This window comes from Dysidea avara, chromosome 6 (assembly GCF_963678975.1).
Source record: "Dysidea avara chromosome 6, odDysAvar1.4, whole genome shotgun sequence".
In the NCBI taxonomy this organism is placed as follows: domain Eukaryota; kingdom Metazoa; phylum Porifera; class Demospongiae; order Dictyoceratida; family Dysideidae; genus Dysidea; species Dysidea avara.
Window position 1 is genome coordinate 29,394,921 of NC_089277.1, and position 72,089 is coordinate 29,467,009.

Below are 72,089 nucleotides of genomic sequence, written 5' to 3' on the forward strand. Positions count from 1 at the left end.
CAAAGTGATCCAACCAGATTGACATCTGGAGTCCCATCCTTGTGCCTTTATTATTCCTATGTTTAATATATGTGACTGGGCCTGCAAAAATAGGGCATGTGGGCACATGATTTTTGCCTACTTTTTCAAACTTTCATCACCCGTAACATTTTGTATTATTATGCTATGGCAATGCAATTTTCAGCTCTTAGTAAGCATTTAATCGGCTTTATGATGCAAGTTACAGAATATAAATATTCTATTCCAGTACTGAGATATGACCTGTAGAGTCACAGAGTGTAGTTTGTGCCCACATGCCCTGTTTTCGCAGGCCCGGTCACATATAGACTATTTAGCTACCAAACAATTTAATCTCTACTGTCAGACTATATGTAGACAATGTCTTACTGTAGTGCAAGCGACAACTACATCTCCATCAAATCAGAAGAAGACTGCCTGAAACTCCAACAGGATCTATACACACTTGAAAATGGGCAGCCAGCTGGAAGATGACCTAATATCAATAAATGTGAGTTTTTAAGAGTCACTAATAAAACAAAATATCAAAATATTATTGTATGCAACCAAATACTTTCTACACAATCAAGTCATTCGTGAAGTAACCCACACTAAGTATCTTGGTGTGGTTATCAATGGCGGATCCAGGATGGGGCATTTGGGGCAAATGCCCCCCCCCCCCCCCCCCCTCACCTCACCTTGTGGAGTAGCCATAGCTAGGCTACTTCTTTTTGGTTAAAATAGCTACTAAACTTACATCAGGCCTTATAACTCATGAAAATATGCACATTTTAATAGCATTTATTATTACAAATTCACATAAAACCAAAGCAAATCAGTCTAACTATGAAATTGTCACCTAGTACATTCGTACGTACTAAGCGCCTCTAAAAATAATTATCGTGTTGCAAGACATTAATAGCCTTTAAAGACTTCACAACCATCTGCAAAGGCAAAATGGCTAAATCAGTAGTGAGACACTACAAAAAGGTGATCATTTGCTGTTTCAAAAATGCAGCAACTAATAAGAGAATCCAACCACTTACAACTTAGCCTGTTTGTGCCCCTCCCCTTGCCAGCTGCTGGATCCGCCCCTGGTTATCAACTCAATATTTTCCTGGTCACAACACATCAAAGAGATTACTAACAAAGCTAGCTAACAGAGTCAAAGGTTTTTTACAGCGAAATCTTCAAAACCGTCCCTCCATCGATTAATTTAGCAAAACTGTTATAATTAAACCATTAGTTAAACCTATTCAGTTAGAGTATGTATATATGCTTGCGTTGTTTGGGCACCACATACAAATAATCTCCTATCGAATCAGTTCAAATACGTACGCGTGCTGCAAGGTTTAGGCCCCGGCCGATTATGCCGGCATAATTTAAAGTATAATAGGTGACCAAAAGCATCAAGCATCAATGGCGGATCCAGGATGGGGCATTTGGGGCAAATGCCACCCCCTCCCCCTTCAAGAAATTGCATACAAGATCGAGATACTCTAATAGAGCAGTCAATTACTCTAATAAAGCAGTCACAATGTTCATGAGGCAGTGTAGCTTACCTATGAAGCTATAAATAGGATTTTATTTTACATAACAGACGTGATATAGTTGGTAAGGATAACTAGCTATTATTTTCATGACCTTTTTTTTTTTTTTTTTGGTCTTCAACTGGTTTTCAGCAAGTTTTTTTGGTCTTCAACTGTTTTTCAGAAAGGTGCCCCCCCCTCATTCCAATCTCTGGATCCGCCCCTGAGCATAATGCCAGCATAATAGGGACAGTATTTGAAATTTCATTAAAATACGGAATACGCGTGCCTGCCAATAGTATTAGCTATTAGTGCATTTCACATTTAAAAACACGTAATAGAACTTATTAAACCGCTTCTTTGTTGGTTATTCACACTTTGCAGAAATAAGATCGAAATACTCTAATAGAGCAGTCACTTACTCTAATACAGCAGTCAGAAAGCACTAATATACTCTAATAAAACAGTCAGTTCTAGAGCATAATCTTGATTTTGAAAGCATAATTTTGAGCATAATAGGCTTAATTCTTGAGCAATGCTCAAAAAAAATTTATGCATAATAGGTAAAAATTTGGGCATAATAGGCCGGGGCCTAGCAAGGTTTGTTTTTAACAACTAGCTATTCCACCTCTTCAAGTGTTATTGAAATGTTACAAAGACCAAACTGGAAGCTACTGATACATATTCAGAACCAACTAAAAGCCATCACCATGTTCAAGATTATTCACAATCTTATCGATATATCTGCCAATATCCAGCCATCTTTTGGTCACCAAATGAGGTTTCAGCAACCAATGAAGAGAATCAACTTCTACCTGTACTCAGTCTTCCCCTCCTCAATAAAAATTTAGAACTCATTAAGTGATGATATCATATCATGCACAACACTGGAACAGTTTAAACAGAAACTAGTGGGGATAGACTTGAGTGTATTGCAATTTACCAAATTATTTATCTGTGCCTTTATACTCTTATTAGAGGTTTTGCACAGCAGATTAAAATAATAATCAGGGGCAGATACAGGGGGGTCAAAGGGGGCCCCTCCAAAAGTTTTAGTATACCTGATATCAGCCAGAAGACCTGACTTGGTTTATGTTGACAAGCAAAGTAGAAAGACTTACCTGATTGACATTGCCTGTGTAATGGATCAAAATGTGATGACAAAGGAAAAGGAAAAAGTGGATAAGTATTTAAGCTTGATGATTGAACTACAAAGTTTATGGAACACCACAGTTGAGATAGTGCCTCTTATCTTTGGTGCACTTGGATCTCTATCAGACAGCATTTTTACTAAGTGAAGTGAGCTTACAGCGAGTAACTGATATCAATGTCCACCAGCTGCAAAAGACTGTGCTATTGAAGACTGCTACTACTCTGAGGAGACACCTAGCTCTCCCAAGTTCTAGCTGAACTCAAGAACTCTTTTATTGTGTTAATTATATTTACCCTTGTATGGTGCTAATCTCAAAAATAATAACAGCTTGACTTACACAGTGTAAATCAATATGTGTTGTAGAAAACAGCTATTCTTGGAACTGTTACAATTAATCTTTGAGGAGAGTTCTTCAGCTCTCAAGTACTGGTAGCAACTCGAGCTGATCATGCCTTAAATACTCCAGTTATATTTCATATTAATTTTGTTTTATAGTTGTATGTAATTGTGTTTTGATATAATAATAACACGATAATTATTTTAGAGGTGCTTGGTACGCATGAAGGTGCTGGGTAACAGTTTGACGGTTGCTTTGACTTTGGTTTCAGGTGAGTTTGCAATAATATGCATATTCTTTATGAGTATAGCTAAATTCATTTTTGGCCTTTATTTCAATCAAAAGAAGTAGCTAACTATGGCTCCTCCACAAAGGGAAGGGTGGGGAGGACTTTTGCCATCCTGGATCCGCAATTGAGTTGCTTGATAGGGCTATTTCAACTGCTATACTGAGAGGTACTTTTGTTTCTCCATCTATAACTTTGCTTCAAAATTCATTAATTTTGCAGTAGCAACCATTTCATAAGAGATTTCCCAGTTACCATCCTAATCATAACCTTGTTATTTTCATCTAACAAAGCAATCCTGCTTGATTGGTCACCTTCAACATATTCAACAAAAAGCTCATCAATTATTTGTTTTAACCTCAAGGTAGGGTGGAAAGGCAGAACTGGAGAGGGACATAGGTAGCTAGCCAGACATTTTGTGATGCTAAAGGCTATTATGAATTAAGGTGAGGCTGGCTGGGTGAAATAGCTAAACACACAATATTGTACCCTATAATTCATCATTAATAGATCAGCCTTATAGCCATCTTCTAATTCAAAACCTGTGAGAATGAAACAAGTAAGTAGCAGTATATGTTGAGCAAATGACATGCACTTTTAAAGATCTTGGTAAATTATGCTCCTGATTAACATGGTGATACTTTGTTAGTCTAAAGCACCAAAGTGTATAGTTACATGCATACATCCTGCCAGTACTATAGACACCTCTTCTACTTTAGTTTCATGTTTCATTGCATTCATCTGCTTCTTGTTTGATATGTGCTTTCTAACACTGTGACAGTCAGTCAGTTCTGATGATTAAGACTGATCTGCATCTGCAAAGCTACAATATGCATGCTGGTGCTGCCATTATACCAGAAAGTACATACTGTACCTGGTACAGCTGGATTTCAGCTGGATTGTAATTTAAGTAGCAAATTTTCTTAACACCAATATCTGTAGGCCTGAGCCTGTTGTGGCAGCATAATTTAAAGAATAATGGGTAGTTAGTTTTGCTAGAATAATTCTAGGAAGCTGTCGGACATATTACAAGAAGAATCGGCCAACTTGGTTGGAGATATTCTTGAGGGCTCTAGGGATACAAATTCTGATGAAAGTAATTATAAAGATTGTGATTTATATGAAGCTCATTTTTGTGTACAGCTACGTAGCTGTGTTTGATTGATGCATTTCTTTAGTGACAGTTGAAACATCCTAAAATTTTTATCTTCACTTGATATCACAATAGCACATGATACTGTATACACCAGGCTTGTTGTAATTGTAATCGTAATTGTAATTAATTACTAATCATTAGCAATTTTCAAGTAATTGTAATTATAATTGTAATTGCTCACTGAGCATAAAAGTAATGGTAATTGTAATTAGCTGTTCAGTCAATAATCATTATGTAATTAAATTAAAGTAATCAAAGTTATGCTATATAAAAGTACTACTCCATAACTTGACTATACTATGTACACAATCCCATGTGTATAACATGTGGCCCATGTAGCTACAATAAATTATTGATATTATATGTCGTGTATTTGTTGACCATATAGTTAAACATTTTATGTACAGTATGGGATACCCATGGGGTACATAATGTTCAATAGTAGAGAAACATTTAAATGTATCTGGATGACGCAGAGTTTACAAAGGATGAAAGCCCTTTAAAATTTTGGAAGATAAAAGCAAATAAATACCCCATTTTAAGTACAATAGCAAAGAATAGCAGCAACATTTGCACCATTTGAGTGTGTATTCAGCCATAGTGGCAATGTTCTCAGACCAAAATATATGTAGACTATTACCCAAAAAGTTTGAAGAGTTAATAGACGTACCTTAAGATTAATGCTGGAGAACTGTAAGTAAGTTATTGTTGTACCCCAATTAGTGCTGGGCAGTGTTGAAAAATAACAAACGGTATACCTCCCATAAAAAGTATCACAGTATTAATGTAAAAGCTATTGGTATTAAAGTAACTGCCATTTACCACAATAAAAGCACCAAATACCCATGGTAGCTCAGCAAGCGTCAGGTACAAACTACCACTAACAAACTTGTTTACGTATAGTTTGGTTAGCTGACTACATCAGCACCTGCCTACAAACATTAATTGTCACATGTCTGGTTACCTTCTAAATATGGGATGAAACAAGCCCACAGGGAGGCCATAGTGTCCAGATGGTATGGCTGTATTAAAAACTGCAGGCGGCATCAAAACCAGTATGACTTAAATATCACAGATTATTAACAATACCAGTATATCACCCAGCTCTAACCCCACATGTACAGCAGTAATTGAAAAGTAATTGTAATTATTAATCATTATTTTACATACTGAAGTAATTGTAATTGTAATCATTAGATTGGCTTCAAAAAGTAATTGTAATTGTACTGATTACTTTCATTGGGTAATTACAACAAGCCTGGTATACACCTAAATAAATAAATATAATTAGGTCTCATGTTGGATAATTATTTTAAGAAATTCTGGAAAGAATACAGTAATAGGAAAATCTGGAAGAATAATAGGCTCAAGGCCTACCAATATCATGCACATTAAAAACAGTGATATTTACTGTTATGGGTAAATTAGGAAGTCTAACACTACTGCACACATTACTGCTGATTCATAACAGTGAATCCAATACTGTATGGATATAGCAATACCCACAATCAAATTTCCCTTGCTGTCAGTGCTATTTAAGTAGAGTAAACATTTTGCCAATTGTGGCAAGCATGCCGCATTAATTTTGTGTTGTAAGTTTCCAAAACTGTCAAATATTTTCCAGAATTGGAAAGAGTTTTGGGCAAAATTGGTCAAATTAAAATATTTTCCGAAATTGGTAAGACTTTTTAGCTTAAAATATTTCACAATTAGCTAGTACTTGGCATAATTATACTGATTTCCAAAACTGATCAAAGAGATATAATGAAATTGGCCAAATGTGGCAACCTAATTAACATACCCGCATGGAATAAAGCACCATTATTGCCGTTTTTATCAAATCATGACAGCTGCAAACTTTGAAGGGAGATACTGTAAATACTCTAGCCAATCCAAGAAAAAAATGCCACTAGATATGTGGACAATTTAATGAGACAAGTTAACTACTAAAACCAATATTAAAACTTTTAGCAACATTATGTTCCTGTGTCTTTTGGAACTCAACTTACTCAACAAGAGAATGGAGTGTCCATTATTCTGACTACAGCATCTCACGATTAAAGGACTGATCATGATCCCTATTTTACTATCTCTTGTTCTGAATAATATTATAGAAGTCAGTATACAAATTTGTCTTGAACAATCGTCCACAGGAATATGAGGTATATAAATTATGTAGTTGAATATCACATATTTATGTACTACCTTGAGCATTAATTATTTTGTATAGCAGGGTTAGATCTAGGGTTTGGAAAGAGGGGTGCACCAGGAGGTCTGGGGCCACAGCCCTCTTGAAGCTATAGGCATTGTATACTAAATTTTTGTCTAGAGTAGTTATTGTACTGTAAGCTACACATGGAAATCACCACTGTAACTTATCCCAACACTGAACTCATGTAGACCACTCAAAAAGCTGGATAGCTATTTGTACACATGACCTTAAAGTGTTTTGTGTCGTATAGTCATGGGACATCCACAGCCAATGCTCTACACATACAATGATTTTACATTAAAGAGGTACAAAAGAGTATTAAAGGGGTAATTTGCTTTCTTAAATTATATTTATTAAGGCTTTACAGTACAAGTGCTGAAGGTCTGTAGGACACCTGGTCCTACAGCCTGTTTAAATATTGGTGCTAGAACATTTCTACTGTTCAATCTGTAAACTTAATCTCCGTTTTTGTTTTTTTGTTTTTGCTTTAATTTGTGTAAATTGTGTTCTCCTGCTTACTTTATTTTTCTTATAACTGTGTGTGTAATATGAAACGCTTGGAGGTAATGACTGTTCTATTAGAGTATTTGAATGTTCTATTGGAGATAACTTGATTTTGTATGAACTATTTCTTTGGTTTGAGGATGGAGATGGTCAGTGGGTAATGGGCACTTTTACCCTCTGCTTTTCTCCTCATCTTTGAGTCCACCACTGGCTGAACATTAATGTAGAATTACGTATTCACGTATTCATTACCATCTTTACAACACCGTAGACGAAGGGGTGATTTGATATATTTGTACCAAATTCTCAAAGGCAGTTATGATATAGAAAGTCATTTATTTACCCCATCCACTTCTACTGTAACAAGAGGTCACACAAGGAAATTATTCAAACATCACACTAATTCGTATACAAGATCTAATTTTTCAGTATAGTAACAGAGTAATCAATGACTGGAATTCATTACCCCAATCTATTGTTGATTCTCCCTCTGTCAATGATTTTAAAACACTGCTGGACAGACACTATAGTAATTGCTTATTTGATTTTGTATAGTAATTAGAATAGCTAAGTACATAATAATTATTAATTTTGTTTATGGATGTACAGGCATAAGCCTTTATCCTTAAAATACAAATACAAATACAAATGACTCTAATGTGCGTCAGTGTAGACGGAGGGGCGGCACTTGCAGCTCCCTGTCCCCTCCACCCCACCCCCTCCCCCCCTCCACTTGCACACAACACACACACATCTCTCACACACCCCTCCCCAAGGATCCATCCCTGAAATCGGCCTGAATAGCTCACTGACTTCACGTAAAAATAATCGAGGTACACCTGTACCGTGGTAGCTAAAAACCAAAAGGCGAGCGGTGAGCCGGAGACTACATGCATGCCTGTGGCCGTGTCAAGGGTTTTGAGGTTTGTGACTTCACATTCACGTGATTGTGGTTTAGGCTTGTGACTTTTTACAATACACATTGGAGACTGAGACAGATTGAACTGGTATCCTTATAGCTTTAGTCAAACATTCAAGGTTAGCTAATATCTATAATAGAAAGTATGCTATCTGTAGCTAATTGAGTGCCCTATCAACATGATTATTAATACGAGTGATTTGTGATTAGGGTGGGGAGTATTATATTATTTGGGTGGGGCATACTATATTATTTGGGTGGGGCATATTATATTATTTGGGTGGGGCATAACCATAGTATAATATTATAATACTGTAGCATGGAAAAGATTGTTGATATTTTATACTGTTAAATGAAATATTATATGGGTGGGGCTACTCATCTTAGTGACTGCCACATAACAACTATAACTATAATATGCAAAGTATTGCACGTTGAGTGTTTGATGGACTTTTTCTTTTAGAAAACCACTAAGCTATTGATCTACGCAAAACTGTTAACTTCTTCCAACTGCTATTGCCAATGTGATCATATATGGCTGCAAGACAAAACAGCTCAGAGGTGCTTTGTAAAAAGTTACTTGACATCTTGAAACAATCAGAAAATGAATCAGCAGTGAAATGCGATGACTGTCAAAATGCTGACGTTCCAGTAGTTGCAGTGTGTACTAGCTGTAAGCTCTATTTATGTCAAGTGTGCAAATCATATCACAGCAATAAATCACATGAAGTAGTTGAAATAGATGATGGTATGCACAGCTGTCTGGATCATCCCACCAGAAAGCAGGATTATTACTGTGAAACGTGTGAGAAATTCATATGCACCCATTGCATGTCAACAGACCACACTGGCCACAGATACCAGACTGTAAAAGAAATGGCTTCTAAACATAGGGAAATGTTAGCGTGTGCTGTTGCCCCACTTAGTGTAATAAGTGATGATTTGCATGAAGCTAAAGAAAAAATCAATAGTACCAAAGCAAAAATACAAGCACAAGGTAACAAAATTAATATGAGGATAGATAAGTGTTATGAGGAACAGCTTGCTAAATTAGACGAAAGTCGACAGGAACTAAAGAAGGAAGTACATGCTGCGGTGCTAAGGAAAGAGGAAGCATTGACAGTGCAACTGGAAAAAATAAAGGTGGCTCATGACAGTGTAACAGAAGTACAAAAAATCAATAAAATTTTCCAATCGACAAATACTGAAAAAGAAAAAACAGGAAACAGAGAATCAAGTTAAGGAAATTCGTAAAAGTTGTGCACAATTAAATCTTCAGCCTACTGAGTCAGACCCAATGGGCTTTGACCCTTCCAACACGCCTTTCACATCACTAGGAAAACTTTTCACGGACACAAATCCTTCTGAAATTAAACACCTTCCCAAAAGCATTTTCCAAAACAAGGCAGTAGAATTAAGAATTTTAGCAAAAAAGAATGATGGACAGCACTGCAAGGAAGGAGGTGATTTGGTACTTGTGGAACTAAAGGCACCCACAGGTAACACAACTGTAGGAAAGGTCAGGGATGTTGGTGATGGCAGCTATGTTGCATTGCTTGTGGCTGCACAAGTTGGAGAGGCGATGCTTACAGTGTCCATTAATGGACAACGTATTAAAGGAAGTCCCTTTCCCATCAAAATTACCAATAATTACTACCAGGCAATAGATAAGCCTACTAAAATAATAGAATATGAAAAATTGGGTCAATGCTGGGGTGTTGGGTTCGGAGATAAAGGAGTTTGGGGAGTGGCTGATTATTCCAATCATTGTGTGCATTTGTTTGATGGTCATAACCAGGATCAGTTTATCAGAAGTATTAGCACCAAGGGTAGTGGCAATAGTGAATTTAATGGCCCCATATCACTTGCATTTGATAACGATAGCTGTTTGTATGTTGTCGACACCAATAACCACAGGGTGCAGAAATTTAACAAAGAGGGAGAATTTATGTTAGCATTTGGCAGTGAAGGAAGTGGTGATAAACAACTAAAATTTCCATTTGGCATTACCACACATAACAGTAGGGTGTATATTGCTGATAGTCAAAATAGGCGTATATCAGTGTTTCGGTTTGATTCTCACTTTTGCACTTCATTTGGTTCTGAATGGCTTGGTGATCCTGAGGATGTGACAGTCAATATCCACAACCAACTTCTTGTTACTGATTATGAACATCACTGCATACACATCTTCCAGTTGGATGGCCACTACATCACCAAATTTGGTGTGCAAGGAAGTGACCGAGGTCAGTTGCATCATCCACGCAGTTTAACTTCCGATTCAAATGGACACATCTTGGTTGTCGATCACAATCACCGTGTGTCAGTCTTTGACAAAGATGGCAATTTCATACATTGCTTTGGGTCCAATGGATCCAAGGAGGGCCAGTTTAGCTCTCCATATGGGATAGCTATCAGTCCTAAAGATGGTATCCACGTTTGTGACCATCTTAACAACCGAGTACAAATATTTTCAATTGTTCTAGACTAACTACATAGCTATGTAGGAATGCACATACTAATAATACTTTTATTGCACTTTAATTTTATGTACGTAAGTAGCTAATATGGCATTGTGGTTATGTATGTACATTAGTTATATTGACTTACGTATATTAAATCATTTTTGTATGACATAAGTATATTTAGTGACTGCTTTTTGAGCGTTTGCGGCAGTCGTAGTTGTAACTTGCATTTTCACTGTAGCTAATCAACTCTGTATCACTATCATTTAGTTGTATATAGTGTTTTGTTTGGGGACCTTTACTAAATAGAAACAATATTTATACATGTGCACATACTGTATGTAAGTGTTTGTTTGTGTACTTTTCACTCTAGAATATGTATATACAGGTTAAATAACTGTAAAATATATGTATTGTGGTATTTATAGTACATTATAGTACAATTAATTATTAATAGCAAGCTAATCCTTATTAAGAATTAATTCTTGATTGTTTTGTTAGAGAGATCAACACTTCTGATTCATACTAACTTTACGAAAGGTCACCTACATGTGTACACTACCAATAACGTTATTGCATGTGCTAGCAAACTATATGAATCATATCCTTGAGTAACAGTCTTTACCAACAACTGAATAACACTACCCTGGATGCCTTGTTGTGGTGAACTGTTTTGATCCCTAAGGGTACTTTAGTCTGGTACATTTTAGGATGTCCATGATCAAAATTGCAGGAAGTGTGTTAAAAATATTATTATATGAATGATTACGTGTTTAATACATTTTCCCCCAGTGCCAACTCAAAATTTGAAAACTTTTCAGGACTAGTAATGCAAATTTAACTACCTATACTCTATAATAAAGCAGTCACTTCCATTATTACATGTGATGCTTAGTACTAGAGAGTAACTGTGTTTTAAATTGGCATGTGAACAGAAAGCCATAATAATAATAATATTAATAAACTGAATGTGATATTGATTTTCAGTTTTTACTCACTTGGTAGCCAGTTAATCAGTCATACAATACAGCATAATTTGTGTTCACAACAAATGGTACTTACATGTGTGACATAGTGTAACTAGGCTTAGTGACTAAACTTCTGTTTTAGTATTGCGTGTTTGTATATCCATTAAACTAATAATGATAATAATAACTTATAATACAGCCAGATGCAAAAAGTTGTAATTGTCATAGATTTACACTTATATAAATTTACAGTTAGCTATAGCAGTACGTGTGCGGCAGCTTTAGTTTGTGATGGAAGGAAGTGGTGATTTAGTGTATATTGACTGTCTGGTTCAGGAAATGATCATGATCTACTGTAGGAGGGATTACACTTCAGTTAGCCAGCTACATCTTTTACCTATACCTCTAGCTCTTATTGGATTCAAGTTGATTTGCAGCTCCTAGTGTGTTATTAATAGCTGGTTGTGATTGGGTATTTAATACCATCTTGAAATCCATATGCAGAATTGGTCATTCTTTATAGAGGTTACAGTAGGACAGCCCAAGCTTCCCAGCTATACAGCACCACAATATTATATCAGAATACTATATTGCATACTGTATAGCTAAATTTATTGATGATATGAATAGATAATCCTTAACAAATTAATAGTCATTACCAACAATAACAAGCTATCCCTGGATGACTTTATGCAGAGAGCTGTCAGATTCTACTAACTATATTACAAAAATCTATAATATAACATTGATCATTGACTCGTACAGTCTGACTGCATTCCCTTTAACTCTAATTGGCTAGTAAAGTGATACATTTTAAAATAGTGTAGTGGAGAAACAAATGTGTCTAAATTACTTGCCGGAATGCAGCAAGACTACACGAGTCAATGATTTTTTATTTATAGTTGCCGGTATTAGCTAACGTGGCCTCACCAGATATTAGTTCCTTTTTTCATCAGTTTCATGGACACTTTGTTTTTGTACAGCCAAGTCATTTTTTTTGCATGGGGATATTGCTGTATTAAAAATCAGATTTTCACTCTGACTTTACTAGAATTGTGGCACATGCACAACTGATCAAGACCATCCTATGGGAATACACTCAAGATAGCAGCAATTTAAACATCAAAGTAAAAATGGTCTTTATAAAGAGGTGGTCTTTATTAAGAGGTAATCACTGGGTGAAATTATCTAATTACCATCATTCCATTCCACTATTCGGATCTATTCCAGTCCATTCCATTCCACTGAATCCAGATGTCCATATACACAGTCTACATCAAAGTACCCAAAGTCTTTCTTAAGCCAGTTATCAAAACCCATCCTAGAATATCTAGTTATTGATACTTGTCCTCACCTTCATCTATATAGACCGGTGTCAATAATTGTAATGTATACTGTGATAATTATAAACTTAATACTGATTGCCTGGATTTGCAAAAAGTACTTTTCCACACATTTTAGATGTGAACAAATATTGCAAAATGTTATAACTGTTACAGTTGACTCCTTACACTTTTTTTGTACCAAAATATAGCCAAATAGTGTAGTGTAGCTTCACTACTCATGTTATATGAAATAATTATGATTATGAGATTATGAAGCCTACTGCCTAAAATTTCAAAAATGGGTCAAATTTAGTGTATGCAAAAGGTACCTTTTTGCAAATCCAGTCACAAATATACAGTGGTGTTCCATGAATGGATTGTCCAGCACTAAACTGGTAATAATATTAATGTCATTTAAAAATCTTTAACTGCAGGACTGGAAATGCTACCAATATTCTCTAATAAAACAGTTATACTGCATACTATTAATTTTTAGTAATGCTCAGTAGAGAGCATAATCATACGCAGGAAAAGTACAATAGAATTATACACAGGATTCTACAATAGGTTTAATCTGCTGTTGAATTACTGCAGACACGTACATGGTAGCAAAAATTATGTACTTGCAATTGTTCATGCATTCAGTTTGGCATTAATGCTACAGAGCAGGTAATTGACCTGATTCCATAATAACTTTCCCTGTGAGTGGCTTGAATTTTGTTTACTCATGTTGTATGTACCTGATGTATAATACAATTTGCATGCAAATTACATTACGGTAAGCAAGATATATACACAGGATGTGTTTCGTGTTTGTGCTTACTTACTGTAGCAGCTGGTCAGCCATAATTTTCCATTCACATGTACAAATGTGCAACATAGCACTTCACAGTACACTTATACCCACTAGCAAGGAATAGTGTAACTTATCACCAGATACAGAAAGTGTAGTCATCATAAATTTACATCACTCGAATGGGTACGTAGTTTGCGGTGTGTGCCGTGTGAGTTGGAGCTCCAGTTTGTGATGGAGGGAAGCAGTGATTTCAGTGAATTGTCTGGTTCAGGTGCTGACCTAGGAGCGATTCCACCTAACCAAAACAGCGTTAACATGGTCCACACCTCCCAGGATATTTTGCCTGCCTCTCCTTTGGATTCAAGTAGATAAGCACTTTAATTATCATGTTGATGGCTGGTTGGGTTTACATCACCATCAAGACAACAAGAAAGCTACACAAACCTGACAACATCTATTATGGCTGCCAGGATTTCTCTAGCACTGTTCAATCTAGCATTATGATAATTGGGTTTGCCATTTCATTCCTTGCAATGCATCCAGATTTTTGCTATTTGATGTCATTGTCATCACCTCCACATACATGATAATTTCAGTTGACAAGGTGATAGCTATATCTTTTCATCACAAGAGAATCATGAAACCTCCTGTCACCTACTTAGTCATTGCTGTATGGCTATTGTCCTTTCTGCTATTCACCCATAAGCTGTTAGTATCAGTGGCTATACATCAAAATAGTGCAATTAAATATGGTGTATGCAGTGGGAGCATAATTGAAATATTCTTGGTGTACTTACTACCTCACTTTGTTGTATCAGGTGTTACACTATTTCTCAACCAATAAAAGCTTACCAGGTTAAGTAGCAAATTGAACATGAAACCAGCCTGGCGGGTGATGTTGAAGCCTTGAAGAAGAAGCAAGCCACCATCAAGATGCATCCTAATAAAATGATAACTTTGTTGGTTATCATACTGAGTAATATGATGATTGGCCTAGTAGCTTGTACAGGGTGTACATACCACTAAAGTTATACTAGCCCCTGGCACAGTCTATGATGATGTCACTACCTATATCATCCATCCTAACACAGGTTACTTAACATTAATTCTGAATCCATTTGTGTATGGGTTGTATTCTAAGCAAGTGCATGGGCCAATGATACATGAGGTTGCTGAAGAGTCTCTCATGCAAATGCAAGTTCAACTCAGCTGCCATTGCTCCACAACTACGTAGGACTGCATGAGTGTGATTAACTGGTGTAATGACAATATTATAATATGTATATTCTATCTATTTAAAAGCAACACTGTTACAGTGTCAAGTTACAATTCATAATAAATGTATATTTAATTACTACCACCACCGACAGTAGTATGCAATAGCAACAACAGCAGAAGTTGTGGAAGCAGCGATGGATCTTGGAAACAATTGCATAACTCATTACATTATGACTGACCCATAACCATAATATTTATGAATTCCACAGCTATCCAACATAATATCAGTGTACATTTGAGCTACATGGCAGTCCCTCAAGATCACATTTTAACTGACTAGTTACTGGCAATGTACAAAAATGGATAGATCTGTGTGCCCTCCAGTACTATAGAGAGCCATTACTCCACAAAAAGTAATATACTCAATGGTGTATGGCATTTTGCTGTATATTGTTTATAATGATCATGGTATGTGTACAGTGTATTACAAGCATATTGGATTCAAAATGGAGATCACTATTAATAGCCACTAGATACTATAGCACCATATATGGAACATTATAATGACCGGTATGTGTTAGTGTGTAGCAATTGCTCCGATGTGTGCGTGTAGCAATTGCTCCGATGTGTGCGTGTAGCAATTGCTCCAATGTGTATGTGTGTGTGTGTGTGTGTGTGTGCATGTGTTACTTTTGCAAGTTACGTACGTTTTACATAGCACATGAACAAACTAACAAACAACTCTATTATGTGCATGTGTAGCTATGTAGCTAGCTATGTAGCTAGCTATGTATATTGTGTTACACAAATGTATGATGAAAATAATATAGAATACACTGGTGTAACTGTATTCTTAAAAAGATCAGAGTTAGGTAACCTCATGTTGCTAGGTAGCTATAGGGCATCAAGTGAATCCTTTTATGCTTTGTTGATATACCCTATCAAGTTTCTGCAATGGTCATGGGTAAGGTATTTATGTGTGTGTGTATACCAAGCCCATTATGCTGAAAGAATAATGAGATTTCACCAACAAAGATTTATGATTACCACACATATATCTATATACATGTGCACATATCAGTGGACACACACACGCACGCACACACACACACACACACACACACACACACACACACACACACACACACACACACACACACACACACACACACACACACACACACACACACACACACACACACACACACACACACACACACAGCTATCTAGCTACTGCCTTCTGTTAGCTATCACCCATACCGCAGTAGCTATGAAGTATTAAGCCAGTAGTCTCCAGGCTCTTCCTGTAATGCCAACAGGTGTGCCAACACCGCTTGTTGCTACCCCCAGCACTACCTTAGAGTCAGTGATTTCATAGATAGTTAATGCATCCCTTGGACACATTACGCTGTGTCATTGTGACGTAATATTATTTGCTTTAAAAAGTAATTGTTTTAATTGGCGCTTAAAAGTTCTTGTATCGGCTCAGTGTCTCGCTCAGTCGGTTTCATTGTCGTAGAATCAATCAGGTACCAAATCACAACGAAAGTACTACATCAGTTCTATACTACTGGTTATGTAGAAGATTTTTCATGTACTGTCTTTGATGGACCGTACTGCTTTGTTAGTAGCGTTCGTTTTTCTGGTCGTGATCAGTCACGCCGGCGTCACTGAAGTCAGCGGTGAGTGTCACACACAATGGCAGCATGACATTACATGTTACACTCGCAGCTCAAGTATCCACTAGAATTGTAGCTGTGATGTCTTATCCCGTGACTCTGGGGTGTTCGACGATGTCTGGTGCAGAACCGATCTGGTACTTCAACGAAATACCCATAACGTTTACTGGGCTGTTCAGTCAAGTAACTGGAGGACTGAGGATAGACTCAGCACGATTGGAACATGCTGGACGTTACACCTGCGTGGACCCAAATACGCCACCCACGAATCTTTTCACCAGAGATTACGTGTTGTTGGTTGTATGTAAGTTACCACCACCTCGTATGCATTTCTTAATATTAACACTCAGTACATATCCACTGTATGTGTTGATCAGAGAATTAATTTAGCCATATGGAACCAGGTAGTCAGGCCATACCACAACACCCCTCTGACATCATCTGTTTGATACGATGCAATGCTTATTGAATATGGAATTGTTTTCATTATTGTGTCAAAGTTCTGGCCAATTCCTTGATTTTGTAAAATGTTTTCAGGCAGTTTGTTCTAGGATTACACTGTGTTGCATAATTAAAAAGAGGTTTGTCTTTAATAGACAGTTAACCTTCCTGGATGTGCTGCACAATATCATGTGTGTACGTGTACTTTAAGAAGACAACGAAAGATCGTGGTCTCAATAGATATCATGTTGCGTGTTAAATCTTTAGTTATACTGTTCACAGCCATGATACTTATTGCGTGTATTGAATTAGTTGAAACTGTTGCATAGTCAAATGTACGCATTGAGCTAAGCCCTCAGTTCTTGAGCTCTGAAAGTCTTTTTATTCAAAAGTCTGACACATTACAAGCAATCAAATATTTTTGTAATACAGTTCCTATGTGAAAGCCATAAAAGTATAATATCTGTTATGATTCTTCCCAAAATTGTAATAGAGCCAAACCACACAACTTGACACCATATTGGTTGGTTGAAGTGTTATTTCTCTTAAACTGGACAGAGTATCATAACCGGTTACTGAGCAGATCGTAACTGTCAGGTATCCGGTTAGCTAAATTACCGTATACAGGAAAACTTTGGTGGGGGTAAGTTTTAGCAAATAGCAAGCTAAATCGTATTTGGCGAAATAAACTTTGGCGAATTCAAGCTCAATCTATAGCTATAAAGATGCTAATCTCAGGCGCTACGAGTAATTGGTGGGTTAAATTTTGATGAATTTGTAGCGAATTGCCAAATTCCCCAAAGTTTTCCCCTGCCGAAGGTTTCCTCTATACGGTAAATGGCATTTTCTGCAATTTTTATGCTGTACACCTAGTGTGTAATCTATATGTACCCTTGGTGGTATAGTTTGTCAGATTGTCCTTATAGTGTTCAAAGTCCCAAGTGATTGTATCTATAGCAGAATCCCACTACAAGTGTGATATAGAGAACACAAAACCTACCAATGTCTTAGAGATCAATTATTCAGTTGTGCATAACCCGCCACCCCCCCACCCCCACTCTCCACACACGATTACTGGCCAGTTATTTGGTGTACCTGTGGTAAGGTATCATAGCTCTAACTTCTCCTAAGAAAAAAAAATCCATTTTCTTTTTTTAGTTGTTTTCTCAGGGGCTAAGTAGCTTGTTGAGTCTTAAGAGTTCCTGTATAAGGATGTACATAATGTATATTCAATTTTGCCATATGTGTAATGGTAGGGTAATATTGGTTGATGGGTGGTGGTGAGCTGTTTTGGTTGTATATACATTTAAAGGCAGTGAGGCCATGTATGATGAGAAGTCTTGTGTGGGATACAACCATGTTGAAATTTGTTAGTTCTGGCTTGGACACATTATTATTTAATGTACACAGCTGGTTTTTATTTAACCACATGTTGGCCTGTAAAATGATAACCACTAACCATGACATTGTACATACAACTGACAGGCCGCTGGTTTATTAACTTTGGTGTATTCATGCTGCATGAATTTTTAGTTTTTAATCAGTATAGTGAAATGGAGACAAAAATATTTTCTGCCTTCTCAAACCCTGTATTAAATATGTATCTGGTTGCCTATGGCTCCCTTTATTCATAAAGAACACTTTGGGAATGTATAATGTAACTTGAACATGTTTTATTTACAAATACACGGGAATTTTCAACTAGAGTAGGGACCATAGCACATCAATAAAAGTACTGAAACAAGCTGGAGTCGTGCACAATATTAAATCACAGTAAAACAATAAGAAGTGTTAATATCGACTGGTGAACCATGCATACTGCATCAAAAGAAAGAAATGGCACAATATAACACTTCTTATTGTACACTACTCCAACTTGTTTTGCTACCTTTTATCAATGTGCTATGGTTCCTACTGTAGTTGAAAATTCTAATTTTTTGTGTATTTGTTTGTTAACTTTTTTTGTAAAATAAAATTATTATGACTGGTGAACCACACATACTGCTTCTAAAGAAAGAAATGGTGCTGCGCTCCCCAGCTACCAATTATCGTCTGAAATGTTTAGTATCCATTACGCTTCGTTGTCAGCTACGTTCAACACTTTACATAGCAATACGAATCAAGAACTGTTCGAAAAACACCTCTGCAATCAAAGTAGCCACTATGAAAAATACGGACAATTTCCATTACAAAGGAAGCCATTATGTGCTACCACCAAATCGACACCTTTCGCTGTCAGCCAAGATGAATGGAACACAAAGGGGGACACTGGTAAGTCCATGAAGGGTGTATTGTGAGTGCTGCGGTATGCCAAAGGCACCTCTCGGTCTGAAGTGACATCTAACAGTGAAAAAATCAAGCCCGTAGCCTTAGCAGTTATCGAGTTACACTTGTCCGAAGGAATCAGTCAGTAACCCAGTCAGAAGAAAATTCTGTTAATTTATTTATTTATTTTTTAATTTCGTAGCAACTTGCATTGTTGAAAGTATTTCGGGTCGATCTGAAAGCTTGTTTGAGCTTAGTTTTACCTAGCCAATAGTGCCTCATTGTCGTCAGGGAAAACTGAAGCTGGTTTTTGGGTGATGTTTTTTGTGGGCCACGCCTACTCCTTTGTGGTCCCTACTATACAGTACTATCGTACTGTGTGATAACTAAAAATTGTAACAGATTGAGCAAAAAGATGAATAGTGTGCATAATCATGTTTTTATATTGAAGTAAAAAAATGTGAGCTACAAAATTGTTTTTACACACATTTTAATGGAATTATAGTAAACAATGAAACAAGGATGTGTGTAACTTATGTGTCTGAGTAAATAATATCTTTGTTACCATTTTCATTAATGTCTCCATTGATATCTTCTTTATGTGTTTGTTTACTTTGTGGTAAAATACATGTAACATTTTGATTATCACTTTAACCTGAAATGGCCTCTCTCTCTCTCACACTACACACATGCCACACACCTACACCTACACACACACCTACACACACACACCTACACACACACACCTACACACACACCTACACACGCACACAAGGGGCATAGCCAGCCAATATATGATGGTTGGGAATGACATCAACTTAAGTACACACACAAGAAACATGCTCACTTTCACGTGAGATATTGTCAAAGAAAAATATGAAAATTGTATGCACACAAGGCCTACAGCTACTTGTGCTATAGTGTGAACAAATGCTGCTTGCATGCAAACAATTACTAGTTATATGCTGTTCTATTAAACTTGTAGAGCAGGCATCCACCAACAATTGTTGTAGCCGAACATCACGTGACACCTACCACAAGAACCAGCAACATAATCTAAACAGTTCATATACACAGCGATATGTAATGCTTTTCAAGTAAACATCACATGACCCCAAATGAAGGTCGGGGGGCGCTAATTTATGACCTATAACTAGCCTAATGGATCACGTGATACACCCTCTATCTCTCGATCCCTTGTTTGAAGCCATGGTTCAACGAATGAGGCACACGTTTACACTATTAAATTAGGGTTGTTTGTGTGTTGCTGTGAATCCTCATGTGAATCTTAAGCTACTTGTATTGGTTGGGCAAAAGTTTGTGATGGTTGGGAAACGCCTATGACACCACATTCCATGCACGCACGCACACACACACACACACACACACACACACACACACACACACACACACACACACACACACACACACACACACACACACACACACACACACACACACACACACACACACACACACACACACACACACATGCACACAATCTTACATTAGCTAAATAAACATTGACCAGTAGTTTCATACTTGAAGTATTTTAAAGTTCAGTTGTTATGTAGCTGTAAAACAAATAATTATGTACATGCACGACCACTTGTTGGATATACAAAACTACTTTTTGCTTGCAGTGTATGACCCCTGTACATACATTCATTTGTATAGATATACAATATAGTGTACATTCCTTAGTATGTGATGTTGTTACAGCACCACCACAGTTGACTGTGCGACCAGCTTCAATAACACGAGTTGTTGTTAATGCTAATTTGTCATTCACTTGTGCATCACAAGCGATACCTCCTGCAAGTACCGTTTGGTTGATTGATGACTCAAATCTTGTTGTGGTAAGAAGTTTATATCAGGAGTCCTTTCTGGACCATAATATATGTACGTATATATAGCTCATTAATAAAGCCATCAATTTGACTAAGCGTTTTTAACTCAACACTGGGGTGGTCTTAGTAATGAAGTGATGATGTACACCTTAGCTATGTTTGGGACCTGCTTGACACGGTCACTATAATGAGGTTTGTATATATATTCCATATTGATGTATATATTTGGGACCATTATTGTTAGAGCTCGTCCCTACATAATAATAGTAATAACAATGTACATACTTTTGCTTGTACCATAGTACTTATGTAAAATAAAATTTGTAGCAATAATACACACATCAGACACCCTATTTACTTGATTTGTGCCACACGTTAGTACGGTATTATTCAAAGGGTTTTATCCTTGTTTCTGATAACTTTTACCACACCCTTGAATAATACACTCATTTCTAGTGCTCTCATACCTATAAGCTGTATAATATTTATTTCTATCTTTACACTATATGTATGTATGTATCTAAGACATTGTCATGGTAAGCTTAAACAGCAGTCACATATTCGAAATTCCGGATATTAGTTAGTATACTGACCACATAACAAACACACTTTTGTAACAACTTAACACAGGCTGTAGGACCAGGTGTCTGTCCTACAGACCTCCAGCACTTGTGCTGTAAAGCCTTAACAGCCGTTTCTTCCTCAATTTGTTACAACTGATCATCTTGCTTAACTAATTTATCATATCCTGCCCGGGCACTTAAACTGCACAATCCTATCACATTCAAATCTTTGGATAGTTTTTACAGAACTTGGCATGGTGCAGTTTCAACAATATGGGACACTCTACCTGCCAATTTATTGCTACAGGGCCATGCCACGGGATGGCGTTCTGTGCTAAAATGTCTCCAACGCTACTGCCATTAATAACGTTCATGTTGTATGTATCATACACACATTGCTGTACCTCTGTTGTTTGTTTTAAACAGTGAAGTTATATTGTAATAAAAAATTGTAATAATAAAATTAAATTAAAACTAAAAAATATGAAAAAAACACGAGGCGTGAGACATGGCTGTGCTACAATAACTTGGGTGAAAGTATAGAACTAGTAAACATTTGTATTTTGAAATTTGGTTAGGGAGGACCCTAAGGTCCATAGGAACATGTTGTGATTGTTTAAAATAGTAAAAACACACTCTCGAATTATATACTGCAGTGCCACAGTATTCGAAGAGTTTTATCCTTATTTTTGGGCTGATAAATAATAGTACCCCCTGTGATACAAATGAAGTAAATACAGTGTTGATATGATATTGTATTACCTGTGTACCGACTTAGAGTAGAACACTTGCGTACATACTGTACAACCATACTATTGTCTTCTCCAGTTTCCATCGTTCAATGGTAGTACCACATCATTCTTAGCTGTGAGCACTCGAGGCCTTCCCTTTGATACATATCAAGTACGATGTGAATCATCCAGCTCTCAGGGGAAATCTTCTGCATCAGTTAATTTCATCATAGTACGTGTATCATTTAATGGTAGGTATGTATGTGTGTATGTATGTATGTACTGTACCTATGTATGTATGTATGTATGTATGTATGTATGTATGTATGTATGTATGTATGTATGTATGTATGTATGTATGTATGTATGTATGTATGTATGTATGTATGTATGTATGTATGTATGTATGTATGTATGTATGTATGTATGTAATGTATGTATGTATGTATGTACCGTATTGTCTCGAATTACGGCCCAGGCATTTGTTTCTTTCAAGCAACTTTTTACCCTGGCTACTAAACGAGACCGGCATTTATATACCTGATCATCATTCGCGAGTCAACTTCATACCTTGTTGTTGTACTCTCCTTGATGTTTCCCTCAGCATATTTCACAGATTCAAACTTAAAAGGAACTTTATAAAACGTTCTTCACTTCATCGTTTATAACACTGCCCCAAATTGTTAAGAATACATTGTAATGACTGCACTAGACGTTTATTTGAGACCCGGCGTTTATTTTGTTATGATGCTGTATACCTCTGGTGACTAAACAGGACCAGGCGTTTATACGAGAGCGGCCGTAATTTGAGGCAATACGGTATGTATGTATGTGTATATGTATGTATGTATGTACCTGTATGTATGTACCATATTTCCTTGTATAAAAAAAAAAACAGGATTTTATTTCCTTCCCATCATTTTTGACCTGCCCTGTAATAAATAGGGCCTTTATTTGTGACCAAGCATTTATTTTGGATTGGTCCGAGCGTTTAATCAAATTTGGGTGGTGGTAGAACAGGATTACTGTAACAGTGTGTTGACTATATAGACAAGTGTAGTCAAGGCTTTAAATGATTGGAAAATATTTGTATCATACATATCTGCATGCACTCGGACTCATCCAGGCTACTAATGTAAGTACCTTCATCCCTCATAAGGCTCTAAGCTCAAGTAGGAAGCAGCAGTAACACGGAAAACAATTAAAACTATTAACAGTAGACTCAAATGATAGCCCGGGCCTCTATTTGAGACCAAGCGTTTATTTTGCAAATGTGCTGGAACCCCCCAGCTTACAATCGAGACAGGCGTTTAATCAAATGTGGCTTTTATACGAGGAAATACAGTATGTATGTTTTATGTATGCATGTATATACGTATTTGTTTCCTTACAGAAGCTGTTAGAATAAATTTATTTAGTAACCAAGTTGTCACTGTTGGTAATGTGGTCTCATTCCAATGCCTGATGGAGTCCCCACAGTTCACTACGCTACAGTGGACCAGAGATGGGATGGTACTCATTGATACTGGTAACACCCTAAGGGTCTCTGTTACTGGTACTAGTGATACCGGGTCATACTGTTGTGCTGTTAACGGCAGTGTCGTCCATTGTGCTTATATCTATGTACAAGGTGGGTAGTTATGAAATCATTTACAGTATGTAAACATTAAGACTGGTTAGATGAAATGTACCAAAAACATTGTACCCAGCACTGAATGGCTGTCATGCTTAAATTCATATTGCTGAAGTGTCATTTGAAGGATAATATGCAATGACAGTTATCAAATCAGATCACATCTAGTTGTAGCAGCTACATACAGTACTTTAACTAAGAATGCACTTACATTTTGTTTCTACTTAAGTGCAGTATACAATGGCTTTCCCTTTGTAGCCATTTTCACATGGCCTACAGGTGACAAGCTTATACTCCATGCAGTATAAAATAGCTGTCCTTGATGTGTGTACATATATCTACACAGTTCCTCCAGTGATTGACACTATCACTCCATCAATAAGAACAGTTAGTGGTCGTAGCATATCGCTATATTGTCATGCTACTGGAGAAGAACCTCCCAGGATCACTTGGCAGTACAGAAATGGGACAGTGATTTCTGACAGTGACAGAGGGGCATCATCCCTGACACTGGATAATGTTCATGCTGAGAGATTAGACAGATTAGATATTGAATGTGTTGCTTCAAACAGTGCAGGCTTTGCCAGGAAAGCAACTAGAGTTACTACTGTGGGTGAGTACTATACATCTGTGGGTACAGTAGTTCTGAACTATTATCATACAGCCATCTGTATTTACATACAGAGTGGAGTGTACTGTACAACAGGAAATTTTAGCAAAAGGAAAAGTTGATGAAACCACACGTGATCGGCATTACGAATTGAGTATTGATAAAGAAAATTTTAAAACATAGCACATATTTTTAGAGGTGCTTATGGACTTTAACTGATTTGTCAAATTTGTCAACTCCTTTTGTCAAAATTTCCTGTCATACGATACTGTATATGTTATAGGATCACAGATAATTCCACATTGTAAATGTCTCCACTTTCAGGGTGGTGACCTTTTAAAGTGAAGTGTATGTATGTATAACCTTTGTGACTAGTGTCTAAGACAAAAAGTGTTAGCAAATAAATAGAATTAAAATCTGATGGCAAAAGAAAAAAGTTCTTGACCCTGATGTGATTTGAACACACAACCTTCTGATCTGGAGTCAGACGCACTACCAATTGTGCTACAGGATCCCAGTTGTATGTTATGTGTTGAAGTGTCATTCTTAATCAAGAATGTGCTTATGTACAAAGATCTAGAACTTGGAGAAAACTTACATAGTTTTGGGGATGAACTACAATGCGTGGATGAGGTAGTGAACTGTGGCATTATTTTCTTGTTGAAAAAAAACTTTTTCGTATGTTCTAGTTTGTGTTGGAGTACTATGTACTATAGCAGTGCTTGCCGAGAAAACTGATGCTACAGAAAGAAAGTATGTCACCTTAATGCTTGCAGAATCACAGACTGAATATCTAATGATCTCCACCAAATGACACTGTTTGCTAGTGTTCTGTTGTGGTAACTGAGGCTGACGAAACTAGACAATTTTAAGAAAAAGCATTTTCATGTACATATACTTGAAATGTACATACGTATTTGCCCTATTCTGTCTAGAACCTCAACCACTCTGTTAGTCAGAATTTTTAAAGGATGTAATCAAAGCATCAATTTTGTATTTTAGTGATTAATTTGCTTTGTAATTGTTAAACACACACGCATAAATTCCCATGTGTTTATGTGTAGCTGTATATCTATATACGTAAATATGACTCCCATTGAACATTTTATTGAAAAATAATTAACCAATGAACTATATGACAGCAAATACCACTGTATTTCACACAGATGGAATAAAGGGTTTACATAAAGTTCATGTCAGTAATCACTTTTATAACCAGGATCCTGTAGCACAATTGGTAGTGCGTCTGACTCCAGATCAGAAGGTTGTGTGTTCAAGTCACATCAGGGTCATTGTTTTGTTTTTTTCCTTTTTGTGGACCATTTTGAGGTGATACGTATGTATGTACCTGCATCCAACTAGTGATAATTTATTTTCAGTAGTAGTTGTATGTACTACAAAGTATGTGAGTACGTATGTACCAACAAATGGATCCATCCAATTAAAAAAAAAACTGTATATGTTGCACTGTCAAGAGTTATATGTATGTATATGTATGGTATATACGTACTATGCGTATGGGTGTTTCTTTCTTTATCTTTACCACAGGATCTTGTTCTCACAACCTTCTTACTGACCCTGATGGTGACAGTGACTGGATTATTCCTAATGGAGCAACACGTTCTAACCAAAATGGTTAGTGTTAATAAAATTTTGTTGGCAATACACTGACAAGTCTACAGTACATTTGCTAATGTATGTTGGTCCGTATATGTACTACTCAAGGGTGCAAAACGGTACCCTAAGAAAAGGGGTGAAGTCATATGGGATAGCTGCCATTTAGGACGTGTTTTAAATCATTAAGTATACCTTAGTGTGCTAAAGCATTAGAGAGATCAGTGGTACTTCCTGTGTATATAACATTAGCTATGCTGTAGATGATGTATATCAGTAAATGATAAAGATCCTTTGAAATTGACCCACACACTTGAATTATAGGTAAATACACATCCTTTAATGTAGACAGAATTGCATGGCAGAACTACGTAACTTGCACGTCTGTGTCTCTGCTGAATGTTCTGTTAGAGTAGTTAGTTGACTGCTCTATTAGAGTATCTCGATTTTGTGCACTCCCAGTAGTTAGTCTCCATTGTTGCACAACCTGTAACACAAATCCTACTAATCAAGGCAAGGCACATTGGAAAATGGGTAAAAGAATTAGAATAGTTGCTGTACTTGCATGGTACCGCTTCTCCACTCTTCAGAGTGGAGGTGCAGTTACCTCCCTACATGTATTTCTCCGCCCCTGACATGTACATCTACATGTGCGCATATGCATTACATACATAAATACAGTATGCACAGTATGTGTCCCATGTGTACAAGTATACACATACATAAAACTGATATACCCCTGCACGTTTGCCCAACTAGAGGTGTTAGAATAACTGAGGACCCACTGTACGTACATCATACGTGAGTTATATTATTTATGTGCTATAGGTGAACAACTATTTGAAATAACTTATAGTGACTTGGTTAATGAAACAGCATCCATCTCTCATCTGGTAGTGGTGAACGCCAGTGTTGAAACATTACATCTTCGGTATGTGTGTGTATCATGTTGTATGTAGGTGTATTCAGTGGTGATTCTAGACCTGACCTATGGGGGGGGACAAGTAGCGAACAGCATAACTATTGTTGTTTGGATGTAGTATAAAGTAGAATTTTTGGGGGGTCTGGGGGTTGTACCCCCAGAAGCTACAGGATTTTTGCAATTTAAAGACTTGAAAACAGCCTAAAATTTATGCTAAAAACATGAAAAATGCTAAAAATAACAATACCAATCTATAACTACAACTTCCCCCCAAGATTTTTAACAAGTTATTTTTCAGCAGGGGGCCCCTTAGAATTGCCTATGGGTGTTACGTAGTTATAGTAGTATAAATGAATACAGCACGGCTGTTGTGATGTGATCAAGGCTGAGGTTGCCGGCTCTTCCAATTACAAGTATAAGGAAAGAGTAGGAATTTTAGGTTCGATTAGGGATGATAGAGAAAAGTACAGAAACAAGGGAGGTCGTTTCCTATACTTGCAGATATACTAGTGAACATTTAATCCCTACTTCAGTCTGTACCCATGACTAATTAGGGATTAAATGTCCACTAGTATATCTGCAGGTGTAGGAAACGACCTCCCTTGTTTCCTTACTATGATCCCTGATCAAACTTACAATTCATAATTTTTATACTTGTTTACTTTTTTTGTAACATTATTCCAGTATTGTCAAAAATCCGTCAGTTCATCCTACAAGGGTGGCCAAACAACCAGCTTGATGAGGAATTTCAACCCTATCACATACTGCATCAAATGAAAGTATGGCACCTGGGTTAATCAGTGTATTTCATCTGAACTTGCCCCTCAATTATTAATAATCACAAACTCAAAAGTGAAGTGGCCATTACTCCTCCCTTTCAGCTACGTATGTTCAGCCCATTACTCAGTGCTACCAACAAAGAACAGTAGAAGAAGAGCCTCTGCAATCAATCCAGTGGAAAATGTGGACGATTTGTGCACCCTAACTATCAATTACTAACTAGAAAGTGAAGTGGCCAGTATGCTTCACTATCAGACTGTTACACAGCATTACAAGTAGAAGAAGTGCCTCTGCAATCAATCCATCACCATGGAAAATGCAGATGATTCTCATTTACAAATGTAGGGAAGCCATCAAGTTACCATGAATCAACACCTTAGGCTGTCAGCAAAAACGAAATGGGACACAAAGGAAGACAAAGGTAAGTCCACGATGCGTGCATTGTATGTACTGCAATATGCCAAAAGGCACCTGTCGGGCTAAGGCGACATTGAACAGTGAAAACTTCAAGTCCGTAGCCTTAGCCGTTATCAAATTACGCTTGTCTGAAGGCATTAGTTAATCAGTCAGCAGTACATAAAACTTTTTAAAGATTCCAAAACAGCCTATCTGAAGCATTTTTGGCTGTTGTGGAGACACTGTTTGAAGCACCATTTGCTTTATTAGAATTTGTGTTCAGTTTGCTAGTGTTGGATACTGTATTATTGCCAGATCTTATTGAAACCCAGGGGCGTTACCTGAATGTACTGTAAGGTCTTGTACGAGATTACAATAGCTTAATTTGTAGAACAAGGCTTACTGCAATTAGCGAAAGTCATGACTTGTCGAAGGGATGTCAACAGCAGTTGCTACAAGGAAAAGTTTTACAAGTGAATTGATGCCCAGGCATCTATACAGTTAAATATGGTATTTCTCATTCTTATTGTGATATCATGAAGAGTGCATTGATATTGTATTGTAGTCGTAATTGTGTGTGGTCTTGTTTTGTCATTTTGAGTATACAGTTACACATCTCTGTGTATAAATTACAGTGCCCAGGTACGAGAAGTTGACACACAGAATACCACATCTGTGTCACGTATACGATTGTCAATTGTTGGGGACCCATCAGTGGAACAAACAATCACATCACAAGGGGAATCAAGCAGGTGGAATTGGATAGAACTTTATTTTAACTTGTCGGCAATGGATAACCATTTCAACATAGCAACTCTTAAAGTTGAATTGTTTGCTGGTAGCTTCTTTGCACAGCCCATCAGTGGAGTTGTGTACTTTGACAATGTCTGTTTGGAGACATCTAATTGTAAGCTTGTGTCAATGTGCCCATACTCATGTAATGGTGTGTGTCATGCAGTAGTTGTGTAAGTAATAAATGTACGTATGTGTGTGTGTGTGTTTCTCTCACACTGGTATGTGCATACAGCATTTTTGTGCCATTGTGTGTATACTAAAGTCTAACCCACACTAACATGTATACAATAATATACTGTACATGTTACACATTAAGAGAACTCTAGGAATAATAACCACTTCTGCGTTCACAACCAATAACCAATATATTATATTGGTTGTGCACTCAGAAGTGGTTAACTGGTACATGTACACTACTAGCCTACTATACTCTAATCATATTCATACCAGAGCAGACTTTATGCATTGCTGTGACTATATAGTATAAAAAGGATCTTTCAATTCTATGAACTTGTAGCGTAGTTTTTTTTTTTTAATATCATTTTTGAAGCCAATATATCTAAAGTGTGAGTTGTCAATGTTGATAAACTGAATGTGTGTAAAAGATCCCTTTCTAAAATGAGATAAACGATTAAGTGTCCCTTTCACTTCCCCATGACTTCCCTGTATTTCTACATGTCTAATTACAGCAATATTTATTGCTTTAGTTCTTCCAGTCTTGCAACCTTCAAGTACACCAGTGACTACACCAACAGCCAGAGGATCATCTTCAAGTGACAATGATAGTGAGATGATGTGTGTTAGTATAGTGGCTGTATACGTATATCACTGTGTGTGTGGTGTACGGATTACAATGGCTATGTTTAGTACTGTAACCAAGAGTTTGTAATATATAGTTACTTTTTAATAGTGCAGATAACACAGTGACTCTTGACAGACTATAGAAACTGGATACTCTCTGAGTCTCCATTCTATTTATTATTAGCCCTTGCTGTAACCATAGTGCTTTTCTTATTTCATATTTTCAAAAGTATATAATGGGGAAGGAGAGTGTCGAACTACGCTATAGGCTTTGAAAAATGAGCCCAGGCCATAAAGTCATTCAAACAGCTCAATAATTGTGTTTATTGGTGACTTATTTTAAGCACAGTGGGCGTATATGTGACTACTGAGTGAAAGAACGGTGTACTTGAGAAAAGTATGGCACATTATGCAGAGGAACTCGCCATACAAAGAGAAAGACACAAGCAGCTAACCTGGAAAACAAACTTCGAGGTTTCATCATGGTTGAGTGAGGTCAAGATTTCATTTGATATTTCATCATAGTCGACATCCCATGCCTCGCCTCAACAGTTCTACTAGCTAAGGTGACACATCTAGATGAAATTTCAGCCATTGTGATTCCATACGGACCACCCGTTAAAACATTAAGGTATTAAATCTGAGCAATCAACAGCGGTCAGGTTTACTAGAAGAAACGAAGGTATATGGGTTACTTCATGGGCTCATTTTTCATAGTCTATAGCACAGTTCAACACTCTCCCTCTCCATTATGCACTCTTGATATTTTTCAATGCTGTTCTAATGTACAGAAATAAGATTTTTGCTATCTGAAACAAAAGTTTTTTGAGTTTTTCGATTACACTTAATGAATGACCAGTTTGTGTGTCTGTGTCTGTGTGCATGTGTCTGAGCTATGTATTTATGTTTTATTTGTTTGTTTCATTTTTCTGTTACAGTTGAAATCATAGCTGGTTCAGTGGCTGGTGGGGTATTGGTGTGTATACTACTAGTAGCACTACTCATCATGTGCTGGTGTGTCTACTGTAAGAGGAGGTAAGAATACACTGTTAAACAACACATAAACTTAACCATCAGTTTCTCATCCACCGGTACCCAAAACAGCATATGTGACTGGCTGGCCAGTTGTTTCACAAATTTTTTGTTTTATTGAAATATACACATGCCACCTAAACTCTATGCATGTTTTAATCACTTCAGTGTGCAATGAAATAAAGTTCAACCCACCACCAGATCCACCACCAGATTTGCCTGTTTGTGGAGATTAAGAAAACTTGGTTCATGTAAAGGACACAATAGTTATGAGTACTTATTTTTAACAGTGTCGTAGAAATAAAGTTGACTGTCATCATTTCTTTGTTAAAATGGCCTTTTCTTCATAGTATACTTGCTTTGATGGATTTGCTAATTCATGGTTAACAGATTGAGCAAAAGTATTGTAGCTCGTAAGTTATAATCAGTTAATTGATTAAGTGCCTGTAAGCTGTTCACTGTATAGTTGCTGTACTAATCACGTAGTGCTTTAGTTTGCCATACATTAGCCCCATTAGCAGGAGTGCAATTAATCCCAAATTGTATGGCTTGTTTATGTAATTGCACTGTAAAATAACTAATAAAATAACAGAATTACAGAAACCTTATAAGTGCAACAAGAAGGTGATGTGATGACTAGCCAATCAAATAAGCTGACAATAGAAGCCTTTAAAGTGCAAAATGTTCGTTGTCAGAGTTGCCAGAATGTGAAGTGTTACAACAAATGATAAATCCATTTAACCAATCAGATTAAGAAGTCTCTTAAGTGCTGGAATCACCTGATATACTGTAAGTTAATTAGCCACATAGAACTGGATAAATCTGTACTTACAAGCCATCAAGAGTATTACAATGTAATTAGTAGGCAATCACACACATTTTCGTGTAATTATGGAATAATTATACTCGTAACAGCCAAAATTGTACTCAAATGTGTGTGATTACCCAAATCAATTTTTTTTGCTGTTCCACTGTCTGGCGCTATAACTCCGAGACCATTTGACATAAAAAGGCTGAAACTTTGGCTGTCCACTCTTTTCTATAGATAACAAAGCAATAAAATGTAATTTGAAGAAACTGCAAAAATGATGGGCTTTTGCTCAGCTGGTCACACATGCTTGCAGGGAGATTTACATTTTATCATTGTACGATATACGTACGTGTATAGGCAAGATAGCTATTGCAATAATAACCTTTAAAAGTTGATTTTCAGCTACCAATTAGTCATTGATGTGGTAAGGAAAACATTGACGACTACAGAGATCGTAAACATAATTTAATGAAGTTTGTGTGGTCTAAGTATACTACACCTTGTGTATGGACAGGTGTGTTGTTACATGCAGCAGAATTATGTAATTTTTCTAATTCAAAATTTCTTGTTAAAATTATTTGAATTACATCGACCAATATTTGTATTATTCTAATAGATCAATCAAAATTATCACTAAGCGTTCCTGTTTCTGCTGCTTATCATCGATATGATTATAGTACAAGAAGTCTCAAATAAGAACTCTTTCTAAATTGTTTGAATGCAAAAGTTACCATGCTCTCACCTGGATCTTGCCATACACCTACACATGTCCGTACTTAATATTTGTACAATACCATTCAAATGTAATGTCGTCTCACAAGAGGACGAGCAATTAAAATACTTGCTAATTGAAGGATGTGGCAGCTATTTCACTTACACGTATTCATCCCAAACAAAACGGGATGAATACTCATGAGTAAAATGGGTGCCACACCCTTTAATTAGTAAGTTTTTTTAAATTGCTTGCTCTCTCGTAAGACGGCGTTGCATTCGAGCGGTACGTACCATATTATGCATAAGGTTTGTATATTTTTGCATAGGGATGTGAAGGTTGGTAAATTTAGAAAACAAAGTGAAGATTCAATTCGGGTATGTACTGTGAACATTTATATGTTGCTAACTACAACAATTAACACCTATTATTGCTGCTAAAATGTTTATGATTATTTTTTTTTTATGGTTATCTATTGAAGAAATTACATGTCAGGGGCAGAGAAAGTTGTTGTGACTGGTGTAAAAATATCTCTGGAGCAGGAGAACTGGGGGATCCAGAAACTGTGTTCTTTTTTTTCTTTTTATTTGTCTCTTCATGGTGTCTTAAGTTTCATTTGGATTAATTATAGAAGCGTTTGGACTTTTAGTCTAAAATACTGTATAATTATAGGTAGAACAATTAGTTGAGTTATCTGATATCACACCACAAAAAGTCTCCCCTGTTGCTTGTGTCAGCGTTGAAACCGGAAAGTCTACAGGTATGCACAAAACCATGCTCATAGCTGCCTGCTAGCTTATGTGGAGCCACGCCCACTTATCGATTGTTATTTTACGGAATAGGTCAAGGCTAGTTTCTTTCGTGAGCCATGCTCACTTTATATCAGGAATGTATCATACTTTTTAAACTTATGGTGTGTTAGGTATGCAAAAAGCCACATCTACTTGCAGGAAACGTATCTTGCTTTTTGCAAACTTATGTGAAATCTTGCCCACTGACTACCATCGTTAAGTATGGACACCCTCGTGTTTAATGCGCTAGTCAGCACTCAAAACGTAGCAGTTGGCGCATGCCTTACTTTAAATTAATCCAGGTCGGACTCAGATTGCTATCCAGGTCATCCAGGTCAACAGTAGTGACCCGGTTTCAACGCTGGCTTGTGTGTCTATTCACTGTACCAAGCCTTCTCTGAGTATCAGCAGACACTTTTATAAACGTTGTGTAACAAATATGGGAAACTGCCGATTGTCATGACATGATATAAGTATCATATACTCCATGGCATTAATGTATGTCTATTTGGCAGGAAGATTTACTCTGACATGTGTTAAACAATACACAATCAAAAATTGCATATAATTTTAGTGTGATAATGCTATGTATTATTGTTCCCTCATGTGTGTTTACTGACACGTATATCCAGGCCTGTTGTAGTAAGGCTTTTCTAGTGTAAGTTCTGCCTAATGCACTACTGTATACAGTATGTTGTGACGTAAATGACCGTGACATTTTATGCTGTGGTACCCCTACTTTATACCAGTTGTAATACTGTACATTGCAAAGTTTTGCTATATTTACTCGCATATGTTGTACTTAATTTATGCATATGTTTGAGGCATATCATGTAACTTATATTGATATGCTTTCCAAGTTTAAATATTTTCCTTGTCTTGTTACGCTGTATGTGCGTACTTGCTAAGCGTATACAGCGCATCATTTGAAATAATTCTCTTCTACACCTTTTCCTTGTTATTTGCATATATGTGCCAATGAAGTAACAAGATTGTTCATTAAGGATTTCATTTTTTAGCTCACTGTAACAAGCACGATGTCACTTATAATGTTTTCAGAAACTCTATACTCACTTTTCCTTATGGCTAAAAAAATGCTGTCTGGGCCTAGTAATGTGACACTCTCAGAAACTCTAGATGAACATTTAAAATAAAATAACAAAGTGCATTTCACATGAGAAACGTTGCATCTATATTTTGCCAATAGACAAGAACTTAGTAGGAATTAACATGTTACAGTCATAGCTAGGAAGAATATATAGTTTGTTTTTTTTGCACATGAGGTTTTTCATCTAAGGTTTTAAATGTGGTATGAGAACAAAATTGTGAGGAGAAGGATTCTTGCAGTGCTAAATTTGCACTCTTCAACCTTTATTTGTTTCCCATTACACTTATATTGCAACCAGATCTGCAAAAACTCCATTTAATCTGTTTGTACACTACTGAAATTCTAATTTTCCACTATCTAGAAAGCCAAAGTAATGGTCGAGCAAGGTTTCAGCTTTAGAAACCAATAATTTTAGAAGCTACAGTATATGGAAAATGACTTACAAATGCAGTCTTGTACATATATTCCATATCAATGGGTGGATAGATTATGTCTTATAGTTACATGTAGGTCCTTCCTACAGCCACAGGGAAGGCAAAATCTGTAAAAATGTTGAGAATAAAAATACAAATTCAACAAAAAGTAAACTAAAAATGCTCATACCTTTGTGTGGGACTTTTAAACTCCTTTTTTTCTTTAAGTAATACCAAGAGTTTATAATATTTATGTGGGGTATACAAATATTATGAACTCTTGGTAATACGATGACAATAAGGTGTTTACCGATGGTACCTCTCTTCACTGCAAAACTTGTGCTCAAAATTTACAATAATTTTGTACTAAGTATTTCACCCATTGTGTTTAATGCATCCTACTGTAAAATTAACTTTACATGAACGTGTGGGATTCTAGTTATGCAACACTGTATATGTATGTAGCTACGGTTATGTATTTCCATTGTTGAAAGAAATTTTTGCTTTTTTACTTTTAGAGAAGCAGTGTAGGAGTTAAAAATACAGTAGCATTTGATAAAACCACAGAGCAGGTGATCGTTGCAGACTCAACAGACTACAATTACATTACACCAAATAAAGCAGAAGAAAATCATTATGAAAGCCAGGGGAATGAATATTTCAAGCTAAATCGTGACAACAGGCAGCAATCAAATGAATATCAAAAGCCGACTAGGACTGAAGGAGATGAAGTACAAGAATTGTACGTTGGTCCTGAGCCACAACCAGAGTATGAAGTCGTACAGAGTGACCCCCAATACCTTGATGTAAGGGGTAACGACACTGAAGAGCAGTCACAGTATTTAGATGTTGTATCACATGAAGAGGAATTATATTCGGATGTTTCAGACACAGTGGAAAGAACACCACAATCACACATCCACCAAGATAGTGAAGAATTAGAAATTTATGAAAATTAAAAATTAGTGTTATTGAGAGCTATTCTGTATTTTTATAACTAATGTATCACAAAATAATTGTATATTTTCTCTCAGTCACAAACATGTGTACAATTATAATAATGTATGTACCGTAAGCAAGGAAATTTTGACATAAGAAAAATTTGATGAATTCAGACTTCAGCAGATTTGACGAATGAAATGTTGACGAAAATGAAGAAACTGTAGGCAAAACCTTTACTTTTGAGGGCGCTTATAAACATTTGACGAATTGAACCGATTCGTCAAAATTTCCTTGCGTACGGTATTCAAAAAAAATTTTTTAATTTATTTATTGGCGCACATTGTGCGCGCTTATTAGCTATCATTGGGTAATGGTTTGTTTTTTTTTCTGTGAAAACTTCACAAACAAAATAATTGATATAATAGATAATGTTAGCTATTGATTGTAAAATAATAGTTACGTAGCAGAGATTTGAATATGTCAGTGTTTTCCGCTTCAATGATGTAGCGAGGTACTGCGTTCCATTGCCTTGATGTTGATGATATAAAGGAGTATTTGTAGGTGTCAGTGTTACAAAATGGTTCGATGAGTCTGAACATGGCATGATCTGGTACTGTGATGTCTGTAGATGAAACTCAGATATGTATTCAGGTGGTAAATAGACAGTTTTTGTTTAAGAATGTTGTATAGTATAGTTAAGGAGAGCTGTTCTCATCGAGACTCTATGATGAGGACGTTCTCATTGCTACTGTGTGTTCTCCTGACTTTCACTAGCTATCTTAACAAAGATGGGTAACTAATTATAGAACCGTGTCTATAATTAGCTACCCAAATGTGGTCTCATTCCAATGCCTGATGGAGTCCCCACAGTTCCGTTGGACCAGAGATGGGACGGTGCTTGGTGATACTGGTAACACTCTAACTGTCTAAGGGTTTCTGTTACTGGTACTAGTGATACTGTTGTGCTGTTAAAGGCAGTGTCGTCCATTGTGCTTATATCTAAGGTGAGTAGTTATGAGCTCTCAAAACCAAGATTATGCTTGACAGCTCAAACTGTTTTATTACAGTATATCAGCATTTCCCGACTGCTGTATTAGAGTAAGTGACTGCTCTATTAGAGTATCTCGCTCTTATTTTAAAATGTGAATAATCAGTCAAGAAATAGTAAAAATATTTAAACACTGCAAGGATTTTGATATGAAATGCAGTAATAATGTGCAGTGTGTTCATGTTGTGTAGTATTTTAGCGCGCGCATTTCTTTTTTTCTTTTTTTTTTCTTTTCAGCATGGGTACAGCTACATACAGATACAGTGGTTACACATTCATGAAAACAATATTAGTCCATGCTGAGGGTCCACTAGCAACCTGTGCTAGTGGCCTGAGTATGTTTTAATAAAAATTCTTGAAGATCGTCCTATTATGCTGGCATAATGCTTGATGCTTTTGCTAGCCTATTATGTTCGAAATTATGCTGGCATAATTGGCGCAAGCCTAATGCAATGACAGTTATCAAATCAGATCTCATCTAATTGTAGCACCTACACACAGTACTTTAACTAAGAATATACTTTCAGTATGTTTCTACTTAAGTGCAGTACACAATGGCTTTCCCTTTGTAGCCATTTTCACATAACCTACAAGTGACAAGCTTATACTGCATTAGCTGCCCTTGATGTGTGTACATATATCTACACAGTTCCTCCAGTGATTGATGCTATCACTCCATCAGTTAGTGGTCGTAGTATATCGCTATATTGTCATGCTACTGGAGAAGAACCTCCTAGGATCACTTGGCAGTACAGAAATGGAACAGTGATCTCCGAAAGTGACAGAGGAGCATCATCCCTGACACTGGATAATGTTCATGCTGAGAGATTAGACAGATTGGATATTGAGTGTGTTGCTTCAAACAGTGCAGGCTTTGCCAGGAAAACAACTAGAATTACTACTGTGGGTGAGTACTGTACATATGTGGGTACAGTAGTCCTGAACTATTTAATAGTTATACCATGGCCACAAGGGATTTGCCTGATATATATATGCCCAAGCCCGAGGGCCGCAGGCCCGAGGGCGCAGGCATATATATCAGGCAAATCCAGAGTGGCCATGGTATAAGTAATATATACCACTCTGGCATGCTCACCTAATAGGTGAAGGAAGACAAACCTACATTCACCACATTACTTTTATACAGAGGTTTGCAAAAATCGATTGTGGGTTTAAATTGTGGGCACAAAAAAGAAATGATCGTGGGTTTCACTGGTTGTAGTGATACCATTTTAAACCAAATAACCACTTTGTGGATAAATAAAGTAACCTAAGGTGCTAAAATAAACACTTAGACATATAGGTTGTGAATGTTTGAGGCATCTTTTCGTGCAGTTGAAATGTACTCCGTAGAAAAACAATCCCCACATTGCAAAAATGATTATTTAGTGATGCTTAGTAACTGAACTATGCAATGCTGACTCAATCATTTCTTTTTACTTCACAACAATGCCCCTGACTAAATCAACATGTTTAATTCAAACCCACAATGCAAAACTTTAAACAGCTCTAATTCAAACCCACAATGCAAAACTTTAAGCATCTCTATATAAATAATCAAAGGGAACTGATGCTTTGTAGCTGCCTCAGCATCAAAGGCAGTTGTGGTCAGGGCTATATCATGATATTGCCCTAACCACAGGGCAATATCTAGATATTGCCCTGTGGTCAGGTAAATATGTGATATATAACCCTGTGATTTTCTTTGATCTGAGGTGTCAAAGTGGTATATTATCATACAACCATCTGTATTTACATACAGAGTTGAGTGTACTGTACAACAGGAAATTAGATAAGAAATTTTTAAATCATAATATCTAAACACATATTTTGAGGCGCTTATGGACTTTTATTTGTCAAATTTGTCAATTACTTTTGTCAAAATTTCCTGTCATATTTGTGACCCAGTCTGAGAAAACCAGTCTTATCGCCCATGTCAGCAGATTTAATTTTTCACCCAGGACACGAAGGTACATGAATAAACTATTTAATTCTACAATAAAAATCAGCTAGACTTGAGTGGTCTGGTTTTGCCGGCTGCTTTTCCCAAGCCCAGTGGCAATCCATATGTGCGGTGTGGGCCTTAATGGAGCTCTGGTCAGCCTGGGGATGACTGTATGTGGCTGTACAGCTCTGTGGTGTTGAATAAGCTCCGTTGTGAATTTCCTTTCATTTTAGCCATTTTTTATACCTCAATGGCCCAAAACTTGGCCTTATTCATCCCTATGCCTTCATTTTCAATTTTTGAACACCATTGTGCCCGCCTTCCAGGCCCAGCCTACTCCCACCCCTTTTGCAGCTCGCCTGATACACTCAACCTCGGTTTTAAAACTTTCTAAAATGGTGAGAAACTTAGTTGTTGGTTACTTGCACAGTGGATGCTCTGGAAGGTAAGGAATTGGTGTAAAACGTGTGAAAATTTGGTACACATAGCTTCAACCATTGGCGAGCTACAACACACTAAATACTTAAAACCGGTGTTTCTCAATACTTTCAAATAGGCGATAAGCCCGGTTTTCCCAGACTGGGTCACATATATCTGACATACGTATGTATGTAGGATCACAGATAATTCGACATTATAAAATGTCTCCACTTTCAGGATAGTGACCTTTTAAAGTAAAGCGTATGCATGTGTAACCTTTGTGAATAAGACAAAAAGTGTTGGCAAATAGCTAAATAGAATTAAAATCTGATGGCATAAGAAAAAAAGTTCTTGACCCTGATGTGAATTGAACACACAACCTTCTGATCTGGAGTCAGACGCACTACCAATTGTGCTACAGGATCCTGGTTATATGTTGCATAATGATATGTGTTTCTTAATCAAGAATGTTCTTATGTACAAAGATCTAGAATTTGGAGGAGGGTGATGCAAAGACTACATAGTTTTGGGATGAACTACAATGCGTGGATGAGGTAATGAACTGTGGCATCTTTTTCTTGTTAAAGAAAAAACAACCTTTTTCATATGTTCTAGTTTTACTATGTACTATTATTAGTAGTGCTGCTTACAGAATCACAATCTGAATATCTAATAATCCCCAGCAAATGACACTATTTGCTAGTGTTCTATTGTGACTACTGAGGCTGACGAAACTAGACAATTTTATGAAAAACATTTTCATGTATGTATACTTGAAATGTACATATTTTCCCTACTCTGTCTAGAATCTCAACCACTCCGTTTTTTAATGATTGTAGTCAAAGCGTTTATTTCATATTTTAGCGATTCTGCAGTAATTTGCTTTGTAATTGTTAAACACACACACGTAAATTCTCGTGTGTTTAAGTGTAGCTGTATATACGTAAATATGACTCCCATTTAACATTAATTTTATTGAAAAATAACAAACCAATGAACTATGTGACAGCGAAGTACCACTGTATTTCACACAGATGGAATAAAGGGTTTGCTTAAAATTCATGTCAGTAATCAGTTTTATAACCAGGATCCTGTAGCACAATTGGTAGTGCATGTGACTCCAGATCAGAAGGTTGTGTGTTCAAATCACATCAGGGTCATTGCTTTTGTTTTCTTTTTGTGGACCATTTTGAGGTGATATGTATGTACCTGCATCCAACTAGTAATAGTTTATTTTCAGTAGAAGTTGTATTTACTACAAAGTATATGAGTGTGTACCAACAAATTGATCCATCCAGTTTGAAAGAAACTGCACAGCAAAACTCATGTATTGATACTAAATAATACTGACTGATACTAACTCTGTATTTTATTCAGTATTGCTCCGCCTTGGGACCATCTTGGGACCATTATTCAAATTTAGTAAAAATTTGCATACTAATAGTCTACTACTATGAATAGTAATATAGTTTTGCCTCCGGCTAAGCTTTACTTGAAAAAAAATGTTCCAAGATAGAGTGATACTGAGTAAAATTCCATAAATACAGAGTTATAGTATCAGTCAGTCTTTTTTAGTATCCATACATGAGTTTTGCTGTGCTGGTGTATGTTTGTTGCACTGTCAAGAGTTATGCTGTGTATACATGTATATGTACGGTATATTGTATATGCATATGGGTGTTTCTTATTTTATCTTTACCACAAGATCTTGTTCTCACAACCTTCTCACTGACTCTGATGGTGACAGTGACTGGATTATTCCTAATGGAACAACACGTTCTAATCAAAATGGTTAGTGTTAATAAAATTTTGTTGTTAATGCACTGACAAGTCTACAGTACAATTGCTTGCTACTGTTGGTCCGTATATGTACTACTCAAGGGTGAAAAACAGTACCCTAAGAAAAGGGGTGAAGTCATATGAGATAGCTGCCATTTAGGACATGTTTTAAATCATTAGGTGTGAAAGCATTAGACGGATCTAAAGGCATGATTTTTGGAAGTCTGGATGTTTTGAGAGAAAGCATTTCAGTGGTACTTCCTGCATATATGGCATTAGCTATGCTGTAGATGACGTACATCAGTAAATGATAAAGAGCCTTTGAAGTTGACCCTCACACTTGAATTATAGATAGATACAACATCCTTTAATGTAGACAGAATTGCATGGCAGAACTAACTTGTATCTGCTGAGTGTTCTATTAGAGTAGTTAGGTGACTGCTCTATTAAAGTATCTCAAATTTGTGCACTCCCAGTAGTGATTCTCCATTGTTGCATAACCTGTAGCACAAATCCTACTAATCAAGGCAAAGCACATTGGGAAATGGGTGAAAGAATTAGTCTAAGAATAGATGCTGTACTTGCGTTAGGTACCGCCTCTCCACTCTTCAGGGTGGGGGTGTAGTTACCTCTCAGAAAACAAAGTCGTGATTCAATTCAAGTATGATTGTACTGTATGTAGACTGTGTAGCTACAATATAGAAGCCATGCTCAAGTAAGCAGATAGGTTGAATGCATATATGCACGTAAATACACACACGCACACACAATGATGCACACAAACGCACATACACAACATACACATACGCAAACACACTCATATTGTATTCTAAGCTGAAATTATTTTGGCTACATAAGTATAGAAGTAGCCTAATTAATTTTACTGTGTAAATAATACATGAAAAGGGATACTAGTTTTATATACTATGTACATATTACCCTATGAAAAGTATCAAGATCAGTGTTTATTTACTTGCAGAAGAGTAACAGAAATTCCAATGCTGTACGCTATGATTTTGATACAGTGAAATGTAATACAAACAATCTAGACAGCATCAACTGCAAAGCTGATAAGAGGGTGTCAAATGGCGTTCCTCCAACTACAGCAGTGGCAAAATCAACGCCAGAAATGTACACTGACCCCAAAGAGAATTGTTATTTCAGAGACCCAACACAAATACCTAATTTCCACCAAGCTAGCAAAGATGATACTATTAAGTATTACACAATTGATTATTCTGCACAGCCAATGATATATGAGGCATTAGATGGTGATGCAGATGAACCAGCTCTGTATGTAGCTCCAGTGCCAGTTCTTAGGACTGACCATCATCGTGGACCACAACAACAGTTTTATGAAGCAAACAAACCATCTCACCATTTGGCACAAACTGTTGAAGATGATGATGATGATTCTGAACAGCCACAGTTATATCTGGATGTTGTCGGCAATGATAATGAACAGGAGATATACTCAGGTATTTCAGATACAAACAATTGAATAGATTAGACAGTTACAAACGTAAGAAGATGGTCAGAAATTAGAGAACTAATTAATTGTTCACAATCTCAGTTACAGTTTGTATTATTACTGACCCTTGTATACACTTTGTGTACTTTCATACTATTAATTCAGTATAATTCATTAAGTGTCACTATAGCATATAAATGGCAGACCTAGATAATTTTTTGTACAAGCTAGACAAATGACTGATTGGTTGATTCATTGGTTGGTTAGTTGGTTTTATTGATTTGATTTTGTTGACTTGATTTCATTTGATTGTACTCTGAGCTATACATACAGTAATATTTTACAGTGTAGCTACTTATCCAAGGGCCTACATCTTTGCCGGCACTTGTACAAACACAATAAAGTATATGGATCTATATGAAAAACAAATTATAATATACTGTAGCTTCAGTTGTGGACAAATTCAGACAATTAAAAGCATTGTTGTAAAAATTATGTTGGAAGTTTTAGAGGTCAAAATATGGGTTGAAGTTTGTGCATGAAAATGTACTAGGTTTTTTTATTCCCTTCAACCTAAAGATGCTATCATAGGATGTAGTACATGGCATAGCCAAATCAGATAGGGCTACCTAGGGCTGGAGCTCTGGTAGATTTGTCTGACATATGTAATAATTACCAATATATGTACAGCTAATTTAGTAGCATCACAAGGTGTAATTATAGCTTTTATATTAATTGTGAAGGCACACTGACCAAAGTTCAGAGAAAGCAATTGAAACCAGAATTATGGCTTGAGTCATGTTGTATAACTGTTGATGAAGCATACACCTTTTGTTATTAAAAAGACATTGAAAGTGTTATTATTGTATATAGTTCATAAACAATATGCAAAAGGACAATAAATGTGATTAATAGCTAAAGGGTGAAACTGGCTATTATAAATAATGCTGAAAAATGGCTTGAATAAAGACAATTACCAAAATATATATTATATAAACTATAATGTAATACAACAATAATAATTCTACAGTGTACATATTAGTGCAATAAAGATGCAGGCCTTAAATTAATGTGCAGTCAACGGACAAAATCTGCACAAATAGCACAATGTCTGCACATATAATTAGTTTTGGGCGGACACACATCTCAAAGGTCATGAATAGCTTCATCTTTGACAAAAATTCCTCACTGTATACGTAGCTATTAAATACATATTGTATACAATAATATGTACGTATGTACTGTTTTAAGTGCACGCGTGTAATGTATTGCACATGTGTATACAATTCACATTTCAACTTCTTTACTTTCAAAGACTACGTTTCTCTGTACATCCGGTAAACCCCAAGATGAGCATTACACTTTGAACAAGAATGGACCACATCTTTATCCACACCAAAGCAAAGTGGTAAAAACCAAAACCTATATATTTATGAAAAATACATTAGTTGTTTACTAATGGAAATGACTTACGGCCAAAAACATGACAAGATTAATCCCAAAATCATCACCCATGTCATAAGACCGATTTTAGTAGATGTTCTAGTTTTCATCTCTTTGTGACAATGAGGACATACAATATTAATGGGATGTTCACCAAAGTTAACGGTAACTGGACTTGGTGACTGACCATCTCTAGTAACTATACATGATGGTGACTACAAGGAAGAAAAAACTTTTAAATAGTGTGTCTATATAACATACAGCATGTATTGCATAGATTGCTATACATGTGTAGAACACAGTATTTAATAGTGCACCATAAATACAGTACTGTATCTATAAATAACAGCATTATTGTGCAATAACTGAAATAACATAATGAAACTTACTTTTGCACTGCAATGGGTAGTTGAAGGTGTAATAACACGTTGACAGAGCTTACGGAATATGCCACCACCACCAACATAAAGAGATAAACGCAGTTGTGTAACTCCCTTTTGTTCTCTAACATTATTGATAATTTTTAACTGCTCTTGAACTTTGTCTGCTGTACAAAATATTTTGTCTATGAGCAGTGCATATATTATATCATTATAATGATGTATCGTTTGTAGTAAAAGAAGCACATCCTTTTCTGTCAGTGTTGTCATGTTGCCTTGCAAGTAAATGCATTCCAAAGTTCTGTTTTTCTTTAATAGACGAACTACACTTAATACATTTTTACTGTTGAAGTTGCAACTATTTAAACTAATCTGTTTCAAATAATTGTTGTCCATTAAAGCATCTGATAACATTGCCATGAAATCATCATCCACTAGTTTACAATTTGATAGTATCAACCACTGAGGGCATTGTGGAGTTTGTACCAACTTTAGTACACCATCAATTCGGCTTTGGCTTCCAATGACATCAAATACTGTTATAGTGCTGCACATTTTATATCTGTTACCAGTAGAAGGCTTACTACTATTCAAATACTTCAGTAAATAATCTGCCTGATCAGAATCTAACCCTTTACAATGGACTATCCAATCCTTTTTACTGTACGCTATGCAGTAGGATAATGCTGATAAAATCTGAGGTGTTGCAGCAGATTCTGGAACTGAAAACCAACAAGTGTCTCCATAGAATAGATAACTACTACACATCTCCTTACACAACCGAGGATTTTGTGCCTCCATAACTGCTGTTATTAGTGTAGTCTGAAACTCTCTTGAAATGCACTGAGATATGTAAATAGAATACTGCTTAGAGCTGTAAAACTTTTGAAGTAATATGTTTAAACCATGAAGTGCAGCAAACCTATCATGTAGAAATACTTTTATAAAGTAAGTGGAATATTTATAGCACATAATTTTAATTTTTTGAATCCAATTGCTTGGAAGAAAGTCTTTAAATGATACAAACGAAAATTTTGTCAAGCCTGCATAGAATATCCAAATCATTTCAAATTCTTTTTTGTTGAAAAGTTTTTGCAACTGTTGTTGCTGAAATGATTTTGGTTGCTGAGATATATACCAAGCTGCCAGCAACTCCTGAAGAGTCCGATGAATGAATTGATATGTTTTGCTAATAGACTCAAAACGTCTATGATTTGTTACCTGCAATAGACCCATGCCATCAAAACTTTCCAAATTCCCCTTACTTGAATCAAAGCAATAGTGTTTTATTTGTAATTCATCAAAGATTAAAGTTAACTCCTCTTTTGAAATTTCATCATAAGCCAGTTTGCCCAATCTAAGCAACATATCACCAATGTAGTATGGCAAATCATAAAGGTTCTCTATTGATGCAATTTCACTTGAAACTTTAGCCTGATAGCGTCTTAGTTGAATCAATACCAAATTTATGTACATATCTGTAAATGTTGATGGCAGTTGACAATTGTTTGTGTGGAATATGTAAAGTGCAATGCTTAAATTTATTGGAACAAACACAAAGCATCCTAACAATGGAAGGCGTCTCAATTCAGAGCAAAAGTATTCTGCGATTTTTGGTCCATTATCACCATTCACATTTAGAAAATGGTGAATGATATTTTGTTTTACTTGGTGCTCCGTAAATCCAAGAATTTCAATCTGTCTCTTAATCACTTTGAATGGTAAACTTCTAATAGCAGAAGGACGACTTGTGATCAAAATTACTGCTTCAGGAAGAAGGTCACCCGACATAAGACGAGTGAATAAACTACTATGCCATCTTCTTTCTGGTAATTCATCCCATCCCTCTAAAACAATTAAAATGCCATGTCCATTTTTTTCATAAATTCTTTGAACAATTTTTTCAGATAAAGGGCCCATGTACAATTGAATTAAGTTATCAAAGGTTATAGCAGCAGCAACTTCTTCATCTCTGAGTTGAAGAAATATAACATGAGTAAATGATTGCAGTAACTTGCTGTTGGCCCATTGTGTACACATTCTTTTAGCTAAAAATGTCTTGCCACTTCCAGGATATCCTTGTATTAGAATTACTCTACAATTCTCAACAACTATGTCAGAATATAAATTTATAAATTGTTTAGAATAAGAACCCTCTTGTTTAAGCAGTAAACTGTAGTAATCAAAAAATGTAGATTTGTCTTTGTGATCCTTTTCACTGATTTCGATTAGTGTAATGTTAATATCATCTGACACTGGAAGATTAAAGTCAATATCTGAAGATTCCATGAAACAAGGGTTGGTGTATCGCTTTCGTAGAAAGTGTGCTAGATTATCCACTGAAGAACTTGGATAATCAAGGTTTAATCTAACTATGTTAGAAATTATATTATTTTGCTTCAATTCTTTGAGGCACAACAGAAAAGTTCTAAAAGAGTGGAATTCTTTGTCCTTCAGTATTTCTAAGATTTCTTTAACTTCTTTGCCCTTTTTAGACAGCAGCATTTCTTCTCGTTCCGTAAAAAAATTCTTTTCTTGTAATTGCAGTAAAAGCCTTTTATAGTTAAGATTTTTAATAACATTCTCCTCATTCCTAAGAACACAGTATACCACTTTCATATCTTCAGCTACTTCATAAAAGTCACTCTCTAAATAGAAGATTTGCAGTAATATTTTGAATTTTGTAATGGAACGAACTCCTTTTAGCAAAGCAGTTATAAAACGTCTACAGCAGATTACAGAAATAACAGTCACACTAATTTAAAACTGTATAACGTAAATTACATACATACGTACATACTGTACATAATGAAAATTATTCCATTGCTACTTGATGGCAGTCATGTTGCTAGACTACACCCTTTTAAAAAAGAAACCAAAGCTAAGCCAACCCCTACTCCATGAAGCACGATATCTTCACTGTCTGTATGAAGGTAAGGTTTTGGTAAGTTTGAGGTGATCTATACTATTGCCTTTGCAACCTTGAACCTCCAACCCTTGAACTCTCCATCCAAAACTTACACCTTCATATAGACACTGTGTGACTGTTGAACTAATGCACATGTTTATGTAAATGCAGTATACTATAAAAATACTCTGGACATGAAAACAAAGTCTGCATGTATTGAAAGTAGATATAATAACTTATGGTCCTGTGTATTTTACTTGTAACGTTACGTACTGTCACAATGGCAAAGTTAGCAAAAGAGTAGAAATAAAAACTCAAACCTTCAATCATATTAAGTTCTAGCATTGAGTGCATAAGTAGTGTGTACACTGTAACATTGAGGGTTATTAGCTCCATGCATTTAAAACCACCAGATAAAACAAACAAGGTGAGTGCCCTGTAGTTCGTTTCACTTATTAAGTGAGTGTGTGATGTATAATAGTTTTACCATGGTTACAACAGATTTTACTAAAATCTTTCAGAACGTTATTCATACATCATGCTTTTACATACAACACCAGAAAAATGTGATTGTGGGATTAAGATTTTTTGGTTACACCATTTTGTACTGACATTAAGCCTACTAACTTATCTATTTTGGATAGTAAGTAATTGTGACCCAGTCTAGGAAAACCAGTCTTATTGTCCATGTCAACAGATTGGATTTTTCACTCAGAACACAAAGCTACACGAGAGCTACATGAATAAACTACCTAATTTCATAATCAAAATCAGCTATATAGACTTGAGTGGTCTGGTTTGCTGGCTGCTTTTCTCAAACCCAGTGGCAATTTGTATGTGCATGCAGTGGGGGGGGGGGGGGGGGGGCTTAGTGGAGCTCTGGTCAGCCTGGGGATGACTGTAGCTACTCAGTTTTCTGGTAGTAAAATGCAATGTTCGTACATGTAAATACAGTAGATGGTTTTGTTTGAACATGAAATTTATCGGACCTTTCATAGCTGCTATTAGCTGCAGCTCTCATGCTATTAATCCTACACACCTGATTATTAGAGGATACTTGCTGCTTAGTGTAGGCTACATTGTGGTAAGCTTTTCGATTTCCATGAAGTAATTGGCAGCTGTTCGAAAACCACATTGCCTGATAATTTACAGGTGACTCTAGCTATAGCTACCCACATAATTATAAACATGTTACTACTAAAATCAACAGCTAACTACCTACGTACAAGAACTGAACTACTTCCAAACACCAGGGCAGTAACTACAAAGCTTAACCAAAGTCTATGTGATCCTCTAGACGCAGTGCCTGAGAGTCATTCTGACATTAATCCAGTGAGTAACAGATAGCTAAGCATTGCAGCAATTGCTTCCTATAGCAGCTATAACTTTCGAGACAAACTACAGTACATTTTAAACAGTGGTAGCTACGGTCCCATGTGATTGGGGGCTGTGAATCCCAGTTTTGCAGCCGTATCAAATTTGCATGTATATGCTACTGTAGCTAACTAATTGTTACAATAGCATGGAAAATGATCCATGTCACTATAAATTGAGTACATATTGAAGACTCCATATAGCTACCTGTTTTTATCAAAATCATCCTGTTGACTTTCAATGCTCTGTCGCTGTCGTTTGCTTATCAAGCCACTCTCACAAAGTTTTTTAAGAACGGAGTCATGGTCATAACTAACGTCATTTATATCTTCATAGAATTTCATGAAAATAATCTCTAAAAGTTGTTGGCCCTTCATCCTTATAGGTAGCTAGCTACGCGAGTAGCGTAGTACGTAGTCTATAGCTAGCTATAGCTAAATCAGATAAACTGACGAGGACTTCCAGTAGATCGCTCAGCGGCTCGCGGATCGTTCTGATATTAGAGATGGCAGTGCTAGTTTTTCACTCTTCCTTAGCGCAAGGAACTATTGCTAATCGGTAAATATTTATTTATGGCGAAGCTGTTGTTGGTGTCAATAAGCGCTATCTAAAGCTATTGATAACCTCTATTGCAAGCCCTATTGACACTGGTCTTCGGTGTCAACAGGTGCCATCTAAAGCTATTGTGATACCAATTGCAACCATAGGTTATTGACTAAAGCTATTGACACCGATCAGTTGACTAAAACTATTGACACCGATCAGAAGCTAATTGACACCGATCGATTGTCAGTGGCAATGTTCTATACCATATGCGCAGGGCCGCCCACAGGGGGGGGGGGGGGGGGGCAACTGGGGCATTTTGCCCCGGGCCCCAGCCTGAAAGGGGCCCCAGGGGGCCCCATGAAGGGCCCCCTGAATACCTGTTTAAAAGATCGATATACTCTAATAGAGCAGTCAGATCTAAATACTCTAATAGAGCAGTCACAGCATTCTTCAGAGGAGCAGTGTAGCAAGCTTATAGATAAGGAGATATGGTTGGTGATGGGTAGTTATTGTCATTGCCAGCAGGTTGTGACCTTTTTTTTTTTTTTTTTTTTTTTGGTCTTCACCTTACAACTTGGGTCAAGGGCCCCACTTTAACTCTTTGCCCTGGGCCCCTTAATTTCTCTGGGCGGCCCTGCATATGCGTATTTTGTACCGTACGCTTATGGTACGATTTTCCGTACCATACGCGTACGGTATAGACATACGCGTACAGTCGGTTGCAGGATTCTTGAAAAAAGTATGCCGTACCGTGAGTGTTTCCGTAATGCTCCTTGTGAGTAAATTTTATTGTCCTTGCCACGGATTCAATAGCAATTGAACCACACTAATCTTTTTCCTCAGTCCGGCTGATCCGGCGTCACTACAGATAGTTTTCCAGCCCACGGAATGTTTACGGCACGAGAAGAGAAATTTCAACAATTCTGCAGTCGACTGTATGGTACGTACCGTATGCGTATTATGCCTTTTCTCAGTGTCTTCTAGCCTTGCAATCACCTAGCTACAATGGGCTGTCTTTACAAGCATTTCTAGCTGAGTAAACTTAGAACACAACATAATAATCTGCCTACCACTGAGCTGTAACTATAGATTTATTCATCAGCACACACATGCATTTTATCCTTGCCATGCTCATGCATTTCCCACTATATATAGTCCTATACTGATGTACCTAATTCCTATGTACATTATCTCACTTTGTCTGCAGAACTTCAAATGAATGGTACTGTGCATGTATGCTACTTTATAGCTATCACAAGCATGCAGATGCATGGTTTCATACTCAATTATAAGTGTGGATATCTGACAATTTACAACACAATTGGGTAAATAAGCAAGGAGAGCAATTACAACATGCATAGTAGCTAGTAAGTTCTAACTGAATTATACATATACTGCTTGTGCAAAGCTAATAATTTGAAAACTGAATGAACTTCGTAAGTGTCATCAGTTGTGCAACATGGCTTTGATATACTGTACTATGTACACTCTTCTTTTGAGGATCCAATTTCTTGTTTACGTACTTTTCTTGTTTATACATACTGTAAATAGTACCACCACTCACATTCATCACACTGGACCTAAAGCAAAAATTAATGTGGATGTTGTTAACTTTAAAGAGTACATTCAGATAAGAGTAGCTAAACATGCATTGCCTTCCCATCCACAAGCATGACAGTAAGTAGTGAGTATATACACACTTAACAAATAAACAATGCTAGATAATATACATTCATTACTGAATTATTCATTAGAACTCATAAACTCGCTATAAAATCTTTGCCATGTTATGTTTCCTACTTCATCTCAGTAGGCAATGCACATGCCTCATTCAATAGCAAAGATTCAGCAAACTACAGTTTAAAAAAAATTATTGCACAGTTAATTAACATGCACATCAGTCTTATAGAGTATAGCATGTCTAATATTGCTATAAGCTACAGCCATGTAGGTTTGCAAACTGACTCTACAGTTATATATCTCTTTCCTACCTCCCTCAATGTTATTGTATCAGCATGCATTCTCCAGCATGCACTGTTAAAAATAAAGAGTAACCAACACTCTGAAGAGTTCCAATTGTAGGGAGGATTTAACACCCCATGGAGAGTAGCCAACACTCTGAAGAGAATAACCATTACTCTGAAGAATAAGTGACACCACCTTCAGAGCATGTGTTACTCCCCAGTTACTCCTTTAGAGTAATGGTTACTCTCCAGGAGTGCTAAGTCCTCCCTACTCTGGGAACTCCTTGAGAGTTGTGGTTACTCTTCATTTTAACAGTGAGGTCTTCCTCTGTTTGAGCAATCATTACATTGTACTTCTTGAGCTCATCTGATTGAAATTGTCTGCTCAACATCCTTTAGCACCATGCACCAGGCATAAATATCCATTTTTAAGTGGAAGTGTACTAACAAATTAAAGGTAAACAAGATTATATGTAGCAACGATGAAATAAAATATTTTATGAAATAATATACATATATATGCCTGAAAAAATTGCCAATGGATGCAAATTATTTAATATGGTTGCTATGTTTTAACTAATCAGAATGCAGTATTTTAATGCGTATTTATATGGATAATTATATCAAAATCGTTTGTTTATATTTAGCTACAATGCTATACCTCTACTGGCTTAGTGTTTATATCACTATGCATTCCTGTTATATTCATTGAAAATTCGTGAATATCAATATGCTGGCACAATTCTACAGCCTCACAGAAATCAATGTCTTTTGTCCTAAATAATGCTTTAGAAGATCAAACTTCAAATTTCAGTTTCTGAGTACGGCAAGGAGTATACTGCTCTTGTTTTATGTTGAAAGGATAATTGGGCACCTTTAAACCCTAACACATTTTTACAAAGTTCATATATATACAAGTATAGAGAAGCCCCTAGTAGAGTTTTTGGGTAATATCGCTCTATAGCTTTTAATTATTGTACTAATCTTTGACTATCTTCAGGTGTATTTGTAAACACATGTGTGTGGGTATTGTTCTAATTGTAGGGAAGTGTAGGCTCTTGGGCAGACCGTTTATAGGCAAAACAGGCCACTGTATAAATAATTATAATATTATTAATCAATAACTGAAAGAACACAATAATAACTTACAGGTATAGCTATATGCATAATTACATTACATCATTAACTCTATTACAGATATAAAGGAGGCACAGCATTATGTAATAATGGCCTAGTTTTTGAATTTTCATTGTATCAATTAAACAATGGACCACAAATCTAATAGGAAGCAATATATGTGTAGCAATTGCAGCCACAATGTACTGTGTGGAAGAAGAAACAAAAATTAAAATTTACCATATGTTGTCAGTGTGTGCAGTTGCTATGCAACAACTAGATAATTTGTGACCATATTTGCAAAAATGTACCTTTTTCACACACAAAATTTTACCCATGCATATTTTGAACTTCGGGGTTTCATAAGTTTTTGAACATATACCTTATAATTGCCTGCAATTATCCATGAGTGTACAGTAGCTACTAGTATCTACCAGCATTTTGATACTAAGAGCACGTTTATCAGTGTAAGGAGTCAAGTGTTACACCATTTTGTTTGCTGGTATGTAATATGTGTAGAAAAGGTACCTTTTCACAAATCCGGTCATTTTAACTCAACTATTCTAAAGAACATACAGTATACTAGCTTGTGTATTTTCAAATCAATAGCATTTACACATACTGTATGTAGCTAGGTGTTATCATGTTTTTCGTAAAGTTTCCAACCCAGACGATTGACCTTTATTAATTTTGACTATGTAGAATTCCATCAGATCTTACCAGATCAGCAGGACTTAACACAATCCAAGACTGGATCTGCCAACAGTGTGATGAATTCATGATTGTTTTTATCATATATTGTCCTAAATCAAGATGTCAGTTTCATCACTTATATATATAGTCATGCAATATATCATGCCATCAATATTCTTTTATTTTAAGGAATGCTTTATTTTAAATAGGTTTATTATTATTATTGGTAATACTGTGCAGACCTCTACTAGAGTATAGTGCACAGGTCACAACATACATACATGCAAGTATACAAATTAAATAATAGCTAGTTTTTGTTTGAACTGATCAATATCATTGGAATCAATCACATTTTGGGGTAGATCATTCCAGATTTTGATTGCCGAAGGGAAAAAGGAGTACATATAAGAATCAATCTGTGTCATTGGTTGCATAAATCTCATATTATGACCTCTGGTACTATGAGTGGATATGGGTGTCAGAAATGGATTTGCTGGGATATCAACAAGGTGGTTAATTTGCATCATGCAGTAAAGCAAATTATATCTTAATCGCAGTAAAGCTAAATACATCTCAGCTCTAGAGAATAGAATAGCTAAATATGATTGCTCTATTAGAGTATCTCGATCTTCACTGAACAGAAACCGCTAAGCGAGACTAGCGTCTCCCCCCTCCCTCTTCCCCTAAAATAAAAGAAAGCAGAGTGCCATCCGGGGTAGTCAATAGGTATGGCAGTGCAAAAACCCTCTGCTTGATATTATACGCATACCAGGTTAGCTACTGTATACTCAGATGGTATGATTTTCCGTACCATACCCGTATGGTTGTACCGTACGCGTATACGCATATGGTATGTACCATACGCGTATGGTACAAAATACGCATATGGTATAGAACAGCAATAAGCGCCATCTAAAGTTATTGACACCCAGGGGGTAGGACATGATGTCATAACACGTGTGATTTTTGTGCAATATGATTAATAATAACACACCCAAATCAGGTGGTGAAGCGTCCTCCTTTATTAAGAGACTTGCTAGTGGCCTTGCTGATTGATGAGACAGGAGTTACAGTGATGACTGATGTTCTCTCTCTTGGGTGAGAGCCGAGGGGTCTGACACTTCGGAAAGAGCGTAAGAGATTTCCAGATTTCTACGTGATTTCTGATTTCCAGGTTGATTTCTGCTGAATTCCGCCCACGTAAGCTTTAGTTTACGGAAAACGCCCCAATTTACAGAGAAACACGGAAGTTAGAGGCTTGATTTCTAATTTCTGCTGCAGGAGTGTACGAGATTCAAGTTCACAAAGTGTCGTACCCCTCGGTGAGAACAAGGTTGGGATTTGCTTTGGTAAGGGCTACTGTGTTGTACCTGGACCCGTTGCAGTGGCGGATCTAAAATTTTTAGAGGGGTTTCAGATTCCACTCAACTTCAGCCTAGCTGTAAGTCGAAGACAAAAAAAAAAGGTCACAACTGACCTGCTCTTCAACTCCGTAATTGTGATGTCAAAAAAAAAGTGAAAGCTTCGCCAGTAGGAAGTCCTATTATAACATACTACGTAGCTATCAGTGTTTATTCTAGGGCTGTTAGGGGGGAGCTTTCCCCCCTAAAATCTCAGACTCACCCCCTAAAATTGTGAGTGACTACTACACTAGACTTAGGTTAAGCTTGTTTTAAAACGACACATTAAACTTGCTCTCAGATTCAGTGGCTAATACACTGAGAAATTACAAACAGATATCAACAATGCCTTTATCTGGAGTATTACTTCAGAACTATTTTTTAATTATTCCAAATTCGTTCATCTTCGCTTCTGGGCCAAAGACTCATTAGACCATTCAATTTATAGCATTAATGGACAGCCAATCCCTCGTTTATCACACCACAAAGATCTTGGGGTAATATTCACATGTGACTTCAACTGGACAGCCCACTATTCATCTATTTCTGCAAAAGCTTATAAAATTTTAGGTCTTATCAGGAGAACTTTTAAAACCAATTGTATGGAAACCAAGAAAAACTTGTACATCTCATTAGTAAGATCCCAACTAATCTACTGCTCACAAATGTGGAGACCGCAATTAATAAAAGACATAACATCACTAGAACGCATACAGCAAAGAGCAACTAAGTATATTTTAAATGACTACACCTCTACCTATAAATCCAGACTGGAACAACTAAACCTCCTACCACTAATGTACATCTATGAAATAAATGACCTTATGTTCTTAATAAAATCATTGAAATCGCCATCAGACAACTTTGAAATTAGAGACCATATTACCTTTACCAGTAACTCTACTAGATCAGGGAAACATCACAAGCTAACCCATCCTAGAATAACATCAGCGGTACAGCGTCACTTTTACTTCAATAGAATCACACGACTTTACAACTACCTCAACATTTCATTACCAACTAACATTATCAAATGCCAATTAATCCAACACTTATGGACTCATTTTTACAATAATTTCAATTCTGATCGAGCCTGCACTTTTCACCTTCTTTGTCCATGTCATTGTTGTTCCAGTGCAGGGCCGCCCACGGGGGGGGGGGGGGGGGGGGGGGGCAACTGGGGCATTTTGCCCCGGGCCCCAGCCTGAAAGGGGCCCCAGGAGGCCCCATGAAGGGCCCCCTGAATACCTGTTTAAAAGATCGATATACTCTAATAGAGCAGTCAGATCTAAATACTCTAATAGAGCAGTCACAGCATTCTTCAGAGGAGCAGTGTAGCAAGCTTATAGATAAGGAGATATGGTTGGTGATGGGTAGTTATTGTCATTGCCAGCAGGTTGTGACCTTTTTTTTTTTTTTTTTTTTTTTTTGGTCTTCACCTTACAACTTGGGTCAAGGGCCCCACTTTAACTCTTTGCCCTGGGCCCCTTAATTTCTCTGGGCGGCCCTGTTCCAGTGTGCCTATATCTGTAAACTTCAATGAACTGTAACTATAATTCTGTAATTAACGGTAACTAAAATTGTTTATTTATTAATTTTTTTTTCACCTTGGATGTCAGCACCTGTTGCTGGCATACCTTCAGCATGCAATTTTGATTTTACTTGCACGCATGCTGTAAAGTTAAATAAATAAAATAAAATAAAAATTAATTTTTAGAAATCTTCTAGTATACAACTAACAAAAATTCATCATGTATATAGTGATTGCTATTCAATATCTGAGAGCCAAATTTTACCCAATATAGAAAAAAAGCATGCTTATAACTCTCAAAATTGTCCTTAAATTCAATCTCAAAAAGTGTATATAATTTTGTAAAATTTCTGCTTTCAAAATGGCATGCATGGCCAGCACAAATATCCCCAGATACAATATCAAAAAGCCTGATATTAAAGAAAATTTCTTGTTTTACTACAACCATGAAAATACCCTAGCATTTAATGTCACATACCCTAAGTTTTAAATTATTTCTTAGAAGCCATCCACCCATACAGATCTTGATTTGCTAGTTATTTGTGGTATCATACGTACAATGATGGTCAATACTGTCACACAAATTGTAAAGCTTCAATATGCAGTGCATTACCAATAGAATATGCATGCAGTTATGGTATTACATTATAATTATGTCATCACTGCTATTTTTTTTAAAAATTTATTTATTTATTAATGCTTTACAGCACAAGTGCTGAAGGTCTGTAGGACACCTGGTCCTACAGCCTGCTCAAAGACTTTAGCTACTTAAGGTATGTTTGAAAAGTTGAAGAAAGGAGAAAAAATCCATGACTGGACCTAGGTGGCCTCGAACCTGCAGCCATCCGATTTACGCTCGAATGCTTACAGGAGTCTACCAGGTGGTCAGGATGTTTTCTCCTTGTTATTTTCATGTAATTATATCCATAGGAATTCTAGAGAGTAACTCGTTATCTCTAAGTACCCCAAGTAGAACCAAATGGACACTAGTTTATTATTTATCAAGAGTATTATTTTACTCTTGCTACTATACACTCATTATTATTATTATAAATATTATTATTATTGATTGTTGTGCAGACCTCAAAAGAGTATGGTGCACAAAAAAGGGTACAATTGCTACTGTCAATTACAAAAGAAAAACAAACTTATATAATTATACAATATTTACTATACACTAGACCATACATACACATCAATAAATTATTAAACAGTTACTAGTCCAGCTAGGCTGTGCTTGAATTGGTCAATCTCTGTTAAATCAATCACATGTTGGGGTAAGGAATTCCAAATATTGATTGCAGAGGGGAAAAAAGAAAATTTATAACAGTCAATTCTAGTCATTGGGGTTAAAAATCTCTTATCATGGCCTCTGGTGTGATGTAGGTTAGGATTAGGAAAAAGGAAATCATCAGCATTAATATCGATTTGGTGAGATATAATTTTAAATAACATTGTAGCCTTCTGTTCATTTCTGCATCTGGCTAAGGTGGGCCAATTAAGGTTAGATAGCATTTCAGTGACACTGGAATATCTAGAATAGTCGTTAAATGCAAACCGTGCTGCTCGTCTTTGGACATTTTCTATGGCATCAATGTCTCTTCGCGTGTGGGGTGACCAGACTGTGGCTGCATATTCTAAGATAGGTTTAATCAGCTAGGGCTTTGTAGCAGTTACTTTTGACTTGGAGAGGACACTTGCTCAAGGTACGTTGCAAGAAGCATTTGGTGTTATTGGCCTTTTTAGTAATTTGTTTAATGTGTTCTGACCAGGATAAGTTTTTGTCGATAGTTACACCTAGATACTTAGCATGTGTTACCTCCTTTATAGTTTTACTTTGCAGTGTATATTGAGCTAATATTGGATGCTTCTTCTCATGCATCAAGCTCTACCACAATCACAAAAATCTAAATCAACTCTCATGGCACAGCCTTAAATGACTAAACAGTTTGGAAACTATTTCAACTGTTTTAGTGAGCTTGGTACAATGGACAACCATATAAGAGACTCATTTGGTCACCCCCAAATTCCTGATTCCCCCCAAAGGAGAAATCCTAGAATAAACACTGCTACGTATAACTCATGAGGATTTTATCACCCACACGACGAGTCGTTGCTAAATTTGGGGCGCGCGCTATTCTCAGAGGGGTCTCAGCTGAAACCATTGCAACCCTCCTGTATCCACTACTGCGTTGGAGATGCTTGGGTTTTGAGGATGGTGAGGCAATATATTTTAGACTAGCTATATCATCTGGATTATCTATAACTAGCCAAATTCTTTAATTTGTTGTAATGATAAATTTCGATTCGCATGTATAGTATGCTAAATGTTCTGTTTCTTAAACCAAGTATATAGTAACAACATAATATACTAGCCAAGAATAATACGAAATGCGGTAAAAATTACATAGTTAGCTACGAGGGGTCAGCAACGGGGTAAAACTCGCGTACAAGATTTTAAATCTTGAGATTTACAGAGATTTATAAAGATTTACAGAGATTTATAAAGATTTTCAGATTTACTGATTTGTCAAGATTTGTCAAGATTTTCTCAGATTTATAAAAACTTACTCTGCACATTTATCAAGATTTTCAAGAGTTGTTGACAGGCTTATTAATAAGCTGCATGTTTATATATATCATTACATAATTTCATATGTAAGAAATTAAATAGTCTTGTAGAACCATTTGCGACCGGGATCCTTGCTGCAATTTAAAGCAATCAGAAGGTAAATTTACACTAAATCAAGCAATCAAGAGGTCCTAAAATTGGATGATCAAGCACCTTAGCCAGTACACTAGAGTTTACAAGACTTAGCTAAATCGTAAAGCAATCAAGGAACCTTTTCGGATGAAATCAAATGATCAATTTCACCGATCAAAAATCTTTATCCCAGTTACAAAGACTGTGGGTAATGACTAGCCCTTGTACTGTGAAAATTTATACCACGTGTTCTATTAATTAATTTACATTTAATTGCAACTAAATTAATGAAGTCTGAAAAGTACATCAATATAACAATAAGCTACAAACTCTTTTGACAGTTATTATATACAATGCCACTTATTTCCTTTCTTAACTGTACTGCTAATGCATGCAGCTCAGATGATATCACTCTTTACACTTGTTGCATAATACTATCTTGGTTCCATCATCTGAGTTTCTACAGCAGCAAAATACATCTATTTTGATTGCATTAGGAACTCCAATTCTCCTCTGTCTTACCACAGGGAATGGCTGGATAACACCATTTTCTAAACATCTTAGTGATTTCTCATAACCTTTTGCCAGTGGTTGTACACTGGAGTTTTCACCATGAGCAAGCGCTGGATCTAGGAATTTATAAAGGGGGTTTCCAGTTTAGAAGGTGGAGATATACACTGACATGAGATATGCAGAAGTTTGCTCTACATCCTTCGCTGCGTAGAATGATACCAAATTTAGCGAATTTGGTTGAGGATAACAACTTGTAAATTGGGATTTTCCTGGCGAGATAATTTAATTTTCCAATAGGTTAATGTATGGAGCGCGTATTATGTCATCATCAGCAGTAAATAACTGTCGCTATGGCGACATTTTCCCATTTGTACGGTCGGAATTGGATAGAGAAATTCAAGGGCTTTCTTTTATTGTATGGTGTGCTGTAGAAATTTTGTGAGTTAAAGGGTGTAAATTAGTGTTTTTGTGTGTAGTGTAAAATACATGTATTTTGTATTGGACAAAAAATGACAAGGAATGATGAGATTTTATGATCAGCCTGTTTTACCAAGTTGAGGTTTCAAAAAGGATATTAAACAGATTTTAGATTTATTTAATGCATAATTCTTAATTTTTTGCATAATTCATTATTATCTACTTTACCAGTTAGGCACTGGAGGGTGTACACAGAAGGCAGAGCCTGTTCGAGGTATTTACCCATAGCCTAGGAGCCTAAGCGAAAATCTTTGAGCTAATTATCCTGAAGTGAAACGGGACAAATACCTAGAAAGGCTGAAAAAAGGCAACTCCATCGTGACTTGATCCGCAGGCCACCCAGATTCCGGCCAAGCGCCATGCTCGGAGCCAACTTTGGGGAGGCCACCTAAGTAGGGAAATGTTGTTGTTATTATCTACTTTACCAGTTAGGCACTGGAGGGTGTACACAGAAGGCAGAGCCTGTTCGAGGTGTTTCATAATTCATATAATGCATAATTCTTAATTTTTATTTAATGCATATTTCTTAATTTTTAATCTCATCATTCCTTGTCCCAGTGTTTGAAAACTTTTAATGTTGACCACCTGAAAATGCTTGATTTGACCAATCCCATACATATGTTTTGATATGATACATGATTAGGGAAGATCAATCGTTTGATGTGCTTTCCAAAAGCCTTCAACACTTTCATTACAGAACGCTCCTCTCGTGGGTCATACAATGGCCAAACAAACTCAGCCCATAGTGATGGTGTTTCGGTGGCTGTTCGTAGTTTTCTTGAAACGTAACGTTGCCTCACTAAATCACGTGCCGCAGGTAAAAATGACATGATGTAAACTAACATCTCTATTGGAAGACTTAAGAGATTTGTGGACTGCTTTGGCGATTCGCATGGGTATCCAGTCTTCTTGTTGCACTCACGGACGTCCTCCATCGTACACAGATATTGGCGCCTTTACGCAGATCAGATGAAGGTTTGATTGTGGGTTGTAGCTACTGAGATCGGTTTGATTGTGATTATGAACTAGGGGGCGGATCAGGGCCTGAGGGGAGGGGGGGGCAACTGGGCCCCAGTCTGAAAAGGACCCCAGGGGGCTCCACCAAGGGCCCCTTGAATAACTGTTTAAAAGATTGTTATACTCTAACAGAGCAGTCAAGATCTAGATACTCTAATAGAGCAGTGACAGTTTCAGAGGAGCAGTGTAGCAAGCTTTAAATAAGGAGATATAGTCTGTGAGGGGCAGCTATTGTCATTGTCAGCACGTAATGACTTTTTTTTTTTTTTTTGGTCTTTGCTTTACAGCTAGGCTGAAGTTGTGATTCAGAGTGGAACCCTCCTTGTCCCTGAGGCCCCACTTTAATTCTTTGCCCTGGGCCCCTTAATTTCTCTGGGCGGCCCTGGGGCGGATCCAGGGCAGTTTCTGAGGTTTCCAGAAACTGGTCAAGTAGCTATATTCAGGCAAGATTTTGCATTGATTTGCAAAGGTATCAAAGGTTCAGATCAAAATGCTCTAATAGAACAGCCAATTAGCTACACTAATAGAACAGTCAAATTTTGCATTTTTATATCAACACGGTAAAAAGTAGTCAAAAGCATACCTTAGACTGTTTAAGACCTGAATTTTTTTTTGCTGGGAGCATGCCCCAGAATAGCGGCACAATTTAACCATTTGATGTAAAGCAAAATGTGGTCAAACAGGGTATGCAGGCACAAACTACACCCTGTCACACAACAGGTCATATCTCTGTATTGGAGTAAACTGTTAATTTTGCATTCTGTAATTGTGTTACAAAGCCTATTAAATTTTTAAGTAATGCTGAAAATTGTATGACCATAACATAATGAAATCACTGGCCACTTCTTAACTCTTTAGCCTGCTCCTGGTACTGTGCCAGCAGAAACTAGCATAAGTCAATCAATTCCTAACACATGTTTAAAATGTTAACTTTAACTAGGATTGGGATACAACAGAAAGGAAACCATGCAGTCACCAAAGCCACCCTTGTATGAGTATGATAATTGGAAAGACAGTACAATAAATGCTGATTGCATCCAGGTTGTAGTAGACATGCTGCATAAATAATAGACTGAGCCGTATTGTAGATAGGCTTATAATCAATTGTGGGAAAAGTTTTCGGCATCATTAGTCACTAGCTAGCTATAGCTACTAGGCTAGTCTGAAATTCTCCAAACATTTTGACATTATAGCTATTATGTTTAAAAATATAATCCCAAAATGCGTCCATTAGCTTTGTAGCATAGATATTCTCAAACTTAGCAATTCTAAAATTTTACAATAAACAGCTGCAGTTTTAGTTGTAATCAACTAAATGTTCAGCAATGCTCAAAGTAGTAAAATATGCATGTATAAATAACCAGCTTGTACATTCAATTCTCAGTGAGGCATTGTTCAGTAAGAGGAACCACATGTACTCACAGATGTTCTTCAAATGGGCTGTTGAAGGCTATTTCAGTAGTTAGATACATACTGTATATAAATACTGTGACTCAGCATAATTATGAATGATGTTCTCATCTGTTAATTAGCCCATGGTCATGGTGAATTTCATTATTTGGACCAACAACATACACTGTAGGTATTATAGGTCACACTATAGTGACACCTACACCCAACGTGGAGGTTATTGATATGATCTTTTCCTCTATCAACATGTTAATGAACCTATGCGATATAGACTCAAACACCCAATACCTTATCACTAGAGCACATGATGCAACCACAGATCTTGGGCTCAGTTGCCATATTTGGTAAAACTGATGAAAGAATGTATTCCTATTATATCAATCCCTAGAAAAAGGAAATATTTTTACATTACTCGGGTAGCTTAATATAATCTTTAAGGAACTATCTTTGGACAAGCTTAAGATATACTAGATTGCAATCCCATTCTGATTACAAACTGTATGTATATATATATATATAATAGCTTACACACAAGTTCATAATGCATGCAAGAAACTGCAGAATGAAGACATGTTCAACTATTGGAAATATCGAAGGTAAAAGTAACCCTACACCTCATCATGATCAGAGAAGATTTTAACACAGCACCTACCTTAGTTTCACATAGACAAAATGATGTTTCATTGTCCAGTATTAGTACCATTAATCCACCTATTGTGTTTGAAAAATCAACTTCTGTTAAAATTGGTATGTAAATCACCAGCTGGATGGCTAGCTGAGGTTTTCGTGTGCAAATCTGACCAGTTTCCAGTCTTGTGGTAATGTACTGATCTCTAAAGATCTTCAATAAGCATTAAGCACAGTATAGATAGAGCTACACATAACTATAGTACTCACATAATAGCTTGTGCAAAAAGGCTAAGGTAAAAAGACAAAGGTAAATAAATATTGTCAGCTTGCCCACCAGTGTGAACTCTAAATATTCCATTATATCGTATTCTTCCGTTATTTTCCAGTTATTCTTACATACTGCACAGGAAAGAATAGCCATCTTGTAACATTGTCAGCTTTTTATGGTTGTGCCAGCCAAATAATGGCTTGAAAAGCTGCCAATGTTATAACAGAATAATGGAAATAGATCGTCCGCCAGCACGCAAATATGCCTGAGTCCAGGACAGGAAACAGAGAATTTATTTGGAGTGGCCCTACATGGTTTGATAGGCATTTACTTTTACATTTCTTTTTTTAATGGTATAGGTTACAGGGGCGGATCCAGACTTTTAAAAAGGTGGGTTCCACTTTGGAATTGCAACTTCAGCGTAGCTGTAAGTTGAAGACAAAAAAAAAAGGGTCATCACCTGCTGACAATAGCTGCCCCTCACCATAGATGCCCTCACCAACTACATTTCCTTATTTATAACTGTATACATAGCTTGCTACACTGCTCCTCAAAAGACGACTGTGACTGCTCTATTAGAGTATCTCGATTTGACTGCTCTATTAGAGTATCTCATTGTAAGAGAGGCTCTTTCAAAAGGGGGATTCCATGGAACCCTTTGAACTCCCCCTGGATCCGCCCCTGGGTTATGACTAAGGAATGATAAAGTATTATTGGCTTTTTTACAAAATAATCATTGATATGTTTATTAAATGGTAGTTTTGAGTCAATGATAACTCCGAGATATTTGGCTTCAGTTACTTGCTTGTTAATGAGTTTGCTGTTATAAAGAATCTAATCAAAAACAGCCAAGCTGTAAAAAAGGAGTGCGGCCCTTAAAAAGACTATGGTGAAAAAAGATGTGAAATCCAAGGGTGCAAAATTCACCTGAATTGTCATTATTAAAATTTTTACCATTAACCTACCATCACAGCCATTTCTTGGCCGCCACCTTGGATTTCACATCTTTTTTCATCCTGGCCATTTTGGGGGCCGCACTCTTTTTTTACAGCTTGGCTGTTTTGGTTTAGATATTCTTTACATAAAGAACAGGAAGGAGAAGGATGCAGCTATACATGATCAATACTTGCTGTTAATTTTATGTTTGAAATACCTTAATTTAGCAGCACATTAAATTTTGCAATTTTAGTGTTTGGTTTTTTGTTAATTGATTACATCAATTCACAAATTAAATGGTAAATTCATCAAAATACAAGATCGCTAAATTTAGTGTATTGTTCGGCTTAAGGTATCGTTAGTGTGCTTTACAGTCTCATGGCTCAAACTATAACTTCCAAACAATAATAATGAAGAGAGGGCTTGTGAGGGCAAGTATACACTCACCATGCAGTGTGTAGAGTATGGATACGTTGAATTTTCCAGCTAGGGGGGCCTGGGGTAATACTTCCTCTGGAAATTTTCGGAATATAACTATCACAAGATTGAATCTGGAAGCTATTTTAAGCAAATACTCTATTGTGCTGAAAGATTGTGTGGGTACAAGATGGATGAGTTCAGTTGTAAGCAAAAACAGAACTACGTACACCTTTAAAATTAATGCTATTGGATTATGTAAGGCAATACATAATAGTGGATTGTCAGACATATATACACAGGATTGGATCTTAAGATATCACTGTAGAGATTTAAAGTACACTCAACAATAACCTTATCTTTGTAGTATATATATATAGCCACAGACTGTTCTGTTACTGACTTTTCCAACAATATGGCCCCATCATCATATAAATATTTTACAACCCCCTGCAGAGTCGAAAGTCGCTTACATATAAACTAGTTTTTGGCCACAACTAACCTCTTATAATGTGACAGTGTAAATGCTGTGGTATCATTTGAGCTTGTAAAGTTGAGCTTCAAGGGGTTTGGGAGTGCAAACCCTAAATTTTATTAGCTTCAATTTAATATGGTAGATTCAGATAAATGCAGCATGGAACTTTGGTACTGATAATACAAAAACAAACAGTTCTCAGATACTACAGCCTTGTTAACTGCATACATGCTAGGAAATTAACTGTTTTACTTAAGCATGTTAACCCAAGCATCAATGTAGCAACAACTGAAAATACCCACTATAATATTAAACCATTTGACAGAAGTTGTTCTCAGAAAGTGATTAGTATATGGCAGGATGTTAGGAGCAATGGTATAGCAGCACACAGGTCACGAAAACACACTAGCAACTTTTTGGGAAAAAAAAACATTATGATGGATGTTCTATTAAAGTAAGTTCGATTTTTTTTCTAACAATAATAATATATATCAATAGCTAATACAAGTAAAGGTCTTCACATTCAAACAGTGGGCAGAGAGGCAAACTCTGCCCAATCCTGTGATAATTTTTAGCAGCTTTTAGGTTAAGTCTCACACCAAAAGTATAATTTGAACCTCTCTTAGTGATTCTAAGTAAAGATTAGCCATTCTCCCTTCTCTTTTCATCTTTTCATTGTTGTATAAGATGCAATTACATCTATACTGCAACTTCTAGAAGCTTCCTAGCTTCACATGGTAAAAGTTTTGGAGGGGGGGTGCTTCAACACCCCAAGCACCCCCGCCGGCCTTGGACACTAGCAAGATATCCTGCAGTATTGAAGCACAGAAAGCTAATGGTCCTACCCTGAATGGCAATGGGCATTGGAGCAAAATAAAACGAAAACAGTTATATAATGCACTTTACAATTAGTGTAAACTAGGGCCAACGCCTTTGCAGAGCTTAAATAATTTAATATACGCGCTTACTACTATATTCGCTTAATAATATATGCACTTAATATTGGTGCTATCGTTACGAGGTGTGATATTTTGTGTCGAGTTTTGTGTTGTGTTACTCGTTCGGCGTTGGTAATGATGAAAAGATTATTATTGTTGCTGTGTATTCTCCTAACCTTCACTAGTCGTCTGGCTATTATTGTTAACGGTACGTAGCTAGCTAGCTAGTTAGTTACACTCATTATCATCACGAATGTATCGATATTTCGTACAGCACAAGATACCAGAATTATAGCCTTAGAATTTCAGCCTACCGAATTATTCTGTACGCCACCATCTGGCCGTCAAGCAACATGGTATTACAACGAAGAACCTATTAGGAACAATGGTCCTTACGAGATCTCTCGCGACCGACTGACCCTGGTTGCCCCGACACAGGAAGAGGCTGGTCGGTACACCTGCATTGATCCTGACCAGACACCGACCGACTTGTTCTCCGTGGATTATATACTGGTAGTTGGATGTAAGTTGATACGTGTTATGTGCGAACAATTCAGTAGCTAGGCACCCTGTGTACGTTGTACGTATACGGGCATCTATTAATTTGATTGTAACTTAAGATAGCTAATAATAGTCTATAGTTGTATAGCTAGCTAGCTATCTAGCTGTAAATCCTAATATAGAATTGCTTTTGAAGCCAGTCTGTAGTTTGTTAGCCTGATAAACAATCTATATATGGATTGTAGGGATGTGTATGTACCACTTTGCTAATTACAAGTCATAATAATTATTACATCATAGGAATATTATAGTTATGTAATATTGCAACATGAGACAAATTAATTACATGCCAAAATCAAGTATTTGTGTAGTCTAGGGTGGTATTAGTTTAGATCACATATCACCGTATGGAATCACCTATGATATGAGCTATAGCTAGCTAACTACATGTAACTCAGTATAGAATCATGAAATGTGGACTAAATTGATTCTCAAGTTAGCATCCATATAGGTACTTAGCTATTTGAGAGGTGTTTGGGTTCTACTAAGAAGTTAAGACAATGGCCAATGTTTGCAGAAGCTTGTAGTAGCACATAAACACTTGACATTGTAAAGAATAGTTGTTAATTGGTGTCATGTACACCATAATGTCTTACTTGTATGGCTGTTAGGATGTGCTAAGGTATCTTGAAAGATGATATTGTACAGCTTCAGAATATGATTACATTTGTAATTAGTCTTTTGTGGATGCAGTCATCCTATACAGAACAGATTAACTTTTACTATTACTGCTTGTATGTTATGCCAATAAAGATGAACAGAAAAACCCTATCAGCAAATGCTTAGCATACAAACAATACTGAGCCTGTCCCTTAGCACCATGCATCTATTAATGTTAGGGGGTATAGAACATTGCGACAGAAATATTTAACCACTAGTACAGTTAACAGCCTGCAGTGTCATAAACAATGAAGCAAAAGTATTTTATGTACATACCTTCTTTATATTTGTGGTATGTGACATCTCTAGGAGAGTATAGTACTAAGGTATACAGTAGGTATGAAATATATAAATTGCTGCATTCATATGTATGCACATAATATTATAAAAACTTTTAGTTGTTGGCGGCTGGGATGGTCAAAATTCAAGTCATTGATTAGGCTGGTAATATTTTTTGTGCGTCATTACAACTTAATTAAAATTGATTTCAATACATTTTCTTTAGCAATGTATTCCTTTTCAGCTCCACCAGTGATTACTAGTCCACCGGTTGATATAACTAATGTGAGTAATGATGCATCAATCACATTTGGGTGTATAGCACTTGGTTCTCCTCCACCTGATATAAGATGGACTATCAACAACCAGGATATAGCTGTAGTAAGTTGTGTAGTGGGTATATGTGTATATGAGAAATTCAGGAATTATCAATGTTATAACGACATAGCTTGTATAGTTATATTAAACTTTTGCTATCCTGTACATATTCATGTTTCAGATGTAATCAGCTTTTAGTACCAGCCACATATGTGAACCAATAAGCTGATATTTGTAGTTGCAATCCCTCTCAGATGCATCAAGAGAAGCACACATGAAAGCAATAAATAGGCACAAGGAGCACATGATCGTATGCACACTACATTATATACACACACACACACACACACACACACACACACACACACACACTACACATGCATGCACACGCACGCACATACTACGCACGCACCCATGCACGCACACACACACACACTACACATGCATGCACACACACGCACATACTACGCACGCACCCATGCATGCACACACACACACACACACACCCACACACACACACGCACACACACACACACACACACACACACAAATACACATAATTATGACAAGACCAGTTGTATAGCCTTTCCAATTAGCATGACTTGACATTAAATTGTTTTGTGAATGAGGTAGCTTGATCAGCTTAAAGCTGTTGTGTAGTAGTACAATTATGTAGTGAAAGTTATGAATGATCAAAGTTGGATATTTGGAAGGCCATAAGACTGATTTTGTCAGGCTGGGTCACATATATAGAAATTATAATATGAAATTTTATGGGTACTTATTTTTTCTGTAGTTTTCAACTAAAACTAAAGGAACAGGTTTTTTAGATGTGAGCATTACCCCAGCTGTTCAGTTGGGTACATACACAGTGACATGTGTGACATCTAACAGACATGGTAATGATAGTCGATCAGCTACATTTACCATAGCAGATAGGACAGTTACCGGTGAGTTGACATAGTCTGTATTTCCCTTAGGTGGTACCACAGGGCCTTAATAATTCTGCAGAACCATGTGTTTCAATATATAACTATAATTAAGACCTAAGTTAATTCACCACTGCTTACAGGAGAGGAAATCTAGCCTTATCTAATAGAAACAAGCCCGTTATACCTCCCTCAAACTTAGTTCAGCTTTTACTATTCAGTTAAAACGTGCGCATGAATGTGTTGCCAATGTTACAGCTGTGTGATTGCAGTACTTTGTATCACCCCAGAGAAACTCTATTATAAGACAAAAACAATGGATCTAGAGGTTGTCAGTAGCCAATGAAATTTATCTTTTGTGCTTTAAGATATTTAATAACCTCAATAGCTCTAGCATACATAGAAAAATTCATATAGACTCTTGTCTCAGACGTTCAACACTGTGCAGCCGCTTATGTGCATGAAATGTTATTTCTGCAGAGACCTATATAAAATGCACTAATTGTTTTTGTATATTACAATTATCCACTGCTAGTCTCATAGATCTATTATATACATTCCTGCTTTGAATGCTTAAAAAAATATCACATCAAAAATGTGGAAATCTTATGATACCTGTGAAAAAGTGGTAACTACATTATATTGTATCATTTTATAAAGAAGGTGATCACATACATTAATAGTAATGTACAGGTAATTGGTGGACTATTTTATGCAGAGAGTACAGTTGTACTGCTGACTGTCAGTCAGTAAAAAAATTTATAACATAATTATGTGACCGGATTTGCAAAAAGGGGTCTCCACACACATCCAATTCTATGAACTTGGAAGACCATAACTTTGTTTTCAAGAAAGATACAAATCTGAATTTATTTCCATGAATTCACCGCTGTCCAAATGTCAAGGTAATAACTTTTTCTAATCTGACATTATGAATTGCTAAAGTTCATAAATTGGATGTGTGTGGAAGACCCCTTTTCGCAACTCCCGTCACATATACCAGTATTATTATGTATGTGCACCTGTATATGTACACTGATACATGTAGGGACAGCTCCACCAGTCAGTTTTGTGGCCAGTGTTGGTTCTTCAGTTACATTTAACTGTTTCTCACAACAACCACCACCTGGTACTAATATACAATGGACAAGAAATGGTACTGCATTGAGTGAGATAAGTCCTTCACTTAATATCACTGCTACTGTTGATAATACTGGAGTATATTGTTGTGATGTTAATGGCACTATTGTCAACTGTGGATATCTGTTTAGTGGAGGTAGCTATATATGTTTGTAAACTAGATTTGGCTGTTAATAGTGCACTAATTGTAGAACATACATACAGGGTAGCTAGTTTGTGTGCAGTAATCCTTTATAGTGTTTTGAATTCCTATTTTTTATTGCACCTACAATCGAGTAATACAGATATTTTAATACCTTGATAGTTTACTGAGGTATGCATGGCAGTAATATGTTGCACATAGTAACTAACTCACGTAACCATATACGTGCTAGGAAATCCCTATTATTTAACACTAACACTTTCCCCATGGTAAAGTAAGCAGCGATTTACATTGTACCAGAAACATGTAGCTCATATATGTGACCAACACTGGTATCAGAAACCCATAAAGCTTCCTGCACTTTGTGCACAGATAGAGTGCAGTTGCACAGATCTCACCTACACTGATACATGTTAGGTTTGTGGTTTTTAACTACATTGTTGTGTATACATTTTGCATGTTTTCTACTCCAATTTTAGTTTCTCCATTCATTGATAATGTCAGTCCAAGCATCAGTACTGTTACTGGTCGTACTGTATCACTATACTGTCATGCTATGGGGGAATACGCTCCGACAATTACATGGCAATATTCTGATGGCACTCAGATAGAGGATACTACTACTACGATGGTATCTCAAGTCAATGTGGAGAGGTCATTCCTGAGACTAACAAATGTATTTACTGAGTTTGAACCATTAGAAATTAAGTGTGTAGCCACAAATAACTTTAGTGTTACAACACATGTAATAAGTGTTGCTACAGTGGGTAAGTCCTTTAGAGAATGTGCTTGTGTACTTACTGTTTGTTCTGGCTCAGGTTTTTGCGGGGATAATATTTTGACTGATCCAGACAGCATTGATTCACAATGGCAGTTCATCTCACAAACGCAGGCTTCCTTTACAACTGTTCGAGGTAGTAAAGATACGATAACTTGTGGGGTATCTAGTTTCTGTCAACTTTCTATCCTATAGCTGGGCTAATTTTTAGTAGATTGCTTTTTATAAATCACATGTAGATTGGATCTATTAATTGTCCACATTGCAAGTTAGCCATATACCTTTTAGCCCTGAAAAGTGACCCGCTATATGTGATATCTACTGAACAAATATAATATGTACAATAAGGCTTTGTGAGTTTGTCATTATAGACACAACATGTACGTACATACATGCACACACCTTAAATACAAATGTGTACTTTTGTGTACATGACCACCCTGCAACGTTTGTATCCCATCATTCCATATACCTGAATAATTGCTCACAAGGATGAAGGGGGCTAACACCATTATGCAATACTAGATCATACTATTTTACCAACGGAATTATTCATGACTACCATCTGATGTAGTTAATGCTTAGGACACTATTTCTTTTAAGACATTTCTTGCCATTTGTTAGAGAGATAGTAAATTGTTTGTAAGGTTAAACAAGACTATGTACTGTCTATTTAGAACCATTAAATTAATAATGGTTCTAAATAGACAAGTCACGGTGTCAATATTACAGCCAGGCTTGTAGTATTATTGTATGTATATGACTTCAGCCAAAAGCCCATAACATATTTGGTATAATATTATCATGTTACAGTTACCATGTAGCTATGTCTACAGGAAACCATTAGTACACGCCTCAGTTAAACGTTCTGTCTATAACAGCACAAATCCTTATATGTTTGTTAGTATTTTTTAAAGGATTGTTAATTGATGTACTTTTGTCCCACTGACTTAATTCACTTGACACAATACATACACACGACTGCATGCATTCAATGTTTGTATATGAAGTGAAGTGAACATCCTTTTGTTTATGTAGGTGAGAGTGTTTTCCAGATAGAGTACTCAGATTTGAATGTTGGAGAAGATACAAGTGCAATTGTCCATTTGGTGACAGTGAACAGCAATGTGGATGCACTTCAACTTCGGTACGTCATCTAACAATATTATAGTGAAGCCCATCAGTCCCACTCACTTGAATATACATATATAGCTATACACCCAGTAATAAAATACCCATGACTGTAAAACCCAGAATTAAGGTTGATGAAAGATGACTCTTGGTACATACAGTAAGAGACCTGCCATATGTATGTAACTAAACTTACTTGTATCCATATGTACAAGCACCACTATTTTATGGTTTCTAATAACATTAATGATGCTCTCAGTTTGTCCACATCCACATGAGCCCTTTGAAAACCGGCTGGTGAACATGTGTTCACTCCCAATAGCTTTATAGTGGAACATTCATTTGGAACATTTTGAATACCTGAATTGACTTTTTAAGCAAAAAAATTGATTTCAAGTTCCAGTAATTTAGCTACATGTTTTGATGGCAGTAACTGAATGCTAACAACAATTTTGTACAGCTATGCACAAATTTTGCAGGTATTTAATTTTGCTGTAGAGTGAATAGAATGTTCACTATTAGGATCACTCATGTTTCACATAGGTTACCTATTAATCCTGATAATTGCAAATTATGCAAAATTGATGTCCATAT

General features: G+C 36.5%; 5 protein-coding genes and 4 non-coding genes across 9 annotated transcripts in view; 6 read left to right on the forward strand and 3 right to left on the reverse strand.

Annotated features, from left to right (window-relative positions):
- The first annotated feature begins 8,966 nt into the window (after positions 1–8,966).
- On the forward strand, positions 8,967–10,680 carry LOC136258590 (E3 ubiquitin-protein ligase TRIM71-like). Its single transcript, XM_066051928.1, has one exon. It carries the CDS (start codon positions 9,391–9,393, stop codon positions 10,582–10,584), a length of 1,194 nt encoding a protein of 397 aa, XP_065908000.1. The 5' UTR covers positions 8,967–9,390; the 3' UTR covers positions 10,585–10,680.
- A 5,655-nt stretch (positions 10,681–16,335) lies between these two features.
- Positions 16,336–35,877, forward strand: LOC136258015 (uncharacterized). The gene is made up of 13 exons (XM_066051314.1): positions 16,336–16,547; positions 16,597–16,848; positions 20,973–21,109; positions 22,492–22,645; positions 23,788–24,024; positions 24,374–24,640; positions 26,186–26,272; positions 27,080–27,182; positions 28,985–29,256; positions 29,852–29,929; positions 30,884–30,980; positions 32,829–32,877; positions 35,331–35,877. Exons 1-13 carry the CDS (start codon positions 16,472–16,474, stop codon positions 35,769–35,771), a joined length of 2,250 nt encoding a protein of 749 aa, XP_065907386.1. The 5' UTR covers positions 16,336–16,471; the 3' UTR covers positions 35,772–35,877.
- Positions 25,079–25,151, reverse strand: Trnaw-cca (transfer RNA tryptophan (anticodon CCA)). Its single transcript has one exon. It is a non-coding gene; the product is annotated as a tRNA-Trp (tRNA).
- Trnaw-cca (transfer RNA tryptophan (anticodon CCA)) lies at positions 25,857–25,929 on the forward strand. The gene has a single exon. It is a non-coding gene; the product is annotated as a tRNA-Trp (tRNA).
- A 732-nt stretch (positions 35,878–36,609) lies between the features above and the next one.
- Positions 36,610–42,560, forward strand: LOC136259387 (uncharacterized). Its single transcript, XM_066052878.1, has 4 exons — positions 36,610–36,664; positions 37,452–37,709; positions 40,873–40,958; positions 41,926–42,560. The coding sequence occupies exons 1-4, from the start codon at positions 36,610–36,612 to the stop codon at positions 42,445–42,447; spliced, it is 921 nt and encodes a 306-aa protein (XP_065908950.1). The 3' UTR covers positions 42,448–42,560.
- On the reverse strand, positions 39,520–39,592 carry Trnaw-cca (transfer RNA tryptophan (anticodon CCA)). The gene has a single exon. It is a non-coding gene; the product is annotated as a tRNA-Trp (tRNA).
- On the forward strand, positions 40,255–40,327 carry Trnaw-cca (transfer RNA tryptophan (anticodon CCA)). The gene has a single exon. It is a non-coding gene; the product is annotated as a tRNA-Trp (tRNA).
- A 923-nt stretch (positions 42,561–43,483) lies between the features above and the next one.
- On the reverse strand, positions 43,484–45,287 carry LOC136259069 (uncharacterized). The gene is made up of 3 exons (XM_066052487.1): positions 44,250–45,287; positions 43,891–44,075; positions 43,484–43,839 (listed from the first exon to the last, which is right to left on the reverse strand). The coding sequence occupies exons 1-3, from the start codon at positions 45,210–45,212 to the stop codon at positions 43,734–43,736; spliced, it is 1,254 nt and encodes a 417-aa protein (XP_065908559.1). The 5' UTR covers positions 45,213–45,287; the 3' UTR covers positions 43,484–43,733.
- Positions 45,288–65,666: 20,379 nt separating this feature from the next.
- LOC136258054 (uncharacterized) overlaps positions 65,667–72,089 on the forward strand; it is a 19,115-nt gene continuing 12,692 nt past the window's right edge. Inside the window, exons 1-8 of the mRNA XM_066051360.1 lie at positions 65,667–65,765; positions 65,832–66,080; positions 67,302–67,438; positions 68,172–68,325; positions 69,353–69,580; positions 70,066–70,353; positions 70,405–70,500; positions 71,403–71,511. Coding sequence (XP_065907432.1) covers positions 65,693–65,765; positions 65,832–66,080; positions 67,302–67,438; positions 68,172–68,325; positions 69,353–69,580; positions 70,066–70,353; positions 70,405–70,500; positions 71,403–71,511 — 1,334 coding nt within the window. The 5' untranslated portion in view covers positions 65,667–65,692. The remainder of the gene's footprint in view (positions 65,766–65,831; positions 66,081–67,301; positions 67,439–68,171; positions 68,326–69,352; positions 69,581–70,065; positions 70,354–70,404; positions 70,501–71,402; positions 71,512–72,089) is intronic.

Coding starts and splice junctions, on each gene's coding strand:
- LOC136259069 (XM_066052487.1), bottom strand. CDS start 45,212: ATGTGCTATAAATATTCCACTTACTTTATAAAAGTATTTCTACATGAT. Junction 44,076..44,249: donor CTACCCATTGCAGTGCAAAA/GTAAGTTTCATT, acceptor TCTTCCTTGTAG/TCACCATCATGTATAGTTAC. Junction 43,840..43,890: donor ATCTTGTCATGTTTTTGGCC/GTAAGTCATTTC, acceptor ATAAATATATAG/GTTTTGGTTTTTACCACTTT.
- LOC136258590 (XM_066051928.1), top strand. CDS start 9,391: ATGGGCTTTGACCCTTCCAACACGCCTTTCACATCACTAGGAAAACTT.
- LOC136259387 (XM_066052878.1), top strand. CDS start 36,610: ATGGAGTCCCCACAGTTCCGTTGGACCAGAGATGGGACGGTGCTTGGT. Junction 36,665..37,451: donor GACGGTGCTTGGTGATACTG/GTAACACTCTAA, acceptor ATATCTACACAG/TTCCTCCAGTGATTGATGCT. Junction 37,710..40,872: donor AACTAGAATTACTACTGTGG/GTGAGTACTGTA, acceptor CTTTACCACAAG/ATCTTGTTCTCACAACCTTC.
- LOC136258015 (XM_066051314.1), top strand. CDS start 16,472: ATGGACCGTACTGCTTTGTTAGTAGCGTTCGTTTTTCTGGTCGTGATC. Junction 16,849..20,972: donor TTACGTGTTGTTGGTTGTAT/GTAAGTTACCAC, acceptor ATGTTGTTACAG/CACCACCACAGTTGACTGTG. Junction 29,930..30,883: donor ATCTTCAAGTGACAATGATA/GTGAGATGATGT, acceptor TTTCTGTTACAG/TTGAAATCATAGCTGGTTCA.